This window comes from Arachis hypogaea, chromosome 8, assembly GCF_003086295.3.
Source record: "Arachis hypogaea cultivar Tifrunner chromosome 8, arahy.Tifrunner.gnm2.J5K5, whole genome shotgun sequence".
NCBI lineage: Eukaryota > Viridiplantae > Streptophyta > Magnoliopsida > Fabales > Fabaceae > Arachis > Arachis hypogaea.
The window spans coordinates 27,282,229-27,332,961 of record NC_092043.1 but is presented as its reverse complement, the minus strand read 5'-3'; the positions used below and the strand labels follow the sequence as shown (position 1 = coordinate 27,332,961).

The following is a 50,733-nucleotide window of genomic DNA, read 5'->3' as shown; positions in this document are numbered from 1 at the left end:
CGTAATAATAATAGTTTAGATTTTGGGTATTTAAACCCTGTTGGCCAGTATAAGATTTGGTACATGTGGGACCAACCAGACAGTGATTTTTGCTTCATTCATCAACACTATCCAATGCATTCATTTTGTTGTGTTTTTACTTTTTATGAACCCTCCAAACAGCAAGCACGAATATCCAACCCCACAATTAAAGCCTAAACTTTTGCTGTAGTAACTTGTAAAATGAAAAGGGCAATACTCACGTACAAAATAAATATGTACATAGCATATAAAGTGTTGTTATATTTGATGATAAATTTATTATTTTATATAATGAATGGTTTGATCTTATTTTCTCTTCTTTGATCTAAAACAGAACCCTTAGTCTTGTTTCCTGATTTTATAATTCTACTTTAGATATATAAACAAAAAACAAAAAAAAAAACGAAAAAGTATAGGTAGAGAATGAAAATACTAAACAATGTGAACAATAATAGATATGTCGGATGTTCAATTTAATAGTTATGTAGATGATTATATTCATTATTTTTAATTGGATGGTTATTTCTTTTAATTCGGTTTACTCATACACAATTAACAATTGGTGAATGTTCAATTTTTTTTTATAAAAGTAAATATTTAATTTATTAGGTGTACAGATGATTATTCTAATGTTAAAGTTAAAAAAATAATTTGAGAGTAAAATATTTTTTTATTTTATTAGACTAAATTTAGAGTTCATTATTTACCTTATTTACAAAAATCATTGTTTAGCTAGTAAAACCCAAAACGAACAGGTGCACAGGTTAATGACTAATGACTACTCAAATGTAGTGTCCATATGAATCAAACAAATTAGTACTACATACATGCATCGACCATCGTTGACCTCATCGTTATTCCATTCTTTTTTGTTTGTATTAATTTTGTCAATATTATTACAACTCCATATGTATATATTTTAGTACTTATTAATTTAGTGATCAATGGGAACTGCTTTGCTTTGACTAAAATTAAATAGCTACGCTTCTCGAATGTTTCTCAATGAACGTTAGTACTACGAGTTGCTTTATCAATGTAAATTACTTTGATCCATGTCGATTTGTTTTTACTTGTTTTAACTTATGACTTGAACATGCATATAATTACGCAAGAATTCTTATTTTTAAAACATAAAGTTTGACCTAGCTTCGCTAATTCCTATCCTGCATGGAAACGCACACATATGAGGACAAAAACTTTTAAATACTTTTTTTTTAAAAAAATTGCAAGACAATCTAATCTGCGTAGCATAGTAAAAGAACACACATTGACCAACACTAGAAGACAATATTATTAGTTAAACCATGTTGAAAAATGATTAAAGAAACATAGGCATCTAGCTAAAGAGCATACCAATCTAAAGTTAACTCCAAATATCCTTAGTGTTATAGTATTAAACTATTAATAAATAAACAAGTATATCGAAGACTAAAATCAAATTGGATTACTATGTATCGCTAGCATATATTTAAATCAGATTGAGTTAGTATAGTGGTTAATTTACTAATAATTCATTTAAATAAATATTGAGAATTTGAATTTTGTTTTTTGTATACAGCAACTCATTAGCCAATAATTTTAAATAAAGTTCTGATCTACGACGAATTAGTCTTTGACCTGTCAAGTTTGGGAATATAGTAGAAAACTAAAAAATTATAGCCAATAACTTGGATTGGTCTAGTAGTTAATTCACTAGTATGTTTAAGCGTTGGAATTTCAAATATTACCTTGTGCATACAGCAACTTATTAATTAATGACAAACTTTTAAATATAGCTCAGATCTTTGACGGATTAGTTTTTCACATGATGGGCTAGACCGCTAGAAAATAATAAGATTAATTATTATTATTATTGTAGAAAAAGAATTAAGGGATTAATGAGGCCTTGATCACTTGAATGCGTGAGGGCTCTTCTTTACTGATAGGACGACTTATTAGTTAATTAGGTAGGACATTATTATTAATTATATGTTAGCAACTGTTATTCACTTCACTTTGATGAGACTTTGAATTAATGGGGGTATTTTTCATATGTTTGGTGACTCTCTTTATCCTTCCACAACCACCATAATTCTCACACGGTACTATATACTATACGGGCAGAGACTTGTATTAAATTTGGTACCACATATTTAGCCTTGATTATTGGAAGACATATAATTAATAATATGAAGCCATTCAACCGTATGCTTTGATATATAGAGTATGTAATCATTGATGACCAAATGCATATTCCAATTTCCACAATGGTGTGCTTTCCCTTTTTGTAGCTCTTTTGCCTATTTCAATCTCTCTAGCTAAAATAAAATGTGACTTAAAATATGTTAAAGTCACAACTCATAAATATTAATTTGGACCCTAAGGTCACGTAATTGAACTCCCTTTATTTCTCTGTCGATATAGTGTGAATGAGGCTCTATAGCACATGGTTCCTTTGTCAAAAAAGAAAGACAATGTCAAGAGTCTAAAGATGGTAGAATCAGCAATGGCATGTGCCTCAGATTTCGTACGTTGAATCCTTATCTATGATCCTTCTCTTTAATTTGATGAACAATAAAAACAAGGATATGATATGATGAATGAATGTGTCTCATTTGTCAAAATATGAGGCGGGGGTTTATGACAAAGAATAATGTTACCATTTAGACAAATTAAAGAAAGAAAGAGATGGATTTTACATAAATAAAATCAATACTATATATATATTATTGGCCGAGTGATTTTCCCAACAATTCTGCGAATTAATAAAAGAATTTAATTTTGGTGCACTGTTAATGTAAGGTAGTTTTATATCTACATTCAATTATATAATGTCATATCAGCAAAAATAATTAATTTTCACATTAACCGTGTGAATAATCATCTAAAAGAACAGATATAATTGTATGACTATGTAAAACACTTTGCACTTTCAGTGCATCAAAATTAAAATCAACACTATACTTTATATATATTATTGGCCGAGTGGTTTTCCCAACAATTCTGGGAATTAATAAAAGAATTTAATTTTGGTGCACCATTAGTATAAGATAGTTTTATATGTACATTCAATTACATAAGGTAATATCAATAAAAATAACTACTTTTTACGTTGACCGGGTGAATGATTATAAAAAAAAAAAAAACAAATGTGATTGAACTACTATATAAAATACGTTGCCCTGTCAGTGCATCAAAATTAAACTCTTAATAAAAAAGGGATAAGATTGCATTTAATAAGGATTTTGTTAGGGAAAGTATGAGGAGCCAATGAAATATTTATACAATGTGTACAATGGAGGTTTATGGAGTATTAGAGATATAATTATTAGTGTTACATTTTTCCATCAGCTGAAGCTTTTGGGATGAGTGGTATCATGACATGGTATTAAAGCGCTAGATCCGAAATGATAGCAGATATTCATTTCATAATTCAATAGCCATTGTACACATTGTACAAATAGTCCATTGTCTCCCTAGCGGAATCCTTTTGTTAAAGATAAGGGAAGGTTTGTGGTGTGGAATTATGGGTTTGTTTTGGCGTTGGGTTGCTAGACCCTACCTGAGAGACTAATATTCCTCTGCACTTTGGAAATGGATGAACACTTGAATTGGAATTCCGAGTAGGGGACAACCTTGTCAGTCAAATGGACAAGCTCGTTCATCATGTTTATTTCAATTGTTGACCATTGTATTGAAGGTGGAAAACAATAATCATCATAATAATTAATAATGTTTAATGACTATGTTATTGACAATTATAAATATGAATACCAATTAGTGAGTTACATATACTCAGTCCCTTGTAACAACAGTTTGTGCCTAAAATAATCATAATGGTTTCAAGCATTATTACAGGACCATATTACTGTTATGAGCATGGCATGCCGACAAATCAAGAGACAACTTCATTGGAAGGGAAGCTATGTTTTATTTGTTAAGCAAGCAAACTATCATCATATCATACATATCCTCAAACTCAAAGCATTCCTTTCTTTTAAAGCCACAGAATCAAACAGTCCCATGGCCATTTTTACCCTTTTCCCTTTTCCTATGTGTCTTAATTGGGGTCCCTTGAAATTAAGTAGCAAGCAACTAACTTCTTTATTAGTCTTTTCTATATTCCTAACTGCCAATAGGACCTATCAAGTATCAACAACTGCAACAACAGATTTAACTGCTTCTGTTGTTATACAACTAACACCAACGGGGGGCCACCAGAATCTGAAATGTACAGCAAAAGAGTATTCATAACATTAAGAAATTCTTCTATGCTCCTAATAATAAAGCTCTTACCTTTACTATTGGTTTTTGTTAACTGAGCTTAACCCTTTAATTAAATGGCCATTGAAGTTTCTAATTCAAATATTTTGTAGTCCAATTTTGATAGAAATTATAATTGAACTTAACTAGTAGCTGAATAACTAGGTTGCCATACTACATTGAAAAAATGTTTAAAGGAGCAAATGTTCAGATAATTCATGTTCAACAAATTGGATTACATGCAAGATTCTAAATAATGAACTTCAGGAGACATCTTAAATTTAATAATACAAAGTTAGATGCAAGTAGTTATATACATAATAAGTGGTGTTTAATAACAAGATATTTAAAACTCTACATCAATGCATTTTTATCTATCGCTATATATCCTTCAAGGAGCATTTACTTGCTGCTTTAAACAATTAAGACTTTCAGTGATTTCATCTGTTGTTACAAAAGACAGAGAATAATAATAGCACACCTAAGCGATGGAAACAACATTGATCAAGAATATATTCATAGCAGCAACGATGCTCTCCAATCCAGAAGAATTTCTATGCAGTTAGTTACTACAGTGAATAATATGCACAAGAAGTTGAATACCACTGCATCATCTAGACATGTTGGAGGTGTGTCATCACTGATTCACTCATCACCGGCAAAGTTGGGAACATAACTCTAAAGGACTGGGAAAACCGACATTTGGCATATCAACAAGCTCACTTCTCCCATTGCTTAAGCATGTTATGTTGAGTCTGTTTCCTATTTGAGATGTCTGCATCATTCAGCCAAAAATTGTTAGTATCAAAACTTGGACAAGAGAATAACAATCTTGTTAAATGAACGAAATATGAACTTTTCAGGCAATAAATCATCCATAGATTTGGAAACTAAAATCTGTTTTAATTTTTTGCCGCTCTGTTGGCCACGAAAGAATTCAATAAGCTTCCAGTAATGGGTGGTTGCATAGAAGGAAAATACACAGGAAATAATACAGCATCACTCACCTCACAGTATACTTGTTTTGCATCGCATCTCCACAATGACGTAGGGACACAACTTAAATAACGACACCACGAGCAATGATCATTCAAGTTAACACCTCGAAGGAGAAAAATCAAGCCTATAATGTACCTGCCAACATTTTACAACTTTCAGATTTTGGGGTCCCTAGAGTGATAATGCAAAGCACCCAATCAAGGTAGAATGGGAAATGTGACAGCATACATCACATAACACATAAGTAATGCCTAACAAGCCTCAACACAATGAATATCATTGTAGCTTTTAGGGCAGATTCACAAATCTTGCCGTACAAGAGAAACGCAAGCAGTATAATATCCAGTGATGAAGGATAGACAAAGAACTAACAACGACAATCATTTGAGTACACTGCAAACTTTTGAATATATGTAAATAAAATAGAGCAGAATTAAGACAAAGAAAACACACGCGAATTTCTCTAATCTTAAACCATGGAAAATGGTTTAGAAAATGTCAAATTTCTAATGTGAATAATCTCAAAGAAAGTAATATTAAGAAAAAGAAAGCAATAAAACAAAGGAGATCTTACCCAGAAGTCAGTAGTAGGAAAGAGATTATCCACAGGATATATTGATAAGGTTTGTGCCTATTCTTCAAAGAAGAAGGTGCAGAAGGAGAATTTCTTTGGACAATCCACTTAAACTGGGGTCGAATAAGGAAAACGAAACCCAGGAAGAAACCCGAGAGAAATCCTCCAATATGAGCAAAATTGTCTACATGTGGAAGGATTCCAACAGCTAAATTGATTAGAGTGATAACTATAAGAGTCAGCAATGCAGCAACCTGCAATCGAAAGAAAATTAGAAATGAAGTCATAAAAATGGCTGCGACGAAATGACAGTGTGGATTATTTATTAGGAAGTAGTTTTTAATTCAATACACTATTGGTTTGGCTCACTCACCTTATTGGCATATATGGTCCAATTTATTAAGATCTCTGATAGCATGCCTCCTAATAAGCCAAACAACGCCCCAGAAGCACCAACAGAGATACCTGATTGAATGAATAGAGCAGACAGCAAGCTCCCTCCAAAACCAGATATCACATATAGAAATCCAATTCGAACTGCAATAGCACAACCAAGGTAGAAATTACGATTCGAGACTACAAATCTATTGAATTTCTTCCAGAACAATCTAAATATGCAAGGATAATTACCAGAGCCATACCAAATCCAAATTCTTGCTCAAGCCGAATTCCAATAAAAACAAGACTCAACATGTTGGCAAGTATATGGACAACCCCACCATGCAACCACATACAAGATAATAGGCGCCAAGCCTCGCCATGAATAACTCTATCTACTACTAGAGCACCCATCTTCTCTAATCTGAAGGTAACAAATAAAAAACATGTGAGTACTACATCAAGAGTAGCTATTGTATCTACCTCTAATATCCACAATCCAAAAACCTTCCATAGTATAAACATTGGTTAGTACACCTTCTACTAGCTATTGTATTGGAGCAACTTGGGATCAGTTTAAGTTTAAAGCTCACCAATTATACATGTGAAAAAGAATATGAATTGTTTCAAAATATACATAATGTGAATCAAATCACTGATACATGATAATAATCATTGGAAAATAGAACTCACGTGTATGAAGAAGGGCCAAGGAGAGGGTTTTCCTTAAGTGGCTGAAAAGAGAACCTGCCGAGAAAGCTTGCAACACACGAACCACGGAACAAATGTTTTGGACAATCATTAACGTACATTGTGATGATGAACAAGACAACGTTAGCCACCACAAAGCACGGTACCAGCCATGGGATCCACCGTCTGAACAAACTAAACTCACGGTCCTCGCGGTTGCGCGAGGTAGCATTTGAGGACGAGGAGGAGGAACCCGCCGGCGAGGTTCTCTGGCTGTGGCGCGGAGGAATTGGGGGGCTCGACCCCTGCCCATGATGGACGGCGGCGTCATCGCGGCTCGGATGAATCTTAACCTCAAGAGTGGCAGAAGATGGGTCCCTCCCCATGAAGAAATTTGACCAAGGATTTCAACTTTTTCTTTCTTTCTCTCTCTCTTTTTTTTCCTTTTGGTTTCTTCTAAGGCATAATTGGATGGTATGGAAAGAAAAATTTAAAAATGTTGGGGAATGTAGGTTACAGAATCCAACAAAGCCCAGAGAATTTAGGGTTTGTTGTTTGATAGTAACGTTATTGCAATGTTTCGTTTTGATTATCCATTTAGATTTGGATGAGAAATTAGCTCTACAGCAGCAATGTTTGTTAATGGTTCGGTAATTTGGTATGTAATTAGTGTTCTTCGCGTGCGTTTGTTTGTTTCTGAGTTACGTGTTGTGTACTTTGCCGCTGGGATTTGAATATCGATAACATCATCTTCAATATTAAGTTAAGATCATTTTCATATAACGAACAGGAAATACCCGTGTTAATACTGGTAATTATTTATTTATGAGAAAAAATCTTACAAATAATTATTTTAAAAGACATTAAGGTTTTTAATAAAAAAATATTATTTTTAGTCTTTAATCTTTATTTTTGTAAGATTAATTAATTCTTCTATTAATATTTTTTTATATTAATAGAATAAATTTATGTGGCATATTAAATTTTTAATTTATCCATAAAAAATTAAGTAAAATTTATAATTTTTTTTAGGAGTTTCGTTGTGTTTTGAATAGTTGTTATGGTAGTTTAGCTTTTTTTATTTTTTGTTATTTTTTTAAAATACGTTAGTTAAATTTGTTATATAAAACTGAAAAATATTAATAATTTTTAAATTATTTTTATTTATAAAAATTAAAACGAAGATATATTAGTGATTGACATATCACATAAATATGTTTTAAAAAGATCATTAACGTAGGGTTTAATTAGTCTCACATTGTAAAAATAAGGACATAAATGGATAATTCTGCCATTCACAAGCACTGGGAGAGTTTCCAACACTCTTCTCTCTTGCGCAAAAGAAACAGGTTAAAGTCATCTGAGGGCCGTCGCCGCCGCCTCAACCTGGGCTGCGGTGGCCCTCTCTCCCCCTCCCCTCCCCTTCCTTCCTTTACTACTCCTCTCCTACTCCTCTTCTCTTTCTTTTTCTTTCTCTTACTCCCAAACCATTTATATCTCTCTTCCCAATGTCTCACCCTCACCAGCCATTTTCTCTCTCTTTCCGCTGGTCATAACCCTTTTACTACCCTTCTCTTTCTATCACCTACCTTCTCTTTTTTCCTTCGCACCCCTTCTCTGTTGTTGTTACTTTTTGTTGTTTGTTCTTTTGGTTTTGTTAAGATTTGGATTCTCTAAAGTTTGAATTTCACTTTTAAGAGTAAAGTGTGATCTCTCACCATTTATTTCATAGGTGGGACCAAGAATAAATATAAAAGAGAAACTATTCAAGGGTAGAAGATCACATTTTACTCTCTAAAGTGAAATTCAAACTTTAGAATATCCAAATCCATTTTGTTAAGGATCTCGTAGTCGTTCGAAAAAATTATCACAGGTTGGAATGTGTATCCACTTTTTATTTATCTTATCTCAAAGTAGTTTCTGAACTTGTACTCGAGTTTCAAACTTGTCCCTAAATTTAAAATTGTCCCAAATTGTGAACATTAAAAAATTGGGATTGAGAAGTGAGGAGAGACGAGAGAAGGAGTGAGACAGAGGGTGGAAAACACAGAGTGGGTTAGAACTACGAAAACATGTAAAAGATTACAGGATTTGGAATCGAGAAGAGTATCAACGGTTGAAAAATGAGTCTTTCTCCGTCTTTGTTGATAATCTCCCCGAAAACATTTCGAAGAATGAATTATTCCATCTATTTAATTGGACTGGACGCATTAACGACATTTATGTATCACGAAAACAAAAAGGTGGTAATATGTATGTTTTTGCGTTCATCCGATACACAACGAATGGTGGAGCTCTGAAGGCTATAACAGAAATGAATCGTATGAGGTTGAGAGGGAAGATTGTGTACATGGGAGAAGCAAAGTATAGACGAACAACTCAGACAAAGGTCCGAAAGACAGCTAAAGAAGAAGGTGATAGTCGGAACAAGGCAAATCCTCAACCTCAGGAAGGAAATAACCAAAGGCAAGTAGAGAAACTAACAAGGCACCAAAAAGAGCCAGACTCGCATGAAAATGGGTGGACAAAGAAAGTGAAAGTATCGATGGTGAAAGAGAATCTGGAATGGTTACAGAGAAGTCTGGTGGGCAGTACGACGAAGGCAATTGATTTAAGTTTCTTGAAAAAGATTATTGGAAAATACCTGCCTCAAGTTGTTCAAGTACGGGAATTGTGAGCATATAAAGTTCTTTTGACTTTTGATTCTGTATTGAATGCGAAAGAAGCATATATGTTTAAAATGCATAGTCTCTTGCAATTCTTCTATAGTATATGGAGATGGGATGAGACGGAGCGATGTGAAACTCGAAGAGTGTGGTTAGAATGTTACAGGGTTCCGTTACGTGCGTGGTTAACAGATACCTTTAGTATGTTAGGAGGCCAATGGGGGGAAGTAGTCGGTTGTGACAAAGTGACAGAATCATGCATGTCTTTTAGTGTTAGACGAGTGCAAATTGATACTTGTATTATGGATATGATTAATGAATGGATCCATATCACAATATGTATTAGTAGATTTTATGTGCTAGTGAAAGCAGTGGGACGGGAGGCTTTTAGATTGAATTGTTATGAAGAAGCTAATGAAATAACTCAAATAAGTGACTATAGTTGTGAACAACGAAGAACAGTTGCGGAAGGAGAGTGTATGGGTACGAGCTTAAGGAGTGCACGGGCTACTAAATCGGCAGTTTTCAACGACCAGGCTGCCGATGTGATGATGGGGGAGCTGAGGAAAGACGAAAAAGATAAGGGCAGGTTGGTAATTCCTAAAATTATTTTGAATGAGTGGATTAATGATCATTCAAAATAAAATCAGGTAAAAAGGGTAACATATCAACCAATTTATGAAGAAATTGAAGGGAGAGTGAATTATGTGGGATGTGATCATATTAATTATGAAGCTGATTCTGAAGATACAGTAACATGGATTTATGAAGGTAACTTTAATGGATTAGAAATGAGGGGCAAAAGAAATAAGAAAAAGAAGGTTCGTTGTGGGCTTGGTGTTAGGCCCAACAATCAAAGATGTCCAAAAAAGATAGAGAAGAATTTTTGGACCCGGTTTTCTCACTCAATCGGTTTGATGATGTTGGGTTGGGTCTAGAATCTGAGTCAGGTTTGATGGAAATAGAGCACTGTTTTCACGATAGGGATGGGCACGCTAGAGAAGGGTCTACGACAAATGTGTAGGAAGCTGCATCTGCAAAACTTGCGCCAGAAATTGGCGCAGAGAAGATCGAGGAAGATCGAATCGGTGTTGAAGGAGGAAAGCTAAAGACTTGCCATGGCAAAGGAGGTTCAACGTGGCAAGGAAAATGCGCAACCCTGATGCCACCTATGTTGGATTATGAGATTGAGGAAGAGTTGGTGGCGGAGAACTAAGCCGCTACTCTCCCGGCGGTGACATTGAATGGAGGGAATGATGGGTTGGGTGTGTATGTTGATGATGATGGTGCAGAAGATCTTGATGAAGAAACGCGTGATAGGGATGGCATTGTGAATAATAGTGGCATGAATTTCGGCACAAAGGGAACAACATTGATAAAGTGACAGGGAGAGCTATCGGAACATGATGAAGAAGTAGTTGGAAAGAGGGTGGTTGATTATGGTGGTTCGGACAAGAATGAAGGAAGTGAGGGAAACATAAATAATATTTTGGAGGAGCAGATGCTTGAAAATAGAAAAACTTGGGACCTAAGGTTGGAATCAAGTGCAATTTTATACAATGTAGAAGATGATATTATGGCTATTATCCAAGTACAAAATGAAAAATTGCTCAAAAAAGAAGATTGACAAAACAGAAAGAGAAACAAAAACGCTGCAAAAAAAAAGTGTGTAATAATTTATTAAAATAATTTGTTCTTGGAATAGGAGGGGGTAATGGGTGATGGAATATTGAGCATGGTCAAAAACTTTAAGAAAAATTTAAGTTGAATACGTTGGGATTGTTTGAGATTAAGTGGTGGGTAGTGACGAAATTTAATGTAATAAGAATTCGGGAGAGTGATGCTACGGAATGAGAATATGTTGAGTCGGAGGGTCCCTTAAGTGGTTTACTATTAATTTGGGATGAAATAATGTTTAAAACGAGGCGTTGTCATAAAGGGGAGTTTGGTTGTGTGTTGAAGGGGTCTTAATAAAAAAAATAATTTCAATTATACTTTCTGTGGTGTATGGAGTTCATACAAGAGAAGAGAAATTTGTTATGTGGAAGAAATTGAGTTATATTGCAGAGTTATATAAGCCTTTATGGGAGACTTCAATGAGATTGTGCAGGTGGAGGAGAGAAATGATGTTGTCAGATTAACAGAATTTTAGTAAGAATTGATAAAAAAAAGATATGCAACTGGTGGACTTTCGCTTAGCATCTTACAATTGGATTGACAGAGTTTTAGTAAAATTGGAGTGGTTGAAGATGTTTTCCCGAGTACAAAATTAGGAGTATAAAATCAAGAGTACATCATAAGAAGGAGAAGCACAAAAATAGTTTATGAGTTTCTTTGCATTTTTTTTCTCTTTTTTAACTTTTCTATTTGCTTGTTGTTGCTCTTACTCCACTTATTGTGTTGAGCTCTTTTGTTCAAAAAAAAAAAATTATCCCAAATTTATTCTTAAACTTAACAACGGTCGTTCTTTAGGCAGCATTTGTTTTTGGTATACACGTCCATCAAATACATAGAAAGTATATGCATGGTATTTATTCTCTAATCTCTTTTTGGCAATTCGTCTTCTTCAAAGAGAGCGTCTTTTCTGTCTCACCTTTCCTCATGTGCCTCTCTGTTCTTGTTCTTCTTCAAGATTTTTTTGCAGATGAAAGTGGTAGAAGGCCAACAACACCACACCGACAGCCAATGGAGACTTGAAAAAGGAGAGAAAAAGACAGAACATGGAACTCCAACTGTGAGAGAATTGTAATGTCTATTCGAGTAAGGAATTCTATATTGAGAAATTGCTTCTGTTGCTATAGTGGCGGTGCCGTAGCTGCGAGGTAGCTATAAGGATTAGGAGAAAAAAAGATTTTGTAAGAAATGGGAACGTAGGTCACATTAAACCCTCTCAATACTCAAAACGATATCACTTTAATTATATTTGGGAGCCAAAAAAAAATAATGTTTACAAGTTTAGAGTATCCGGTCAATTATATCATTAATTTGTTGTCTGAAAATATGTTAAGAATAGTAGTTATTAAATTTAAGGATAAATTTAGAATAATTTTAAGTTTAAAGATAAGTTTAAGGCTCAATTAAAGTTTAAAAACTATTTTAAAATTTAACTCAAATTTTAGTAAATATAAAATGTATAAATGTGTCTTAGGATAAATTTTCTTATACTCTTTTTATTATTATTATTTTTTATTCCGAGTGTGTGCATGCATTGATGCACGAGCACGAAAGTACTTTCTTTATAAGAGCAAACTTTTGAATATTGGTGGTGATAAATACAATAATAAATATATACACTTTTTAGGATTGTTTATCTATTATGTATTCTAAGAACATATATTAAGATTATAAATAAAAACAAATTATTAAAAATATAAAAAATTTTAAATTTTTGATATATTTGCTCTATATTTATTAAATGAAATAATTTAAAATTTTTCATTAATAATAAATTTATTATGTATCTTAAAAACATATGTTAATTAAATCTATAATTTATTTATGATAAATTTTATTTTTTTATAATTTCATATATTTGTTTATTTAATTATTATCAAGTTATTTAATTGAATTAGTAACTAAATATTTTAATCAGGATTAGTTACTTGTTTGGTTTTGATAATTATAAGTGTTAGGTTAAATTAGCCATATTAATATAAAAAAATTGGTAAACTTAGCCTCCTGAATCCTAATTACAGTATCATTCTACCGTAGAAACAACTCCTCGAGCATTAGGGATGAGTTTTAGTCTTTCAGATATGCTAAATCTTTGTTTATCAAGTAAAAACTCATTTGCAATTTTTTCATATGTTGACAATTGCATATCAATTTTCAACTTATAAGTAACATCTTAAAAATTATCAATAAAGCGTTTGTAGTCCAACGGTTAGGATAATTGCCTTCCAAGCAATAGACCCGGGTTCGACTCCCGGCAAACGCATTTTTTTCCTTTTCATCTTTCTTCTTTTCATTTCAATCGATGTTTCTATCGAAAACGCGAGCACCAATGAGGGAGGTTCCGTATTCCGTGCCGCCACAAAACACATAATTAGGCGCCAAACCAAACAATCACGTAAATGAGGACGAAAACGAAATCAGGGGCAGTATCGTACATTCCCAACTACCCGCCGTGTCAGTTAGTTGTCCGTCACTCTTCCTATCCATTTTCGAAAGCGTAACAAAATTCATAACTGCAGCGGCGTCATGGCGGGCACCAGCACCTCCTTCGCCGCCAACGCCGTCCGATCCACCGCCGTGGAACTTTCCAGAACCACAAGGTGCAACAGCCGCCGTTCTCTGCTCTCCCTTGCTGGAATCTCCTCCTCCAAAAGCCGCGGCGGTTCCGTCTCCGCCATCACCTGCGACGAGCATCCCCGTGGACCTTACTGCATATACGTTGGCCCTATTGACACCGCCAGCAAAGAAACCCTCGAAGCTCTTTACTCCCAAGTACAGACTCAAAATCACTACTTGTATTCAAAATTTGAGCCCTTTTTTAAGTATTAAGAGTTGATTCTGGAATTGTACCTTTTTTTCTGTTTGTTGTTACAGGCACGAGATGCATATTACAGTGGTGAGCCTTTGATTATTGATGACATGTTTGATAGAGTAGAGGTATATTGTATTATACTATTCTGCTTCACTTTTAGATTAATAGACACCATATGGACACTGAATTTGGTTGAGTAATTGAGTTTATGGAAACAATGCAGTTGAAGCTTAGGTGGTATGGTTCCAAGTCAGTTGTCAAGTATCCTCGATGCAGTATCAGGAGGCAATCAACTTATTCTGATGCTGAGGTCATTTCATTCTTTTCTCCACAGAGTTCAGATTATTTCAAAGCACTTCCCAAATTATCTTATGCTCTTGATGTAGCTGAAAATGTTGATGTTTATGTCTGATATGATTCAGTATTTCTATTCAAATGTCTGTGGTGTTATACATGTTTGTTATCTCTCTTTTAGGGTTTCCTTCATTTGAATATAGAGTGATGTGGATGTATCATGTATGTAGGGCAGGAAGATCTGTCTATGGTTTTTGCATTGGCCTCAACATGGGCTCTGATCCTTGCATTTGGCTGCTCAGCATGTATCGGGCCAATATGGTACACGGTCAGCATGGCTTATCAAACTGCATTCAATCCAGGATCATCCTATGGTAGCAAGGCATCAGGACTAGAGTTTCTCTTCACCTTGAATGGCTTTATCTTAATGGCACTGGGTTTTGCCATTGGATATCCTATTGCTTCAGCTTCAGGTATATTACTTTTGCTGTTGCTGCCTGAAAAAGGTCCTAGTTTTCGAACTTGTGCTCCAATCAATAGCTCAAGTAACAAGCCCTCTCATATGGTTTAATTCAACGAATTCCTTGATGGCTGAGTAAAGACCAACTCAAAATCTCACAGCTTTTATATGTGTTTTAACGGATGCTTTCACAGTTAAGGCGCTTCAAAGCCTGTGGAGGAATGGCTTGGTGGCACTAAAGGGTACTTGTCCAAATTGCGGAGAAGAGGTCAGTCATCCTGTATGTGTTGTATACTACACATATTTAATGCTTTTAATTTAATTGTGCTACCTGAGTTGGATTAATTTTCTTTCAGGTATTTGCCTTTGTGACAATGGACAAGGCTAATGACTTACCCCATAGATCAAAGTGCCATGTGTGTGAATGCTTGTTAGAATTTCTCACCAAAGTTGAGGTAATAAACTAGTAATAATTATTTTGCCTTGTTTTTCCATTACTCCTTGCAAAGGGTGTTCATAATTCTAGACTGGTCTTTTAAAGATTGCAAAGCAAGAGAAGCAGGTATCCGTATTATGCTCTTTGCATGACAGATGGTGGTATCATTTTGCAGAAATCAAGTTCAAGATTTGGTAGACAATGGGTTCATGGTCGCATCTACCTGGTTCGCAGATCACGACGCCGACGGGAACTATAAATTTTCTTCCCGTTATATATGAATGTGTATAGTTAAGGAAGGAATTGCCATGTTAATTATTGGGAACTTAATTTCATTAGATTTGGTTGTGTTAGTGTTAACATCTTTCCGGGTCTATCTAATATAGCTTGGGTCTTGATTTCTTGAATCACATCGCTGGTACAAATTGCTGTGAGGAAGTAAAGCTGCGACTTAAAATTTGAACGAGATTCTATACCCCAAAATAAATAAATTGAATCCTATTTTGATTATTAGCAAACTTAACTACTAAGTGTGTGTTTGAATTGAAGTTTGTAAAGAGAAATGCTAATATTGGTCACAAACATATTTCTCTAAGCATTACACGTCAAAAAGAGGATAACTTCATAGTATCCTTCCGAATTTGCCCTTGAATCATGTTTCTTCCATGGATGAATAAACATAATTTTGATGTTAAATTCTGCAATTCGTAATTTGTTACAACACTTCGAGGTGAATTGAAGCGTCTATTTAACATGGAGAGCAGAAGCAAATTGCTAATGCTCCGCAAAACCAGAACATTCTTTTACACAGAAAGTATAACACAACTATGGTCCAACAATTTTTATCATTGGTTTCAAGCTAACTATGGTCCAACAAAGAATCAAGTAAAATCTTCTGACATGTCACTGATGGTTGGACATATTATCGGAACTTACTGTGTCCAGCAAAACAGAACTCAAAAGTGTGCCACACTGTAAACTAGAGTCCATGAAAGCTGCATAGATGGGGAAAAGAGAGATCAGATGAAAGGTTAGTTAAAGGCCTTAATCTTGTCTTTTGGGAACAAAAAGGAAAAAACCTCACTTTCTGCAATACACAGAGTAAAGACCAAGATAGTATACTACCAGGAAAAGTGTTGTAGATGCAAAAAGCCCTTCCAAAAGGAGGGCTCCGTGGCCACCAAACTCTTCTTCATCGACCTTCAATACTAATGAATAGTAACCATATATAATCCCAGAGGACATCGCTAAAAAACTGCAAGGTAAAAGGATAAACGAGGGTGTAAGAAACCGTCGATATCATCATATGAAACTTCTAAAAAATGTTAATCCGAGTATTGGATTGTTCACATCATAGTTAAGATGCCCTAGTGCAATGTGACCTTTAAATCAAACCTTAGAAGTTACAATAAAGAAATTACCAGGAAAAGAAACACAGCGAAAGCCATGGGGAAAATTTATAGCTAGTAAAGTCTCAACAATCAAAATAATACATGATGGTGCAAAAGGGATCAATTTATGCAACACAAGTTCCCTTGATCTATGTAGCTTAACATCATGAATCGGTTCTGTCAATAGGTTCACTAGATATCTTCCCAAAAACGAAAAGAGAACAAAAAACACTACTTGAATATGAAACTAAGGAATGGATCATAAAACAAATACTCACAGGATAAACCAAATTCCCCCAACCAATGGGAAGACACCCCAAAGTAATCCACATACAAGACCGAGCACTTGTCGAATCCAATGCAGCACATCTCCCATTTGATCCTATTTGGATTGGGACAGAACACAGAATATTACAGATAAGCGAGGTTAGCATAATAGGAAAAACTCAGGTATTCCTCTTTCACAAAATATGTACAGTGAAAGGATATATAAATATATTCACTATGATTACTTCTTAATTGCAGCATCATACAGCTGGCAGCACTTAATCCAACACTATTAAGCACACTACCAACAATTTAACCTCTTTTTTTTTTTTTTTCTTTTTATCGAATCAATGGAGCAAAGGGCAATAACTCAGTGAGCGTAAAGATAATGACTTGGACTATTAACACGCTGAAAAGAGCTCGCATGGATGGAGAGGAGAAGAAAAATGAAACCTTGTCCCAGGAAGCTTCGGGGTCAAGCAATTTGGCGAATTTGGAAGGAGAGAGATGAGTGTTCTGGAGCTGCTGTTGGTGGTTGACTTTAGCAGATTTAGCTTCTTTCATTCTGAGAAGACGACGACGACGACGGAGGAATGTTGGAAAAGGAGCTAGAATGCAAAGTTGCAATTGAGAAGTGAGGGAATTAGGGTTCGGTTGGTTGAATTTCTTCTTTGTGTACAAGGAATCTGAAGAAAGAGGGAAGTAACAGTGAAGTGAATGAGTGAGGGAATTTTAAAATTTGCAGTATATAAGCAATGCAGAATTTAATTCTCTATCATTATAAACTGTTCCATTCTATTCTCCCAGCTTAGCAATGATATTATTAATAGAAATTAAATAATTTCACTTTATCCAAACTATACTAAGGACTTGTTTGAGTGAATATTTAAAATAATATCTTTTTTGAGTTATCTTATTTTAAAAATTTTATAAAAGAATAAAAATAATTTTATATTTAAATATTTTATATAATTTTTTTTTAGTTTTTATATATCAATTATGTTTGAATATAATAATATAAAAATATTTTTTATTTATTTATTACATAAAAACATATTTTAAAAAAAATCTTTTAAAAAATATAAATTATAATTTCTTAAAAAAATATTTTTTTATTTTTTTAATATTTTTACTTTTATTATTAAAAATTTATCAAACATGCTAAAATATAAAAAAAATATTTTTTTATTAAAAAAGATCTTTTTTTATTAAAATATTTTTTTTATCAAAATAATAACGTTCAAATAAACATTAGACTTTTTTTCAAACTAAAAATTTCAGAGAATATTATACTTTTTACTATTATATTTTATAAAATAAAATATAAATATACTCTCAATTAAAATTTTCTTTCAAATTAAAGTAATTATTTTTTCAAAATTTTAAGTGAAATTATAATCATTCTTCATATACAAAAAAATCAGTTACTAAATTAATACAAAATAAAAATACGTGAAATAACAAATATTATATGGATAACATTTTTGTGAAATTAAGAATATTTTTTTCTAAATGAAGTTTGATCCTATAAATAATATATAAAAATTTAGTTTTAACTAATATTTATAATTATTTTTTTAAAAAATATATTTAAAATTTCTATTTAAATATTAAGAAGATAATTAAAAGGTGACATAATTTAGTGTTGTGATAATTACTTAAATAACATTAATTAGAGTATTTTTTTGATATTCTAAAAACAGTAGGAAGCTATCTATATTTCTGGATTTGAATCCTCTAAAGTTTGAATTTTATTTTAGAAATTAAAGTGTGATCTCTCATCATTAATTTTATAGGTGAGACAAAAAATAAATATAAAAGAAAAACTATTCAAAAATAGAAGATTACACTTTATTTTCTAAAATAAAATTTACAACTTTAGAAGATCAAAATCCTATATTTCTATATATCTAAACCATAAGCGAAAATAGGAGCTATGAAATGAGTTTGTCTTTTGAGACCGTTTATGAGGAGAGATGACAAAAAGTCAAACACATGAAATGAAATGCTATAAAAGCGGGCGTAAAAATCGATCCATGCTCCATCACTCCTAAGCACTCGCGCCATAAACGTAGCATGCTTGCGTGTCTCTCATTTCTTCCATTAACACTTCAATCTCATTCTCATTCTCATGGCTCTCTCCATTCCATTCACCCACATTTTCATTTCAACGCACATAACATTATTTCCAAAAGTTTCAAAATTTCACCCTCATCTTACCAATTAAGCTAAGCTAATTAGGGTAAGGTTGAATACAGAGATGAGTAACCTCCCGGTTACTGACCCGCCTGAGACCAAATCTACGGGCTTTTTCGCTTCCATGTCCTCCATGTTCGGCAGCGCCAGGTACCACGCTCCGTTCTGATTTTTTTGTTCGAATATTCATAATCGTTTTATTGCATTTTCTCTTGTTAAGATCATCATTGTCACTCAAATTGGTCGCAACTTTATAGCGTAGATATCACATTCTATTTCCTCTGATACTCAAACCTTGATTATTAAACAATTTCATAAATATTCAACTTGTTATTATTATTGTTGATTTGGATAATATAAATAATTGAATTTTGTAGGCGGGAATCGAGTAGATCGCACTCACCGGAACGCCTCAAGTAAGTGCTCTTCTCGCCCAAGTCAAAGCGTATTGTTTAATTGTATTTGGGATAATTCCACTAATATATCGTTGGTTGAATAATTGATTTTGATTGACTACACTTATCACAATTATTGATTTGAATGATTGCTTTTGTGAATTCATATTCAAATCTCTATAACCAGGATGAGTTAGGCGTAATCAATTGTATTATGGTAGCAGAGCATATTTTGCGTTTGTCGATTATGTATTACTTGAAGCTCGATATGATCATCACTCCTAATATTAGTTGGAAGGATGTGGTTTTAAGTGCAATGTAAGCTTATTATGTGTGTTTCTCCTATCATTCTAGTTTGGAAGGATTAGAAGTCATAAATCCCGAGGGAGGAAAAGATGATGCAGCAGAGGAAGCTAAAAAAGGAAGATTTAAACCGGAGGTGATTATTTCTTTCTTTATTTTTTCATTTTTCATTATAGCGTTGTTTCTTATGACCTGCTTAAGCATTAAAAATGTTCAACCCCACAGTACGATCTTCATAGTCCTTCGTCATTTAATCTTTATATTATTTTTGTGTTGTGTTGTTTTCGGATTTTGTTGATTGTTGCATATTAGTGTGCTGCCTATTATAATTTTTTTTTTGGTTTTATTTTATTTTCCTTTGTCTTTTCTTTAGAACATGCCTCATACATTGTAGGTTCGGATAGCATTTTTCTCTATTTTCCTTGACTTGGCTCTCTTTACACAGGAAAGAGATAGTTTCTTCAAAATGATGAAAAATTACATTGGGGCAGATGTGACATCATTGGTAACACTACCAGTTACTATCTTTGAACCTATGACTATGCTTCAGAAAATGGCCGAGGTTTGTGAAGCTTCAATTTTTACCATCATTCAATTGCTTCTTTTTCTTTTCTTTTTTGCTGCTTGATTGAACTTCAAAGTGTTTGGACTAGTTGATGGAGTACTCCCACTTGCTTGATAAAGCAGATGAGTGTGAGGATCCATACATGCGGCTTGTGTATGCATGTGAGTGTTTTCTCTCCTTTTAATCCTTCTATACAAGAATTTTATTTTATTTGGAGATAGTGGAGGAATAGTTAAAGATTTAGGTGAATAAAATCAAGAACCTCTATGTAGCATTTTAACTAGTGTTGACATGTGATCAATCAGCAATGTAAATCATTTGAGCTTAAACATTTTATTGATATGACTTATGCATGTGTTTTACCACTATTTCTTTACCTTTTGCAATTCATTAATCATCACAGCATCATGGGCTGTATCTGTGTACTATGCATACCAAAGAACATGGAAGCCTTTTAATCCAATCCTTGGAGAGACCTATGAAATGGTTAACCATGGTGGAATCACTTTTCTTTCAGAACAGGTATCTTTTCTAATCTTAATTATATGTTCTTCATGGGAGCCTCCACCTCTCCTCCCCCCCCCCCCCCCAACAAAAAAAAAAAACTTTTCTCTATCCCCCCTTACTTTCAGATCAGATTTCTTTGTTATGTATGTTAGCATTTGGAAGAACTGCCTGTATTCTTCTCACGGATGCTTTCCTTTTAGTCCCTTTATATTGGATATCTTCAAACGATGTCTTTTTTCCCCCTTTTAAATTTCAGGTTAGTCATCATCCCCCAATGAGTGCTGGGCATGCTGAGAATGAGCATTTCACATACGATATCACTTCGAAGTTGAAAACTAAATTCTTGGGAAATTCTCTGGATGTTTATCCTCTCGGAAGGTGATCATGTGTTGCATTTGTTCAACGAATTGCGTTATTTATCATGAATATTGATTATGCGATATGATACCTCTAATTTGATGTTTTAAGCAATCAACTTGTTCTTTTTTTTTTTTTAAATACATCCTAGTTTGCTTGGTGGCAAAAGTATTTTATGTTTGTGAATGATTGCTTGCAGGACACGTGTAACTCTCAAGAGGGATGGTGTAATCTTAGATTTGGTGCCACCTCCTACAAAGGTTAATAACCTGATATTTGGACGGACATGGATTGAGTCACCTGGGGAAATGATAATGACAAATTTGACAACTGGGGAAAAAGTTGTACTTTACTTTCAACCATGTGGATGGTTTGGGTAAGAAACTTAGTGTTGTGCTATTCATATTTCTATATTTTACTTTAACTTGTCATTCACTCCTCCGCTATTATCAATCAATATCAATATTATCTTGCAGGGCTGGTCGCTATGAGGTAGATGGGTATGTTTATAATGCTGCAGAGGAGCCTGAAATTTTGATAACTGGGAAATGGAATGAGTCAATGCAATATCAACCTTGTGATTTGGAAGGAGAGCCTCGTCCAGGTACAGAATTGAAAGAGGTCAGTGAGTTTGATTTCATACATTACGCTTTTTATTTTGTTGATAAGTTAAATGGTGAAAGCTCAAATTCTCCAAGCTAAGTATGCTGACTGCACAGGTGTGGCATGTTGCTGATGTTCCAGAGGATGACAAATTTGATTATACATATTTTGCGCACAAATTAAACAGTTTTGACACAGCTCCAAGAAAACTCTTGCCATCGGACTCCCGTTTACGCCCAGATAGATATGCACTTGAGATGGGTAACATAACCAAATCTGGTGCTGAAAAGAGCAGGTCCCTTACCATTTCTTTCACTCCCCTTGCATTCTGTTTCAGAAATATAGTAAACCATCACCATCCTACAACCAATACTCAATATTGACTGATATATAGTTTTGCATGTGGTAATTATACCAAGACAAGACCGAAAATCTATGTTATCGTGATCTGTGATCTGTCCCCCACTGAGGCTATACAAGACCATAAAAACATGTTTTGAGTTTCACCTTACATTGCATGTGTAATAAGGTTGTGTTTGTTACCTTACAGGTTGGAGGAGAGGCAGCGTGCTGAAAAGAAAATAAGGGAGGCCAAAGGGGAAACCTTCAAAACAAAGTGGTTTGATATAACTAAAGAAGTGGCAACCACTCCTTGGGGTGACTTGGAAATCTGTAAATACAATGGTAAATACACTCAGCATAGAGCTGCTATAGATAGCTCAGACATTGATGAGGTTGATAATAAATCCGTTGAATTCAACCCATGGCAGTATCCACCACCATCATAATTTTGTCCTCGGTACTCTGTTTTCTCTCTTTTGGAAAGCCTGAGATAGTGGAAAATATCTGTCCTTTTCTGGTTGTTGGCTTGTGTATATGGTATGGTAACTACAGTTCATTATTCTGTCTTAATTGATCTATAATTGTGATGTAGAATGTTATTAGTTTCTGTAGAAAGAGTGGAACATGTTTTATTATGTATATTATTGTATGGTAATCATCATAAACATATGCTTTCAATTTATTATATAGTTTGCTGATGGTATAAGAATTTGAATGAAGGTGGAAGATATATATTTTCTTTTCCTTTTCAGTTCAATCTAGAGATAACGTTTGGTTAATGTATTGGGATAAAGAAATTAATAGACATCAGAAAGTTGACAGAAACAAAAGTATATATGTTTAGAAAAAAGAAAAAAATCGTATTTTAATCTATCACCAAACAATTCCTATCGTTAATAGCTAGTATTAATCATTGGATGAATAGAGGGAACATATTTTAAAAGAATAATAAATAACGTATGAATCTTATTAAATAAATGTAAAATTCTTGATATAATACATAAAAAATAAAGTAAAAAATAATAATGAATGAACGTAAGATATTGGCGATTAATTTAATTACGATGGATCACGAGCCTTGACAATGTCAATACGTTTCAATAAAATAGTCATGCTTACCACATGAACTGCTTGGTCGCATCTTTCGAATCTGTTAATTGCATCAACTCACCAATGTAATGCGATATAGTATATAGTATAATATTTTTCCAGCAACCTGGCTTTAATAAACCATGTTTTTTTGTTCATATGAATTTGCGGGATTGTTTAGGTCTTTAGGGTGAGACTTGAGAGTGACACATGGAAGTGGCTTTACGTGAAGTAAACCCTACCTAATGATTGAGTTACGTGACCTTCAATCTCCCTTTAACATCATAATTCATTCTTTCCTGTTCAGACTATTAATATAGCTTTTTTAAACTGAAATATTGAAGAATGGAATGCAAAAATTTATTATTATAGCTTACACAAGTCACTTATGGCAATTCATAGTATAAAATTTGAGAAGAAATCATAGCATTCATAAATGGCATCAATTTTGATGAATTAAATTTGTGCGCACAATTATCTTTCAGGAGGTTGATCTTAATCATTTGTGCATACCATTTAGTTAGCCTCTTGTTTTAAACTATACGATGACACACACACACCAAATACACATGAATACACAAATTTTAAAATTTTATAATATATATATATATATAATATAAATTAATTTTTTAATTATTTTTAATATTTTTAATTATATAAAATATTTAAGATATTTTTATTTTAATAAATAATAATATATATTATTTTTAAATTTATTTTATAAATATATGATAAGAATAATATTAGATATATTGATATATAATAATATATAAATATATTTATATATATCTAATTTTTTTATTTTTTATTAATATATAATTAAACACAATAAATATATATGTCAGATAAATATTAATAAATATCATATTTAAAATATATTTAACATGCAAATACAATAATTTAGTAAAATATCCGTGTTTTATATGTTTTGAATAAATGAATGAAGTTTTATCTTTTGAGTGCATGGGTGTATAATCATCAACTAGTCTGCACTATTATTGCTTTATAAGTTGTGACGCATTTAAAAATATGAAAATTTGTTGTATGTTATGAAAGTATTAACCGAATACTTTTGGGCATCAAGTAACCAATCCAAAAAATTTTAATAGCGAGAAAAATATATATAACGTAATAATAATTTGGATTTAGCTATTATATAACTTAAAAATACATGATAAATTTATTAATTAATAGAAGATTTTAAATTTTTTTATTTAATAATTATAAAATAAATATATTAAAAAATTAATTTTTTTGTATTTTTAATAAAAATATTCTTAATTTATAATTTTAATATATGTTTTTAAGACACAAAATAGATAAATTTTAATAATTTTATAATAAAAATATTATATATACATAAAAATTAGCTATCAAATTATTTATTAATTATTATGTATTTGTGTATAATTATATTTATTATTTAATGTATTTTTAATATACATTTTGTATTTCAATATATATTCTATACTCGTAGTTATTTTTTATGTACATATAACATAATTCTTGTTATAATTATATTTTGTTATTGTGAAATATGTAGTCTTTAAATATATAATTTACAAATTAAAACACTAAAATAATAATATATAATTTAAAATTTTAGTTTTTAGATTTTATATTTTTAAAAAATTGAGTAATCTTTTTTTAACAATACAATTAAAATGTCTCTCTTTTTATATATATTATTAAATTAAATAATTATTTAAAAATGTATTTTTCATACAATTAAAATTTAACTCTCAGTAATATTTATAGTTAAAATTTTTTAATAATGTAATTATTACAGAAAAAATAAAATTAATTAAAAAAATAAATAATATCTTTTAAATTTATTTAAAAAAACAAATAATATTATTTAAATTGACGTGTTTAATCTTATTTAGACTAGAACTAGAATACTCATCTAGGCTAAAAATTACATAGCAACTACACTTTTCGAGTGATGATATATTAATTGATTATAAAATTATTTTGATACAAAATATGATAAAAATAAATAAATATTAAAAAATTATTTTTCAACACTTGTCATTTTTGTCAATCCACATCCGACTCTTGGCCACTAGAATTTAAAAGCCGTAATATTCTACGCGATGTTATCTAATTCACGAAACATGCTCCTTTTTATTTTTTATATTCAAAAGGACGTCATCAAAACTCTAATCAAAATAAAAAAACAAGAAATAAAATTGAAAAAAAATAAAAATAAAAATGAAATGTGAGCGAGCGTTTTTCACGATCGAGCGGATCAGAAGGAGCCAGAGGAAGTATGGAAGCAACACGTGTCGGCATCAGAAAGCGCATTCCACTCCCACTGGAAGTGGGTCACAGGGTCATCCAATTGCGTGGAACTGGTCTTTGATGTGTTTCACCATTAACCTGCTATATCCGGTCGCCCAACCCACACATCACCGATACATCCGGTAACACGTGGTCAATGCTATAAAATGCTGGGGTTTAAGCAAAAACACTTTAATGGGTTTCAGAAATTCAGAGGGTTTTGGGTGATCCATATTACACAAGACAGAGATCAGATTGAGATTCAGATTGAGATTGAGATGAGAACACCAATCACACATCATCAACAAAACCCAACCATTTTCAAAATGCCTTCCGTCTAAAATCAACTTCTTCTTAATAATGGAAACCTAGTACTGTATTTATTCTTTTTCTCCATTTTGTGAAAGCTTTGAAAATTCTCTGATAATTCTTTCCCGATCTCACATTTGCCTCCAAATTCCAAAAATTTGCCGAAATTTCGATTCTGCGGTGCCTCATAGTGTTGATCTTTGGGCAACAGGTGATCATTATGTTTGAGCTTTTAGCGGGTTTTGTCTGAGAGACACAACATCTTTTTCTTTCTTGAGGATTTTGAGCTGCAAGGTTTATCCTTTGGGGGTTGGGATGACGTTGCTTGATGATGAAGTTGTGTGATTTTGTTTAGTGGTTCTGATTCATGAAATTTTCAGCTCGTGAACAAAGCTTTCCTCTGATATATCTACTTTTTCTCATAATCCACGTGTTGTTTCATTTCATGTTTTGCCTCTCTGTTTTTCCTTTTGTTTGATCTTCATCTATTCGTGAATTCTGGTTTGTATGCTTTGATCTGTGGTTTTGCGGGTAATTTAACGTCCTTGTGTTATTTTTGGCGGGTGAATTGCTTGTTTTCTTAGATCCGTCTTCTTCCGAGAATTTATATCGCTTTTGTGATGTTGGTTGGAATTCTTCTGTTTAGTTATCTTTTCATGAACGTGTCTTGAATCTGGTCGCGTTTGGAAACCCCTTCTTTCACTGATAATTTCATTTTCTTTTTAGTCCGTACACACACACACACACTGTCTCCGCAGAGAAGTAAAAACTATATGTTGCTCCGAGCTGAGTTATTTTGTGTCTTCGTCATAATCATTTTACTTTGTTTACTCATTTGTACAAAGGGGTTATGTTTTAGTGTTTTGCACTTATCTTCCATTTGATGAGATTTATATGAGTACTTTATTTGTTAACCTTTTATCATAAAGTTTGGAGAGACACACTTGGATTATTGTTGCGCAACAAATTTGATTATGTGAAAGATGTTCTTTTGAAATTGGAGTTGTGATCTGATCCTTTATTTTAGCCAATCTAGTTTTTCACCTTGTTGGGATGCACCCACCAGATACCCTGATATCCAATCCAAGCATTGGTGTAGGGGAAGATTAGTATCTGAGTCGTCACATATGAAAGTTTACTTTGACAGGCTTTTCAGTTGAGGCTGGTGTGGTCAAGATCAAGCAACACACAAAGATTGCTATTGTTTGACAATGGATATTTGGTTGCTGAGATTTTGCATTTGATAGATACATATTTGGCATGGTTCCTTAGATATGGTGTTAGAGAGGAGGCTAGACTATGATTTTAATGGCCACCAAGTGCAAGTCAAGCGCCGAGCTCGTTCAGCTAGGGTAAATAAGTTATGCTTCTTATTTTGGGCTGATTACTTTAGTCACAGATTGTGAAAACAATCCATATAATTTTCCTTTTTAAATTTTTCCTAGAGGAGGGCTAAATTTCAAAGAAGGGTGGAAGATAATCAAATGTGTGCTTTTGACTTATTGGCAACTGTAGCTGGCAAGTTGTTCTTGCAAGAGAAAGAGCATCCACTCACATCTGGGGATAAATCTTCGGAAAAGATTCAGCAAGGGTTTGTTAAAGAAGAGTGCCGGGATGCAAGTGAAGCATTCAAAACTGAGCTTTCCAACGAGGGTTGTCACAGAAGATGTGAGCATGGATTTGTTAAAGATGATTCCAAGAATGCAGATAAGCCATTCAAAGCCGAGCTTTATGTTGAAGGAAGTAGTGACATAAAATGCTTGTCAAATTCAGAAGTACAAAGTGAAAATTGCCATTTTAAGGAACACTCACATCCTAAAATTGATGGCAATTCACATGTTGCTTCAATGGTGGCCAATTCCAGTTGCTTGGAGAGGCTTGGTGCTGAGAGATTGGCGGATGGCAAAAACCATAATGAAGTGGGAAATCTTAGTAGCAAAGTTGAATTAGGTCTTAGTAGCAAAGTTGAATTAGGTTCTTCTGGAAGTCCAGATACTATTGGATGCAACTTAGGTGGTGATGTAACTAAAGTAAAGGATGAGCTGCATAAGTTTGCTAAGGCACCAGTTGTTACTTCAACTGAGATGCGGTGCTTGGACGATCCCGTGGGCGAAAGGTCTCCTGTGCAGTTAAGTTCAGGTGGCAATGCCAAGTTGTCTGGGTGTGTTGACAACATGCCTTATAGCACATTGTCTGAAGGTTATGACAATGTGCCTGTAGTTAGTAGAGATGATGACGAAAACTTTTCAGGGTGTGATAACCCTTCTTTAGAAACAAAGTCCTTTAGGCCAATTAGTCATATAGGTGATCAGAGTATAAGGAAAACATTGGCAGCTAAATACTGTAAAGTTGCCCAACAGTCAAAACATGATACACTTTCTAATAGTGGTGAGTTCATGCTTATTTATGTAATTACTTGCTTTCTTGTATCTCATGCTTTTTGTTCTTGTTCACTAATCTGTTTTTCAATTGGAAACATATTAGTTGAGGTTGTGAATGGAAATTTGAACGAAACTTACACCAGTAGGAAGAACTTTTATAAACGCCAAAGATCTGAAATGAATATTCCTTTCAAAAAGAGGAAAATTTTCAACTGTGGCTCTTTCTCAAATTCCAATGAACTTGTCAGAAGTGGTGGCACTTATGACAAGAAAAATGGTGCTTCTAGTACATCTCATGGGACGCACAAAGGTTTTGTTCTGTCTTCCAACTATTCAAATTTAATCACAAAGTATTTTGCTAAATGAATTCCAACTCTTGATGCAGACACTGGAATGTCTTCCCTAGGAGCACATCAGTACTCTTCATTAGGATCTAAAGATTCTCATGGTAGGGGGAAGATTGAGAGAGTGTTTCTTTATGTGCTCTTTGACTTGACTGGTGTCTTCAAAGGGGTTCTTACATAAAGATGTCTTTCTTTTAATCAGTGAACCTTAGGATCAAATCGTTTAGAGTGCCTGAGCTTTTCATTGAGATACCGGAAACTGCAACCATTGAGTCCTTGAAGGTATTTAAAAAAATTACATTGTGCCCTAAAAATATATCATCCTATCCCGTATTCAATCTTAATGATGGACGGCATTTGTTTATAATTATATGTGTATTCTTCTCGTGCTTCTGTTACATGGCATCATCAATATTGCATCTGTCCACATGAATAAATTGGTCTGCAGCTCTTTAACATGTTGGTCTGCAGAGGTCAGTGATGGAGGCAGTGACTGCTGTACTTGGAGGTGGATTGCGTGTCGGTGTGATTCTCCATGGGAAAAAGGTTAGGGATGATAGTAAAACTCTACTTCAAGCAGGAATTTCTCATGATAAACAGCTGGATGCTTTGGGCTTTACCCTGGAGCCTATTTCTTCTCAAAGTCCAACACCTGTATGTGCTGCAGATTCTCGCGATGTTCCTACTGTAGACAAGCCTCAGCCGTTACCAAGGTAGTGCATAACTTCCCATCAGATGCATTCCTGATTACTAGAACTATAATCCTTTGCCAATATAATTTTGTTGAGATTTCATTGTTTCTTGGAGTTGTTTTCATATAGATTACTGTCTTTTCTTGTGACCATTTCAGTTTATTTTCAATCATTGATATTCAGGTTTTTTTCCTAAAAGGATTATTATTATTCAGGTACCCTTCTAGTGCAGCAATTCATCAAAGAAATCAGAGCTGTTCTGATGTGTTCCCCGAGCATCGGGTAACCAGTTTAGGTAACCTTGTTGAAAGTGATCAAGATTCAGCACTTTCTCCTGTCAACACAGCAGTTTATAAAAGACTAGCAGATTCAAGAGCTTTGGTTACTGTTCCAGAGATGGGCGTGCAAGCACTATCTCTGCTACCTGTGCCGCAGAAGTCAAAAAGACCCGAGACTGTGCAGCGCCGAATTCGTAGACCTTTTTCTGTTGCTGAGGTGGAAGCTCTGGTTCAAGCAGTTGAGAAACTGGGAACTGGAAGGTAAGATTTACATTGAAGCGTTTGTTCAGTTGTGTACATGCTCAACTACTTTGCAAGTAACTAACTATTAGGAGAGATTTAAGTTCTGACAAATCTCGTATTTTCATTTAAATTTATTTTTCAAATCAGGTGGCGTGATGTTAAACTTAGAGCTTTTGATAATGCAAAACACCGGACATATGTCGATTTGAAGGTAAAATCTTGTGTAATTATTCATGCATAGCAAGAGCTGCATTGCGAATTTTATTAGTCCACAAAGATTATTTAATATTTATTGCTTATTTGATATTGTTGAAGAGAACGTGGGTGTCACACTTCATCTTTTATTTGAAAAAACAATCTAGTTGTTGTGTCAATAATGGCAAGTGGTTTCTTGTATACTAGGTTAGCTATTTATTGCTTCATTAGTGCTCTCTTGCTTTAACCAGACATGAATTTCATGTACATAAATAGTCATTGCCTAATTCTCCTATTTTGTAAACAAAATATTACAAAGATGGTGATTGGATCCTAAGAAAAAAGAGCAGCATCACCTTCATTAGTAATTTAGTATGGTTTTGGCATTTTCCCCATGTGGAATTTATAGAGAAAGCTCAAAAGTGTTGGCGTGTGACATTTTGTATGGGGTAAGTGCAGGACAAATGGAAAACCCTGGTACACACGGCAAGAATATCCCCTCAGCAAAGAAGGGGAGAGCCTGTTCCACAAGAACTTTTGGATAGGGTCCTAACTGCTCATGCTTTTTGGTCCCAGCACCAAACTAAACAACAGCTCAACAAGCAGCACCAACAACAACAACATCAGCAGCAACCACAAACTTGCCTTCTCCTTCAATAAATATACATAGGAGGTTGACACTTACTCTACAGACAGCACTATGTGGCTTTTGTAAATGGGGGTGGGGTGTTTAGACTTTCTGACCCTTTTGTTATTGTTAGAGTACCCATAACTTCTTTATATGTATTATGATGACATATTTGTTTGTCACTTTATCATGTAAAAAAAATTATATATATGATAACATGGAAGAAAGTGAAGCCGAGAGAGAATATGTGTTTACATTCTCTTCTGTTTACACCTTGGTTCTTTCCCTTTAGGGAGAGGTTGCTTCTTGTAAATGGGTGATGCAATAAAGATCTTGCTGATGCAATTCTTTTGATGTAAATGTTCCTAATATATTTTTCTTTTACCATTTTAACTATATGCATGTCTTTAAGGTTGTAGTATTTAGTTTTCTTTCTGTCTGTCTATACTTCTTGATTAATATATGTATAGTCCCCATTTACGTTGTGAATAGCTAAATACATGTCCATAACGGAGTTATAATTATAAAATTGCAGTATCCCTTTAATTTACAAAATTTTCTTTTAAATCTAAATAGGATAACTACTCTATTTGATAGTTAGCAATGTCCTAATTCAACTGGATCAATAATGGAATTGAGTTTCCTAATCCTAAATAATCATACTCTTATTTCCAATTGCAAACATCGCAGTAGACAACAAAGCTTCCAGCTCACCAAGCAAGTTAATACAACCACTCGATTGAGAGAGTTACTTATTAATTAAAATACATCATTTGTAAGGTCATTAGTCATTAATAAATGTTAGCCTACTGATGTGTTGATTAGCTCAAAGTTGGAGGGACATAGTCTTTCCCTTCAACTTCAAATCTTGGTATGAAGTAACCAATATTGAGGGAGTTATTTTACGAAAAGAAATGACGTTTGTACTATTTTTTATGTATATTATTTTTTATTGTATGAAATACAAATTTTATATTTTTTATCCATCATTTTCAATGCAAAATATGAAAGGTGTATAAGAATGATGTATACAAGAGTAATACATATATCATTCCTATTTTATGACCAGAGACAATTTTGTTTGAACATTCCTGATACCAATTATCTTTACTATCAAAATCACTTACCAAGCATATTTTGTTAAGTTGTTGTGTTCATATATCGAATACATTTTAAACATAATATTCATTTAAAATGGGTGTCTTTTATATCTAATTATATCTTAATAAAAAAATAAAAACTTATTTTTTAAACACATTTAGACAATTTAAATACTGTCACGTGTTAGTGTATCTAACCTAATTTTTAACATATCTTTTTAAACTGAGTTTAAAATTAGTATATATTATTATTTGTTAAAACAAAAAATATTTTGGGTAAAGTACTAAATTGGTCTCATACGTTTGGGCGTAATCCTGTTTTAGTCCTTAAAGTTTAAAGTGTCCTGTTTGAATCTAAAAATGTTTTACTTAAATAATTAACGAAATGTCCTTCATGACAGCAGTACAAGAACAAGGTCGATAATTTGGAGAATAGATACAAGCTCTAGAGGTACAAAATCAATCGTGTATGTATCAATATTTATTTATCACTAGAATGAGACCAATGCGATGCGGGACGGTAAACTTCTTCATATTAATCAGTCATGTTTAGAATTTTTATATATTTATTAAATTGAATAATTAAATAAATAAATTAATTTTTGATAGACTTATTAGTTATGAAATACTCATACAGCTGTGCGAATTCTTCCGTTTGTGGATTAATGTAGATTTTTGTATTTGAAGTTGTGCTAATCGAATAATTACCTAAAATATTATAATATAATAGGTTATATAAAATAAGATTGTGTTGTATTTGTCTCATTTAATGTATTATATAAAATGTAATTATTTGAATTAAGGAAAACAATAAATTTAAAATTTTTTGAAAAAGATCTACCTTTATATTCACTAACTAATGTTGATGTGAATGCAACAAATTTTTTGTCTTTTATTTATGTTGTAGTTCTTTTATTTATCTGACATGAGAGATTTTTCCACAACGTGACTTTTAACACAATGTTTCTAAAATTATTAGTATTCTGTTAATAACTATATGTGTAAATGAAAAATAAATTGCTTCTATATTTTTGAGTAAAGGACATTTTCGTCCTTGACCTTTTTTTTCGTAGACATTTTCGTCCTCAAGCAATGAAAAATACATTAAAGCCCCTGACCCTTGAAAAATATGGACATTTATGTCCATCCGTTGAATTCAGCCGTTTGCACTGAACGGAAAAGGCTGAGCTGGCAGAGGTGGCACTGAGGTGGCACGTAACGGAGGTCAGGTGGCATGGAGCATTTCGTAACAGGACGTATAAGTCCCTGGAGACGGAGCATTTCGTAACAAGACGTATAAGTCCCTGGAGACGAAAACGACGCCGTTTCGTCTCCTCCCCCATTTGCCCTTTTCTTCTTCCTTAGTCCCTTTTCCCTTCCATTCTTCTTCCTCAGCCCCTGCCTCCATCACCGCCGCACAGCTGCGCTTCCGTCAGCCACCATCAACGCTGGCGACCTCCTCCTTTCTCTCTTTTCACGTCTTCTTCCCTTTCTCACTCCCTTGCTCCCATTAGTCTCTCTCTCTCTCTCTCTCTTGCCAGCCTTCACCAAATGTCAATTCGTCAAAAAACATTCCATGTGTCGAGGGATAACACTGGAGGGTCCAGATAGAGAATATAAAAATAAAGCTGAAGCAAAAGATATACCTCAAAAAGTAGTTATAGTTCTCTATTACTATCTAGTTGTTGTGCTTGTGCATTTGTTGCTGCCTTATCAGTTTTTTCCAAAACAAAATTCTTCAATGAATCAACATCCCTTGAACTTGGTAATTCAAAAACCATGTAAACTTAAAATTCGATCTATTAATGCTTCCTCAAACGTTGGTTAACACATGGGGTGAGAGTGCAATGGGGAATAGATAATACAGGCATCCAGCAAGTAAAACAAATAAATAATTAAGTGGATAAATCAGTTAATAATTGATGGTGAAAAAGCCATGATGTTTTTCATTGAGTTAAAGAATACCTTTCTTCATTCATGGCTACTTAGATAATTAGATAAAGCAGTAAAGAATCACACATAAATTATATCCAATAATCCAAGACCATTCAAAAATATTTTTCTCCATTCACGCACTTGTGTCTTGACAGTATTGATACTCAATTAACTGTCAAATGCAATTCAGAATTTTACAAGAATAAAATATATCAATCATTGAACTCATAAATGTAGAAGCAGAGTGCAGAGTAGACTCAAACATAGCATGAGATTTTAAGAAACATGCGACACTACATTATAAGCATATGCCACAAAGCTCCTTTGATGATCACCGCAATCCACTTCCCCAATCTCTATTTCATTAGTTCCTTCAATTGCTTTTCCCAAATCATCCCACAACGTCCCCAAGTTCTTACTGTAATAATAAGCATCATTATTTTACAGCTTAGAAATCACTCTTAGCTCAACAATATAAAAGCAGCTAAGAGAATGAATGAATCAATTATCAATGCTTGCACCAGGAAACACAGAACTTGACAAACCACGCAGTGTCCTTCTCCTTGATCTATGAAGGGGGAAAAGTAAAAAATATTCCATGTGAATCTCATTGAAATTTTCACTCCCCATTAGAAGAAAAGCAACATCCCAAAGGTCAATTTCAACGGTTTTTTTCGCAAAACAAACAAAAACAACATGAGAAAAAAAGGGAAAAAGAGTTCACCTTTACAATTATGCAAATTGAGGACCTTCAAGAATGTGAAACCATTGGCAATGATGTCAAGGTCGGAATCGGTGACGCCGGGATAAAACGACCGCAAAACGGACTGGGCAAGGTCCAATCGAGCAAGCATGTGAAACCATCGCCAGGATCGAACGAAGCTCGTCGTCAGTGAGAGTGTCATTTATGCAGAGGTTCGAGGATCCCGATCCGACACTGTTCATTATTGTTGGTGTGGAAAAAACCCTAACCCCTCGAGATTTGAGACTAATTTTTGCAGAGAGGCAGCGGCGCGGCGGTAGTGGGTCACCGAGAAGGTTGTCGTGGACGAACGGTGGGTGGAAGGAGGGTGAGGAGAAAGAGACTAATGGGAGTAAAGGAGTGAGAAAGGGAAGAAGACGTGAAAAGAGAGGAAGGAGTAGGTCGCCGACGTTGATGGTAGTTGACGGAGGCTCGGCTGTGCGGCGGTGATGGAGGCAGGGGCTAAGGAAGAAGAATGGAAGGGAAAAGGGACAAAGGAAGAAGAAAAGGGCAGATAGGGGAGGAGACGAAACGGCGTCGTTTTCGTCTCTAAGGACTTATACGTCCTGTTACGAAATGCTCCGTCTCTAGAGACTTATACGTCCTGTAACAAAATGCTCCATGCCACCTAGCCTCCGTTACGTGCCACCTCAGCGCCACCTCTACCAGCTCAGCCTTTTTCGTCCAGGGCAAACAGCTGAATTCAACGGAATGACATAAATGTCCATGTTTTTCAGGGGTTAGAGGCTTTAATGTATTTTCCATTGCTTGAGGACGAAAATGTCCACGAAAAAAAAAGTCAGGGACGAAAATGTCCTTTACTCCTATATTTTTTTACTATTTAAGTATCAATGACATTCTTCGTATTTTTGTAGGTTTTCTTTTAACATCTATTTATTCTTCTTCTCCTAGTACATGCAGTTTTTCAATGATATTTACAGTAAAAAGAACAAAAATGTGTAGAATTTTTTTAATAAGTTATTTTTAATAGGAATAATTAAAATAGTATAAAGTGAAATTACATGTTAATATTTTTCTTTGACCCACTCTTTCAGATAATGTCTCAAGTGATGCAAATTTAAAATAGTATTGGGGAATGTTCAAAATTGAATCTTTAATTTCTTTCACAATAGTTGTGAGTAAAAAATTTACTTTCATTGTACCTTTAATTGACCTGTACAAATCATTTGCATCTTCTACTTTCAAATTTTTTATAGTATACATTTTTTCTTCTTAACTTGTAACAAATGTTTGAATTTTTTTTTTGTGTCTAAACATGGAAAGAAACAAAGCAAACACTATCCTATATCCGAGCGGATGATTTGCTGGAGATCAACACAAGGCTCAGACCAAATAACATGATTAGAGTTACTCTTGGCATCATATCTAGCCATCCAATCCGCAGCTCTATTTACTTTTCGGGACACCCACTCAACATGAACAAGTCAAGGACGAGATAAAAGCTTTTGAATTTTGTGAACCAAATCTGTTACTTCAGATGAATACCCACTTGTAAACTCATGCATGATGGGCAGAATGTCAAGGAAATCCGTTTCACATATAATATCCCTCAAACCGTAATCCCAATTTAAAACCAACCACCTCCAAGCAACAAATAATTCACATATGATGATAGATCAGGGGGAATACTTCCAGAACAGCCTGAGATCTAATCTCCCTCAAAATCTCTAATAATACACCCAAATTCCGCTAAATTTGAATCCAGATACAAGCTTGCATCACAATTAAAACTGTTGTCTACCGGTGGTTCCCAACACAGGCAATTTCTGATAGACCTAAAGGCATTGTTTCGATTCCTGTAAACCTATTAGTCCTTGACGGTAATTCTGGCAAAGGCAACAACCTTGTGGTCTGTCCAAGGGTTGTCATTATTGAATATTTCATTGTACCTATGTCTTCATACCAACCAAAGCCCTGTACCAAAAGACGCCTTATTGTTAGCCAAGGCCTTTCGAAACCACTCTTCAAGAGCAGTACCAGCCGTCAAATCCAGGATACTAGGATCCAACATATGCCGAATTGCCTTTGATCATTCACAGTCTCTAAGGCAATGTTCCATAGTCTCCTGCGCCTTGTTACATCTCTTACACATATCTGAAGAAGCTAAATGCCGCTTGAATCGAAAGGTCTCAGTTGGTAGAGCATCATAAAGCCAAACCACATAGTAAATTTGAACTTCTCCGGAATGTTTGTATTCCACAACTAGTTCCAGTTACTATTGACATTTCAATTTAATGTTTTCTCTAATAACTATCTATAGCCCTCCCTTGCACTATACTTTTTTGTTGCTGCAGGCCACCACTCCCACTGTGGCTCAAACTCAGTCGAACTAGAATATCTCAGACCACAAATAAACTGCTTAATCTCATGTGAAATAGACGTGGTAAAACTATCAACCTTCTAAGACACCCCTTTCCACAAGTCAGCCACTATAAAATATGTACATAAGGAATAAGGTTGCAAAGCTTACCAAAAGGAGTTCACTACTCATCATACCAAATTGATTTGTGGACATCCCCAATATTCTAATGAAGCACTTCTTGAGATGCTCATAGGCACTAACAATGTTCTTCTAGGTAGCCGATGAAGAATTTGTTCATCATATTTTTTTTCACAATTATATGAAGAGGTGTTACCTGCAGTGTCAGTAAATCATAGTTAATAATTAGTTAAAAAATTGATTATATATATTTTTTTAAGTTATTAGAAAAATAATAATGAATAATATATTGAAAAAAGTATAATTTTAATGATATTAAAAATACAATTATATATAAAGTATTATAAAATAATATAAAAAAAGTATAAAAAGCAAAAATAATTAAAATATTTTTTTGTAAATTAATTAAAAATACAATAAATATATTTGTTTTGTACCTTTTCATCTAATATAATTATTTCTAAGCAAAGAGGTTCCTTTTTATTTATGGGTGTTAATGTTTCTCATAGACAAACCACGCGAACTTTGATAAACCAATTGTCTTTTTGTTTGGTGATATTATCCAAAGAATGATGCTTCATTGAGTAAGTTTGAGATGTTGTGTAGTTCGAAAATAAATTTCTTGTGCTAAATTTGATGTTATTTAAAAGAATAGTAATAAGAGACTTATATAAGTAGTTCAAATAATATGAAATTTGAATATTTGTAACGTAAAATTTATTATGATTAATAATATTACTATGGCATTTGTAATATGGATGTTTATTACATTTAATGAGTTATTTATAGAAATTAATAAATAAATTATTAGATTATAAATTTATTGTATTGTTAATAATAGTAAGATATAATAAATATAGGGATATGAATTCAATATCTTTGTTGGTTACAAATTTGATTAAACATTATTAATTTTTAATTATTATCACTGGTAATTTTGTACTCTAATTTACATATATTTTTATTACTTGTATATATATATTTTCTACAATTTTAATTTATGTGTGAATTTATGTATGTAATAGAATTTTTTTTATTAGCTATAATTGAATATTTATTACTTATAGTTTATACTTTCTTACTTTTTTTGTTGATTTAAAAATAATAGTTGCTTTGACAAAAATTGAGTAGTTAATTCTAAAGTTTTGCTAAGTAAGCGATGTTGCTGACATGACATTAGTAGGAAGTGAAAGATATCTTAAAAATAATGTAGATAAATTTATCCATTTACTTTTATATATTAAAAGTGAAATTACTTGTTAATATTTTTTTGTCCCATTCTATCAGATAATGCCTCAAGTGATGCAAATTTAAAATAGTGTTGGAAAATATTTAAAACTGGATCTTTAATTTTTTTTACAACAGTTATGAGTAAGCAAATTGTTTTCATTGTACCTTTAATTAGTGTATACAAATCGTTTGCATGTTTTATTTTCAAATTTTTTATAGTATAGATTTTTTTCTTGTAACAAATGTTTGAATTTGTTCATCATATTTTTCTTCACGATTACATGAAGAGGTGTTCACTACAGTGTTAGTAAATCATAGTTAATATTTAGTTAAAAAAATTGATTACATTTATTTTTTTTAAGTTATTAGAAAATGAACAATGAATAGCATATTAAAAGAAATATAATTTTAACGATATTAAAATACAATTATATATAAAATAATATAAAAAGTATAAAAAGCAAGTATTTTTTCGTAAATTTAATTAAAAATACAATAAATATGTTTGTTTGTACATTTTCATTTAATATAATCATGTCTAAGTAAAGAGGTTCCTCTTCATTTGTCGGTGTTAATATTTTTCATAGACGAACTACACGAACTTTGATAAACTAATTGTCTGTTTGTTTGGTGATATTGTCCAAAGAATGATACTCCATTGAGTAAGTCTAAGATGTTGTGTAGTTCGAAGATAAATTTCTTGTACTAAATTTGATGTTATTTAAAGGAATAGTAATAAGAGACTTATATAAGTAGTTCAAATAGTATGAAATTTTAATATTTGTAACGTAAAATTATTATGATTAATAATATTATTATGACATTTGTAATATAAATGTTTATTACATTTATGAGTTATTTATAAAAATTAATAAATTTATTATTAGATTATAAATTTATTGTATTGTTTATAACGGTAAGATATAATAAATATAGAGATATGGATTCAATATTTTTGTAGGTTACAAATTGAGTTAGACATTATTATTAACTTTTAATTATTGTCATTGATAATTTTGCACTTTAATTTGCATATATTTCTATTACTTGTATATATATATTTTTTACAATTTTAATTTATGTGTGAATTTATGTATGTAATAGAATACTTTTTTATTAGCTATAATTGAATATTTATTACTTATAGTTTATACTTTTTTTTTGCTTTGAAAATAATAGTTAATTTGACACAAATTGAGTGGTTGATTCTAAAGTTTTGCCAAGTAAGCGATGTTGTTGACATTGTATTAGTAGAAAGAAAAAGATGTCTTAAAAGTAATGTGGATAAATTTATCTATTTACTTTTATATATTAAGAATAGATAGATAGATTCTCCTTAGTTCTATAGAAATATTTCATTTAAATTGTAAGAAAAATGATAAATAAATGTATTGATGCATCGACGGTTGATTTTGTGCCTTTGGAGTTTGTAGTTATTCTCCATATTATCGACCTTATTCTTGTAGTGCTGTTATGTAGGATATTTCATTAATTATTTAACTTTGACCTCACAGTAGACTATATTGGAGCTAAATGAATTTTTTTTACATTTATATATGACAGTTTAAATCTTAAAAACCAAAATAGGATTACGTCTAAACGTATGAGACCAATTTATTATTTTATTAAAAAAATATTAAAAACAATTAAAAAATAATTTATATATATAGGGCAAAATGCGCAAATAAGCTAATGGCATACACAAATTTCACAATTCAGCCAAAAGGAAAAACGTTACAAGGTTCCACCAAAAGCACATTTCTATATAGTTTGAATTAGTGCAATTTGAATTACAAATTTATAGTAATTCAAATCACACTGATTCGAATTACACACACGCGCACTCAAGCACTAATTCGAATCAAGCTGATTCGAATTACACACACACTATCACACTAATTCGAATGGGTTAGGTTTGAACTAGTGAATTTTCATACCCATAGTAATTTGAAACAGGCTGTTTCGAATTACTCTATGTTTCGCCTATATAAGGAGTTCGAACTAACCTCATTCGAACCACTATTCCAAATCTATACTCCACCAAATTCCAGAGAAAATGACCCAAAATGACTTCTACAAAGGCTTGAGCAGAATATTTAGCTGATGGGAGATAATCCAGACAGACTTTATCGTTTGGATGGAGTAGCCCATATAGCTGGTGTCATCAACGAAAAGGTTCATGCAAACTTGATCTTTTAAAATAGGAGCAAATAACTTTTTTTTTATATTTTTTGTGGTTTTGATAGTGACTGATATTAGTGACATTGTTAGTGAATGATATTAGGGGTTTAATTAGTGGGTTTGATAGTGGATGATGTTAGTGGTTTTGTTAGTGGTTTAGGCATTGGGTTTGTTAGTGAATGATGTTAGCGGTTTTGTTAGCAGTTTCGTTAGTGGTTTATGTTTTTGTTGGTGATTTTGTAAGTGGTTTTGTTGGTGATTTTGTTAGTGAATGATCTTTTGTTAGTGAATGATTAAAGTTGTTTTTTATTTTCTGGTACATTAACTTTGCAGCCCCAGCGATGTATCTCGAGCATGCGACGGCAGCAGGGTATGCGTCTGAACGAGAGATACGTTCCGCACTTGCAGATGGCCGGCTTATACCATCTTGCGAGGTTGAACGAGAGATGGTTCAGACTGGATGAGCCCATGATCAGTGCGTTCATTGAGCGCTAGCGTCCGGAGACGCACACGTTTCATATGCCATTCATGGAGTGCACTATTACACTGCAGGACGTGGCGTACCAGTTAGGACTGCCGATCGATTGATGTTATGTTAGTGGTTGCCTAACAGATTTCCAGACACACATCCAGGGTGGTCGGCCAGCTTGGGTGTGGTTCCAGGAGTTGCTTGGTGTGTTACCTCCTGCGAACCAAATGCAGAAGTTTGTAGTGAACTGCAGCCGATTCCAGGAGATCTTCGGAGAGCTCCCTGAGGGAGCCGATAAGCCCACAGTTAGGAGGTATTCTCGGGCCTACATCATGATGTTATTAGGGACTCAGCTATTTGCCGATAAGTCCGGCAACCACATTCACATTAGGTGGCTCCCATACGTAGCTAGGCTTGAGGACATGGGTGGCTACAGCTGGGGATCAGCTGCTCTATTGTGGTTATACCGGTGCATGTGCCAAGTGGCGAACAGACATGTGGTGAAGTTAGCTGGACTGTTACAGCTACTTCAGTCATGGATCTTCTGGCGCTTTCCTGGATTTAGACCCGCTGGATATGATACTTTCAGCTGGCTCTTGGCCTCAAGGTACTGTTATGTTTTTTTTTGTCGTCTACTATTATTTTATTATATCTACGTTTATAATGTTATATTACTTGGTGCTATTTTCATTTCGTGATAACATGGGCCTGGGTTACAGGTGGTCAGGTCATAATCCTACAGCGAGCGAGAAGGGACCTCGAGTGCAGATGTGGAGGCTCAGGATAGACCTCTTACTGTCTTACAGGCTCGAGATGTAAGTATATAAACCACTCCTTCGTATTATATACTCTTTCAGATTAGCAGTTGTTCTTGGCTAAACGGCGATGCTATCTATTCGCAGTTTATTTGGATGCCGTCAGATCTCCTGACGTTATTCAGGTTGTGCATTTGGAGATATTGGAGCCTTGGCATACGACGTTGTGGAGGTGTGTGACAGCGCTGATATATTTCACCGTCATAGAGTGGCACCCGATAGATCGGGTGCTACCGCAGTTTGGTGGAGTACAGCCCCGACCCCAGCCTACCCTCGACATCGACTTCTTGATGTCCAAGGATGGAAGAGGTGGTGATCGTTATTTCCCGTATAGATTGTAGTTCTGGCACCTTCATTGGGAGAGCCGGGCGGATCATATGCTCCGGTTTGATGTTGTGCCAGACCTTGGTTCGTCACATGATTTTCTGGATTGGTGGGGTCAGCATGGTAAGAGATTCCCGTCACTTGAGCTATATCTCAGGGATCCCAGAGCCGTGCTTATTCCGGTTAACGTGACACAGCGAGGTGCCGGACGAGTGCCTGACATGGATCGGGTGGATGATGTTCCGGATATGCGTTGCGTTGAGCAGAGAGCTCGTGTTGGGACACGTAGGAGCCAGCGTGAGTGGAGGTGGCTCGATCAGGCCATGGCGGAGGGAGACGCTAGGGGGAGGGGTGGTGGCAGACGACGAGGATGTTTGTCGTCATGTGTTCGAATCTCCTACCCTCATCCCGATGTTGAGTCCATAACGATAGTCAATCCTGTTCGCCCAGTCACACATGGCAGGGTCTTCAGACCGTAGAATATCAAACCAGTAATCGAATTCCACCTCAGTCTTGGCATAGGCTGCAGTCACAAGAAGCCTCCTTACGTCCTTACCTTTGAACATGAGGGCAAAATTTGCGGCCACGTATCGAATACAGAATGCACGGTATGCAGCAAGTGGTAGCCATCCTCCATCGGGAGCCTCAAGTGCAGCCTTGATACCGTTGTGTCTATCTGATATCACCAGGAGTCCCGGTTGTGGGGTCATGTGATGGCGGAGATGGGAGAGAAAAAACGACCAGGACTCCGCATTCTCACCCTCCACGAGTGCAAATGCAACAGGCAGGATGTTGGCGTTCCTGTCCTGTGCAATCGCAACGAGCAATATACACCCATATTTACCATACAAGTGGGTTCCATCGATACTCACCAACGGCTTGCAATGCCGGAATGCCTCAATACATGGTGGGAATATCCAGAAAAGCTGGTGAAAATAGGCTTGGGAGCCGTCCACCTGCTCCCCTCCACTTGAACAGGACTCGTCCTCAGCACTGCAACACTGCCAGGCATCATCATCTGAACTCCTAAGACCCACCGCAGCAGCTCGTTGTATGACTCATCCCAATCACCGTAAATATGGGCGACAGCCTTCTGTTTTGCCCAACCAGACCCTCCTATAAGTCGGCCTGAACCCAAAGTGAGCCTCCGTCGCATTCAGTAGTACCTTGATGCAGACGGATGCATTAGCTCTAACCATTGGCATGATGAACGCCGAGATCACATGATAATCAAGACTCCTGTGGTCGCTCGAGATCGACGTCGTGAGACAGGTATGAGGTCCGGAGACTGTCATCAGCAATGAGGTCCGGCTCCACATCATCATCGTCATCATCATCCAGCAATGCATCACCCATACCAGCCGGTGCCCCACATTGTAAAGAAGTCGGCACCCTATCCACGATACCAATTTCTCTGCCACCACTGCAGTTGAGATCAACGGCGAAGGACGGTGAGGTGCCAGGCTCGTCCCGAGGTGCATTCACAGGCACGGACGAAGATGCACCAACAGGTCTCGAGTTAGAACTGGCTACCGTGCCTATAGTGTGGGTGTTCCGGTTCGAACCTCCCGAGCTAGATACCACATCAACCAACTTTGCCAACAGCTCAGGCGTCCTGACCTCGGAAAACTGTCGACGACAATGGAAGAGGACCTGCAAATCCTCATCACTCCCTATGATGAAACAATCGTACTTCACGTCATCTCGCAGCACTGAGATCAGAATGCGATAGAATAACTTCTGAACCCGCTTCACGCCTTGCAGCCCAAGTTTCTGTATTATAGAATTCACGAAGTCATTGAATGTCGTCGTAGGTCTCATAAAAATACTCATATGATTCTTATCGGTGAATTTCATACCAGATCATGTTTTTCTCATAATTGACCTCTGTAATGCACCAATATTACAAAACTCTCCTCACTAGCCATTTTGTCATTCTAATGAGAAGAATTCACGTTCACACCATACTTATACACGTCAGACCCTTCATAATTCGAAACAGTATATATATATATATATATATATATATATATATATATATATATATATATATATATATATATATATATATATATATATATAATTCGAACCAGCTGGATTCGAACTACCTAATGAATTACTCACTATATAATTCGAATAAGATCTCTTCGAACTAACTACCAATGCATGCATTCATAGTTCGAATTAAGTAGTTTCAAATTACCTTCTATATAATTCGAACCGTTCCGGTTCGAATTACTCATGTTTAATATTCGAACTTAATTGATTTGAATTACATATAGACATATTTTAGTTGATTCATGTCTCGTTTTTTCTTTTGGCTGAATTGTAAAAATTTTGTATCTAACGGACTTATATACGTATTTTGCCATATATATTATTTTCACGTATCTTACAAGAATTTAAAATTCATATGTGCGCGTATTCTGGTTTGTGTCTGTGTCTAACTATCTATACATCATAGCTGGACTAATTCAAAGGGCGAGCGTATTATTTTTTCGGTGACCGAAGGGGGAGCGTATAGGCCGTTTCTTGGAATTTTTAATAATTTATTTTTTATATTTAAAAAATATATATATTTAAAATCTAATATAATTTATTTTTTGCGGCATTATGAATTTTCTGAATTTGTTACTGAAACAGTGAAACCTGCTGCAAACATCAGTATTTTTTTTTTGGTCATGGGCAAACATCAGTATATAACCTCTAAGACAGGCCTTTTCATGGGCTCTCTGCGAGGCCCAACTTATGTTGCAATGGGCCAAGTTGTGATCGTTTGAATTTTTTAAGAGTGCTCCATGCACGTATTCAGAGGCAGGAAGAAAATGGAAGAATTTTGCACGTTTCTTAATTCTTATCTTATGCGAGAGAGAGAGAGAGAGAGAGTACGTTTCGGGAACCTAGCTAAGTAGCTATGATGGCGGTGGCCGGTGAGAGTGTTGTAGATACTACGATGATGAATGAAATGAACACATCAGCTTCCATCGTCGTCCAAAGACACAGTTCCAAGCGTTGAATTCAACCCTAACCAGGTGGCAAGTGGCCGGCACCTCTACCTGGTCGGTGATGACCACTACATCCCCGCGCCTTGTTTCCTCGTAAAATAAATATCTTCCAATCTCGCTCTCAAACTTAATGCCTTTCATACTCACTCCACTCCACTCAAAATATCTTTCCATTTATGGCGCATATATGTGCCGAGGAAGGAAGGTATGTGTATATATGTTACATTACTTTGAATGTTTGCTTCCAATTATAGGTTTTAGTTGGATTGGATAACATAACGAAACGCACATACATGCTTTCCATTTTCCATGTCATTAACCTTATAAGCATTTTGACACGTGAAAATTCTTCAACAAAAGATCAGAGGGAGCATTATCTCTGTTGTTGAGAATTTGAACACAAAAGGAGCCGTTTTTCGTTTCTAGAAACATACATGAAAATCCTATGATGTGTATAGTGGTTCACCATCTCCTTGAAAGCGATTGCCTCAGAGACATGTTATAAAGTCTACTTTCCTATGCATGCAATCCAGAACCATTCCTTGCTACTACCATAGTATAGCATGCAACACTGCTATAACTAACTTCAGGTACCTAACACAAATCCTTGTTACTTAAATATATTTCAGGAAAATTTCTTTTCTTGTGTCCTCTCAGAGAAAATAAATGTTCTTACTCTGCGCTATTTATGTTGCCATTTAGAAGTTAAATTCTATGTTATTAGTATTTTAGAAAAAATAATAATAGACTTATAATGTTTATGTGGAAGGCAATTTTATTATTTCATCATAATAAAAACACTGATATGCTCTTAGCACAACTAAGAATTTCTCTATATTTCATGACCTATTTATTTCAGCAGATGAGTTCATAGCTTAGTGGTTAAATTTCCTGCTGCTTCTCATTTGAGTCTGAGGTCGTGTGCTAGCTAGATGGCTGATCCAAGCCATGGTGGAAATCCGGCCACCGATTTCACAACTAGTAGGGAGGAAAATCCAGCTCCCTTTGATGAGAGTGATTTCTCTGCTGCAGCCCTAAAGTACATAGATGAAATGCTGATGGAAGAAGACATCGATGAAGAGTACAACATGTTCCAACATTCCTCGGCTCTCCTAGCAGCTGAGAAATCACTTTATGATGCCATTGGCCAGAGGTATCCTTCTTCTGCCTCTACTTTGTGGTCTTCAACTTCTTCTTCTATCCAGCATCATAATTACTACCCCAATGTGGAGAGCCCTGGGGATAGTTATAGCAGTACTAGTTCTGGCAGCACTTGTGGCACCACCAATACTAGCAGCTCTGCTGACTACTTCTGGAGCGGTTTTGATCTTTCTATGATTCCATTGATGCCAAACACTTTACCTTTTCCTGATACCTTTAATTTTCAGTCCAATCCATCCTCCACCACCCCCCAATCTAACCACAGAAGCGACTTCACTGCCACAAACAATAGTAGTGGATTAGGACAGGTGGTGATTAAGACTGAAGAAGTCGATTATGATTTAGAGGAAGAGGAAGAGGAAGAGGAAGAGGTCCAATTTCTTGCTGAGTCCATAGGAAGCAGTAGCAAGCAATCAGCATTGTACATGGATGACACTGAGCTATCCGAATTTTTTGATAAGGTACTTATTGGAGCTGGATTGGGAAGAGGGTCATCCCAAGCTGATGAAGGCATTCCCAAAGATTCTCGCGGTAAGAAGAGCCGTGCAAGGAAAAGAAATGACAAAAATGACGACGAAGTTATTGATCTGAGGTCATTGTTGATGCAATGTGCACAAGCAGTTTCTTCTGATAACCGTCCAATGGCAAAAGAGTTATTGATGCAGATTAAGCTGCATTCTTCTCCAACAGGTGATGCAACTCAGAGATTGTCCCATTGCTTTGTAAATGCTCTGGAAGCACGCATGGCAGGGACAGGTACACACATTCATAGTGCCTTATCCACAAAAAGGCCCTCTGCTTCTGATATGGTCAAGGCCTACAAAATGTTTACATTAGCTTGTCCATTTGACAAGTTTGGAATCAGGTTCTCAGTCAACTCAATTGGCGATTTGGCCATGGAAGGTGTCCAAACTCTTCACATTGTCGAATTTGGCATCCGCTATGGCTTCAAGTGGCCTGGACTTATGTATCGCCTATCCAGACTCCCCAGTGGGCCTCCGAAGCTTCGCATAACCGGGATAGAGTATCCACTGCCTGGTTTGAAGCTTGAGCAAACAGGGCAATGCTTAGCAAGGTATTGCGAGCGATTCAACATCCCTTTCGAGTTCAATGCTATTGTTGCAAAGAAATGGGAGAGAATCAAAGTTGAGGATCTCAAGATAAGGGAGAATGAGTTTGTAGCTGTGAATTGCATGTTTAGATTTGAGAATCTGCATGATGAGACAGTTGTGTTGGAGAATCCTAGAGATTCTGTTTTGGAGTTAATAAGGAAGGCTAATCCGAACATATTTGTACATGGCATTATAAATGGTAACTATGATGCTGCATTCTTCGTGACAAGGTTTAAGGAGGCAATGTTTCATTACTCAGCAATGTTTGACATGCTTGATAACACTGTTGCCCGTGATGATCCTATAAGGTTGATGTATGAGGAAGCTATATTTGGGAAGGAAGTGATGAATGTTGTGGCTTGTGAAGGGAATGAGAGGATTGAGAGACCACACAATTACAAGAAATGGCAGGTAAGGAACACAAGAGCAGGGTTCAGGCAGCTTTCATTGGATGAACAAATGATTGAGAAGTTTAAGGATATGTTGAGAAATGAAGGTTATCATAGAGATTTCATGCTTCATGCTGATGGCAAATGGCTTCTACAAGGTTGGAAGGGCAGAATCCTATATGCTTCTTCTTGTTGGGTACCAGCATAGGCCTTCACAGCAAGGTTTTGTAGGCGCACAGATAAAAAATTATTTGTGTTAGGCCTTAAGTAGCATGATCATCGGCAATAAGTATATTCTGTCTCCCGACGGCTAGTGTTTAGGAGAAAAAAAATAGTCTAGCACTATTTGAAAAATTTCAAAAGTAATTTTTTTAAGCTTTTGATTTATAAAAAATAGTAGTATTAATATTTAGTATAATTTTTAAAATTAAATTACAGCTTTTTAAGAAATTATTTAAGAATTTATAAAAAAGTTAAAAGAAATGACTTCTCTCATAATACTATTATTTTTTTATCATATTTTTATAAAAGAAACACTTTTAAAACTAAAAATTCAAATACAAAATAACTTATTTATAAGTTATTTTTAATATAGTTATTTATTGTTTAAGTTATTTTATAAAAAAAATTTAATTAAACTGTTTATCCAAACTAAGTTTAAATTTGTCTCATTTAATACTTATTTATTACGGAATATATTAAATAAAATAAAAAATAGTATAAATATTATGTCACCAAAATACTCATCTAAAGATAAATGTTATACGAATTTAATTTAGATATTTTTGTATAAATCCAAATATAACATTTGGAGTGTTTATATATGAAATTGAACTAATTTGGATTATTTGAATGATCAATTTACATATTTTTGTATAAATATAAATTTCTCAAATATCCAGAACCGAACGGGATACGATGAGATAGAATGTAATAGAGACAAACAAAAGACAGGGAGAACGGATTACCTACTTTTAACACATTTAGATTATTTATATATAAAATTAAATCAATTTGAGTTGGTCAAATGGACTTGTTCATTTAAATTAGTATTGAGAGTTTAAATTTTATTTTGTGCGTTTAAGTAAGTATTTGAGAGTTTAAATTTCATTTTATGTATATAGTAATTTAATGGACAATAATAAAAATTTAGATCTGCGACTCTACCGGAGATTAATTTTTGTTCTATCAAACTATACCAATGGATAACAAAAATATATGAAATTGAAGCCTTATAATTTTTCATTTATTAACGGAGTGTTACGTTACAGTTATTAATTGGAAATATGTTTACTCCATGTTATAAGATCCAAGATGTTTGCCTCACTCCGCTTTTTTAGGTCAGCAATGACTTTACCAGGGAAAACACCATGATTTTATGTTGCTATTTTTTTTAAAAAAATATTTTTATTTAAAATTTAATTATATAATTTAAAATGACTATAATATATTAATAGAATAAAATTTAAATTTAAAAAATGTGAAAGTAAATTTAAAAATTAGACCCTTTTTGAAGATTTTTTATTTTAATTAATAAAATAAATATAAGAACTACCAAAATAAATAATTTAAAAAAAATTACCGATTTAAATTTTACAGTCTTATCTCGTTTATACTGCAAACGAGATAAGACACGTCAGCTGCAACGTGTATATCTTGTTTACACTGTAAACGAGATAGATGAAAGATAAGTTAATAGCATGTATAAAATGATGTGTAACCGTTGGTATTCTCTACAAACATTTTCTATCCTTTTTCTGTCTGGTTTTTCTCATGAAAACAAGGCATCAATGGCCAGTAACAGTCCATACATAGTTGTGCTTGTTTATCCCAATTGTCATATGAGAAATAGCGACAATGGAATGACATTTGAGTGTGAGGATTCGATATTGTTTCTCTCTCAGCGTGTGAATACGTTGTCGGATTTAAAGAGTTTCATATTGAGCAAGCTTGGTGGTACAGAAATGAGGGAGATCGGATGGGTGGCATATAGGTTGCTGGCACCCATGGGTAACAGAGTCTTCCGGTTTCGACTATTCCGATTTCAAGGGGATGAGCATGTGCGATTGATGTTCGACATCCATGGGAGGATCATGGTAGACCAGGTAATGGAGCTTTCCGCCGAGATGGGACATAGTGGTTGTGGGAGTTCCGTACACTCGACCTATGTACAGGACGACCAACCTCTCGCACCACCGTCCATTCATGTCGCCATTCCAGTGGATGAGGCAGAGGAGGGCGAGGAGGAGTTGGACGAGGATTACGTGGCGGACAGTGCGGACAGTGATTCGTCCGATGGTAGGGATGAGGATGAGTTTGTTCCGGAGACACCTGCTCAGACTGTGGCGCACCATGTCCTACCACCACCTCACCCAATTTCGGCGCTATCGGCAGTGGCAACTCATTATTACAGTCTAGATCTGGACGCCATGCATGAGAGGACTCCGTTTTCTGACATGGGTGAAGAGAATTACAATCTAGATGATGGTGTAGAGTTTCAGGTCGGCCACAGGTTCAAAAACTAAGAGGCAGTGCTTCAGGGTGTGAAGAACTATAGTATTCGAAGGAGTGCAGAGTACCGGGTGATCGAATCGCACCGGTTAAAGTACCATGAACCCTAAACCCTAAACAAACCGAACGCAGCTAACCTCGAAGTCGGTCATCCTGGCATAATGCGACGTCTCGTTCAGCCAGTTGATGTCTTTGTCGTTTCCCGCCTAGCGCGCCATCACTGTATCAATCTAAAATAAGGTAGAAAAGAGTTAAAAGAGGGGAGAAAGAGGTTGACTAAGTCAAAATGGGGCCCGAAATACCGCTGTAAACGACTTCTACTTATAGGCGCGGACAGGCCTTATCTCGTTTACAGTATAAAAGAGATATACACATTGCAGCTGACGAATCTTATCTCGTTTACAGTGTAAATGAGAAATACCCCTGTAAACGACTTCTACCTATAGGCGCAGACAGACCTTATCTCGTTTACAGTGTAAACGAGATATACACGTTGCAGCTGACGAATCTTATCCCGTTTACATGAAATGTCATCTCATTTACACTGTAAACGAGATAAGACTGTGGAATTTAAATCGGTAAATATTTTTTAAATTATTTATTTTGGTAATTATTACATTTATTTTATTTATTAAAATAAAAAATCACCCTTTTTGATTTGATTTATAAATAAAGGATAAATAA

At 34.4% G+C, this 50,733-nt stretch overlaps 7 protein-coding genes and 1 non-coding gene across 13 annotated transcripts; 6 read left to right on the top strand and 2 right to left on the bottom strand.

Moving 5' to 3' along the window:
* Nucleotides 1-4,543: 4,543 nt before the first annotated feature.
* LOC112706698 (RHOMBOID-like protein 1) lies at nucleotides 4,544-7,668 on the bottom strand. 2 transcript variants are annotated; one of them, XM_025758124.3, is made up of 6 exons: nucleotides 6,908-7,668; nucleotides 6,478-6,638; nucleotides 6,210-6,373; nucleotides 5,837-6,090; nucleotides 5,271-5,397; nucleotides 4,544-5,038 (listed from the first exon to the last, which is right to left on the bottom strand). In XM_025758124.3, the coding sequence occupies exons 1-6, from the start codon at nucleotides 7,288-7,290 to the stop codon at nucleotides 4,916-4,918; spliced, it is 1,212 nt and encodes a 403-aa protein (XP_025613909.1). In that variant the 5' UTR covers nucleotides 7,291-7,668; the 3' UTR covers nucleotides 4,544-4,915. The 2 variants fall into 2 exon arrangements, with proteins under 2 accessions (XP_025613909.1, XP_025613911.1); XM_025758126.3 differs by lacking the exon at nucleotides 6,478-6,638 and having other exon boundaries at nucleotides 6,908-7,657.
* Nucleotides 7,669-13,435: 5,767 nt separating this feature from the next.
* Nucleotides 13,436-13,507, top strand: TRNAG-UCC (transfer RNA glycine (anticodon UCC)). Its single transcript has one exon. It is a non-coding gene; the product is annotated as a tRNA-Gly (tRNA).
* LOC112706696 (uncharacterized) lies at nucleotides 13,491-15,656 on the top strand. 2 transcript variants are annotated; one of them, XM_025758122.3, is made up of 7 exons: nucleotides 13,491-14,016; nucleotides 14,119-14,181; nucleotides 14,280-14,366; nucleotides 14,586-14,823; nucleotides 15,005-15,078; nucleotides 15,167-15,265; nucleotides 15,422-15,656. In XM_025758122.3, the coding sequence occupies exons 1-7, from the start codon at nucleotides 13,771-13,773 to the stop codon at nucleotides 15,503-15,505; spliced, it is 891 nt and encodes a 296-aa protein (XP_025613907.1). In that variant the 5' UTR covers nucleotides 13,491-13,770; the 3' UTR covers nucleotides 15,506-15,656. The 2 variants fall into 2 exon arrangements, with proteins under 2 accessions (XP_025613907.1, XP_025613906.1); XM_025758121.3 differs by having other exon boundaries at nucleotides 13,566-14,016; nucleotides 14,262-14,366.
* A 202-nt stretch (nucleotides 15,657-15,858) lies between these two features.
* LOC112706697 (uncharacterized) lies at nucleotides 15,859-17,632 on the bottom strand. Its single transcript, XM_025758123.3, has 4 exons — nucleotides 17,358-17,632; nucleotides 16,916-17,019; nucleotides 16,372-16,501; nucleotides 15,859-16,241 (listed from the first exon to the last, which is right to left on the bottom strand). The coding sequence occupies exons 1-4, from the start codon at nucleotides 17,466-17,468 to the stop codon at nucleotides 16,203-16,205; spliced, it is 384 nt and encodes a 127-aa protein (XP_025613908.1). The 5' UTR covers nucleotides 17,469-17,632; the 3' UTR covers nucleotides 15,859-16,202.
* Nucleotides 17,633-18,947: 1,315 nt separating this feature from the next.
* Nucleotides 18,948-22,854, top strand: LOC112706695 (oxysterol-binding protein-related protein 3C). The gene is made up of 11 exons (XM_025758120.3): nucleotides 18,948-19,250; nucleotides 19,478-19,516; nucleotides 19,850-19,934; nucleotides 20,244-20,360; nucleotides 20,452-20,524; nucleotides 20,767-20,885; nucleotides 21,127-21,248; nucleotides 21,427-21,603; nucleotides 21,704-21,848; nucleotides 21,947-22,125; nucleotides 22,381-22,854. The coding sequence occupies exons 1-11, from the start codon at nucleotides 19,165-19,167 to the stop codon at nucleotides 22,616-22,618; spliced, it is 1,380 nt and encodes a 459-aa protein (XP_025613905.1). The 5' UTR covers nucleotides 18,948-19,164; the 3' UTR covers nucleotides 22,619-22,854.
* A 2,884-nt stretch (nucleotides 22,855-25,738) lies between these two features.
* LOC112706693 (telomere repeat-binding protein 5) lies at nucleotides 25,739-30,974 on the top strand. Of its 3 annotated transcripts, XM_025758117.3 has the most exons (10): nucleotides 25,739-26,064; nucleotides 27,001-27,205; nucleotides 27,299-28,241; nucleotides 28,338-28,544; nucleotides 28,620-28,682; nucleotides 28,781-28,860; nucleotides 29,050-29,291; nucleotides 29,486-29,809; nucleotides 29,939-30,002; nucleotides 30,446-30,974. In XM_025758117.3, exons 2-10 carry the CDS (start codon nucleotides 27,128-27,130, stop codon nucleotides 30,644-30,646), a joined length of 2,202 nt encoding a protein of 733 aa, XP_025613902.1. In that variant the 5' UTR covers nucleotides 25,739-26,064; nucleotides 27,001-27,127; the 3' UTR covers nucleotides 30,647-30,974. The 3 variants fall into 3 exon arrangements, with proteins under 3 accessions (XP_025613902.1, XP_025613901.1, XP_072057787.1); XM_025758116.3 differs by having other exon boundaries at nucleotides 27,299-28,544; XM_072201686.1 differs by having other exon boundaries at nucleotides 25,739-27,205; nucleotides 27,299-28,544.
* A 9,471-nt stretch (nucleotides 30,975-40,445) lies between these two features.
* On the top strand, nucleotides 40,446-41,888 carry LOC140174687 (protein MAIN-LIKE 1-like). Its single transcript, XM_072200179.1, has 5 exons — nucleotides 40,446-40,502; nucleotides 40,597-40,738; nucleotides 40,877-41,339; nucleotides 41,452-41,547; nucleotides 41,654-41,888. Exons 1-5 carry the CDS (start codon nucleotides 40,446-40,448, stop codon nucleotides 41,886-41,888), a joined length of 993 nt encoding a protein of 330 aa, XP_072056280.1.
* Nucleotides 41,889-44,683: 2,795 nt separating this feature from the next.
* On the top strand, nucleotides 44,684-47,950 carry LOC112705161 (scarecrow-like protein 14). 2 transcript variants are annotated; one of them, XM_025756014.2, is made up of 2 exons: nucleotides 44,684-45,466; nucleotides 45,739-47,950. In XM_025756014.2, the coding sequence occupies exon 2, from the start codon at nucleotides 45,809-45,811 to the stop codon at nucleotides 47,744-47,746; it is 1,938 nt and encodes a 645-aa protein (XP_025611799.1). In that variant the 5' UTR covers nucleotides 44,684-45,466; nucleotides 45,739-45,808; the 3' UTR covers nucleotides 47,747-47,950. The 2 variants fall into 2 exon arrangements, with proteins under 2 accessions (XP_025611799.1, XP_029144264.1); XM_029288431.2 differs by having other exon boundaries at nucleotides 44,688-45,466; nucleotides 45,736-47,950.
* The last annotated feature ends 2,783 nt before the right edge of the window (nucleotides 47,951-50,733 follow it).

Bases quoted from the DNA above. Each gene is read 5' to 3' on its own strand.
- LOC112706698 (XM_025758124.3), bottom strand. From the start codon at position 7,290: ATGGGGAGGGACCCATCTTCTGCCACTCTTGAGGTTAAGATTCATCCG. The intron at 6,091-6,209 runs GTGAGTGAGCCA...TTTCGATTGCAG, and splicing joins GGACCATATATGCCAATAAG to GTTGCTGCATTGCTGACTCT. The intron at 5,398-5,836 runs GTAAGATCTCCT...AAATGTTGGCAG, and splicing joins TTCCTACTACTGACTTCTGG to GTACATTATAGGCTTGATTT.
- LOC140174687 (XM_072200179.1), top strand. From the start codon at position 40,446: ATGTTAGCGGTTTTGTTAGCAGTTTCGTTAGTGGTTTATGTTTTTGTT. The intron at 40,739-40,876 runs GTGCGTTCATTG...GTTGCCTAACAG, and splicing joins ACTGGATGAGCCCATGATCA to ATTTCCAGACACACATCCAG. The intron at 41,548-41,653 runs GTAAGTATATAA...GGATGCCGTCAG, and splicing joins CTGTCTTACAGGCTCGAGAT to ATCTCCTGACGTTATTCAGG.
- LOC112705161 (XM_025756014.2), top strand. From the start codon at position 45,809: ATGGCTGATCCAAGCCATGGTGGAAATCCGGCCACCGATTTCACAACT.
- LOC112706695 (XM_025758120.3), top strand. From the start codon at position 19,165: ATGAGTAACCTCCCGGTTACTGACCCGCCTGAGACCAAATCTACGGGC. The intron at 19,251-19,477 runs GTACCACGCTCC...TGAATTTTGTAG, and splicing joins TCCATGTTCGGCAGCGCCAG to GCGGGAATCGAGTAGATCGC. The intron at 21,249-21,426 runs GTGATCATGTGT...GATTGCTTGCAG, and splicing joins GATGTTTATCCTCTCGGAAG to GACACGTGTAACTCTCAAGA.
- LOC112706697 (XM_025758123.3), bottom strand. From the start codon at position 17,468: ATGAAAGAAGCTAAATCTGCTAAAGTCAACCACCAACAGCAGCTCCAG. The intron at 17,020-17,357 runs GTTTCATTTTTC...CAATCCAAATAG, and splicing joins CCGAAGCTTCCTGGGACAAG to GATCAAATGGGAGATGTGCT. The intron at 16,242-16,371 runs GTAGTATACTAT...CCATCTATGCAG, and splicing joins CATCTACAACACTTTTCCTG to CTTTCATGGACTCTAGTTTA.
- LOC112706693 (XM_025758116.3), top strand. From the start codon at position 27,128: ATGGTGTTAGAGAGGAGGCTAGACTATGATTTTAATGGCCACCAAGTG. The intron at 28,545-28,619 runs GTTTTGTTCTGT...CTCTTGATGCAG, and splicing joins ATCTCATGGGACGCACAAAG to ACACTGGAATGTCTTCCCTA. The intron at 29,810-29,938 runs GTAAGATTTACA...TTTTCAAATCAG, and splicing joins GAGAAACTGGGAACTGGAAG to GTGGCGTGATGTTAAACTTA.
- LOC112706696 (XM_025758121.3), top strand. From the start codon at position 13,771: ATGGCGGGCACCAGCACCTCCTTCGCCGCCAACGCCGTCCGATCCACC. The intron at 14,824-15,004 runs GTATATTACTTT...ATGCTTTCACAG, and splicing joins TCCTATTGCTTCAGCTTCAG to TTAAGGCGCTTCAAAGCCTG. The intron at 15,079-15,166 runs GTCAGTCATCCT...ATTTTCTTTCAG, and splicing joins GTCCAAATTGCGGAGAAGAG to GTATTTGCCTTTGTGACAAT.